Source organism: Myotis myotis, unplaced genomic scaffold, assembly GCF_014108235.1.
Source record: "Myotis myotis isolate mMyoMyo1 unplaced genomic scaffold, mMyoMyo1.p scaffold_m19_p_5, whole genome shotgun sequence".
In the NCBI taxonomy this organism is placed as follows: Eukaryota; Metazoa; Chordata; class Mammalia; order Chiroptera; family Vespertilionidae; genus Myotis; species Myotis myotis.
Window position 1 is genome coordinate 104,873,414 of NW_023416357.1, and position 66,873 is coordinate 104,940,286.

General features: G+C 56.5%; 5 protein-coding genes, 1 long non-coding RNA gene, 1 other non-coding gene and 1 pseudogene across 14 annotated transcripts in view; 3 read left to right on the plus strand and 5 right to left on the minus strand.

The window, feature by feature from the left end:
- Positions 1–1,929: 1,929 nt before the first annotated feature.
- On the plus strand, positions 1,930–7,002 carry TGFB1I1 (transforming growth factor beta 1 induced transcript 1). Of its 2 annotated transcripts, none has more exons than XM_036308876.1 (11): positions 1,930–2,013; positions 3,220–3,335; positions 3,461–3,513; positions 3,615–3,757; positions 3,921–4,008; positions 4,123–4,228; positions 4,339–4,533; positions 5,382–5,555; positions 5,845–5,926; positions 6,213–6,361; positions 6,606–7,002. In XM_036308876.1, exons 1-11 carry the CDS (start codon positions 2,001–2,003, stop codon positions 6,870–6,872), a joined length of 1,386 nt encoding a protein of 461 aa, XP_036164769.1. In that variant the 5' UTR covers positions 1,930–2,000; the 3' UTR covers positions 6,873–7,002. The 2 variants fall into 2 exon arrangements, with proteins under 2 accessions (XP_036164769.1, XP_036164770.1); XM_036308877.1 differs by having other exon boundaries at positions 1,939–2,013; positions 3,681–3,757.
- A 3,122-nt stretch (positions 7,003–10,124) lies between these two features.
- SLC5A2 (solute carrier family 5 member 2) lies at positions 10,125–16,071 on the plus strand. Its single transcript, XM_036308875.1, has 14 exons — positions 10,125–10,380; positions 10,892–10,963; positions 11,035–11,139; positions 11,865–12,029; positions 12,334–12,439; positions 12,670–12,750; positions 12,887–13,116; positions 13,414–13,549; positions 13,748–13,855; positions 14,002–14,152; positions 14,242–14,410; positions 14,489–14,704; positions 15,452–15,581; positions 15,667–16,071. The coding sequence occupies exons 1-14, from the start codon at positions 10,255–10,257 to the stop codon at positions 15,891–15,893; spliced, it is 2,022 nt and encodes a 673-aa protein (XP_036164768.1). The 5' UTR covers positions 10,125–10,254; the 3' UTR covers positions 15,894–16,071.
- On the minus strand, positions 14,885–32,721 carry RUSF1 (RUS family member 1). Of its 3 annotated transcripts, XM_036308879.1 has the most exons (14): positions 32,449–32,706; positions 32,206–32,320; positions 24,602–24,647; positions 23,329–23,361; positions 23,138–23,243; positions 20,443–20,544; positions 18,784–18,854; positions 18,521–18,705; positions 18,383–18,440; positions 17,633–17,703; positions 16,867–17,010; positions 16,700–16,777; positions 16,096–16,224; positions 14,885–15,614 (listed from the first exon to the last, which is right to left on the minus strand). In XM_036308879.1, the coding sequence occupies exons 1-13, from the start codon at positions 32,704–32,706 to the stop codon at positions 16,127–16,129; spliced, it is 1,365 nt and encodes a 454-aa protein (XP_036164772.1). In that variant the 3' UTR covers positions 14,885–15,614; positions 16,096–16,126. The 3 variants fall into 3 exon arrangements, with proteins under 3 accessions (XP_036164772.1, XP_036164771.1, XP_036164773.1); XM_036308878.1 differs by having other exon boundaries at positions 14,885–16,224; positions 32,449–32,721; XM_036308880.1 differs by lacking the exons at positions 16,700–16,777; positions 16,867–17,010 and having other exon boundaries at positions 14,885–16,224; positions 32,449–32,721.
- Positions 25,910–31,448, minus strand: LOC118655915 (annotated as a pseudogene).
- LOC118657190 lies at positions 29,952–30,075 on the minus strand. Its single transcript, XR_004967915.1, has one exon. It is a non-coding gene; the product is annotated as a small nucleolar RNA SNORA28 (small nucleolar RNA).
- A 3,746-nt stretch (positions 32,722–36,467) lies between the features above and the next one.
- LOC118656916 lies at positions 36,468–39,751 on the minus strand. Its single transcript, XR_004967760.1, has 3 exons — positions 39,690–39,751; positions 37,689–37,757; positions 36,468–37,060 (listed from the first exon to the last, which is right to left on the minus strand). It is a non-coding gene; the product is annotated as an uncharacterized LOC118656916 (long non-coding RNA).
- On the plus strand, positions 38,090–39,019 carry LOC118656915 (alpha hemoglobin stabilizing protein). The gene is made up of 3 exons (XM_036310705.1): positions 38,090–38,243; positions 38,361–38,439; positions 38,657–39,019. Exons 2-3 carry the CDS (start codon positions 38,365–38,367, stop codon positions 38,858–38,860), a joined length of 279 nt encoding a protein of 92 aa, XP_036166598.1. The 5' UTR covers positions 38,090–38,243; positions 38,361–38,364; the 3' UTR covers positions 38,861–39,019.
- An 8,687-nt stretch (positions 39,752–48,438) lies between the features above and the next one.
- The window catches only part of LOC118656213 (interleukin-4 receptor subunit alpha-like), a 35,172-nt gene continuing 16,737 nt past the window's right edge, over positions 48,439–66,873 (minus strand). For 2 of the 5 annotated variants that reach the window (XM_036309202.1, XM_036309204.1), the window contains 10 exons: positions 63,352–63,442; positions 62,008–62,146; positions 60,529–60,680; positions 59,286–59,437; positions 57,660–57,816; positions 56,331–56,510; positions 54,940–55,039; positions 53,098–53,176; positions 51,735–51,784; positions 48,439–50,943 (listed from right to left, as the gene is read on the minus strand). In XM_036309202.1, coding sequence (XP_036165095.1) covers positions 49,401–50,943; positions 51,735–51,784; positions 53,098–53,176; positions 54,940–55,039; positions 56,331–56,510; positions 57,660–57,816; positions 59,286–59,437; positions 60,529–60,680; positions 62,008–62,146; positions 63,352–63,421 — 2,622 coding nt within the window. In that variant the 5' untranslated portion in view covers positions 63,422–63,442 and the 3' untranslated portion in view covers positions 48,439–49,400. The remainder of the gene's footprint in view (positions 50,944–51,734; positions 51,785–53,097; positions 53,177–54,939; positions 55,040–56,330; positions 56,511–57,659; positions 57,817–59,285; positions 59,438–60,528; positions 60,681–62,007; positions 62,147–63,351; positions 63,443–66,873) is intronic. The other 3 variants (XM_036309203.1, XM_036309205.1, XM_036309206.1) reach the window with 2 other exon arrangements.

Consider the following 66,873-nt stretch of genomic DNA (forward strand, 5'->3'; position numbering starts at 1 on the left):
GGGATGGAGGGAAAGCAAAGGTGAGAGACATAAGTAAAATCAGAGTGTCTAGGAAAAATTAAAGGGAAGATATCCTAAAACTTCCAGGAAATCTCCACCAACGAAGCAAAGAAAAAAAAAATGCCTCTATTATTCTGTGAGCAACAAACCAAGCTGGGTTGGGGGTCTCAGACAATTTGCTCATATGATTGCAAAGACAGACAGAAACTCCAGGGTTGGAGAGGGTTCCCGTGAAGGCTCCCAGATTGGAGAGGGTGCAGGTCGGGCTGAGGGACCCACCCCCAATGCATGAATCTTCGTGCACCAGGCCCCTAGTAAATAAATAATAGGCCGGCTGGTGTGGCTCAATGGTTGAGTGGCGACCTATGGACCAGGATGTCATGGTTCGATTCCCAGTCAGGCCATAAGCCCAGGTTGTGGGCTCGATCCCCAGTAGGGGATATGCAGGGGGCAGCCGATCAGTGATTATCATCATTGATGTTTCTCTCGCCCTCTCCCTTCTTCTCTGAAATCAATAAAAATAAAATTTTTAAAAAATAATAATTAAAACTACACATATAAATCAAAGCGTAAAAAGAAAAAATCAAAGCCTATGTGAAATATTAAATACTCTCTCCACCCAACAAAACAACCATTTTGTATGGAATAATTTGCAATGATGCTATCAATATATCTTACAAATGCAATGAGAGGAAACCCATTCTTTCATGGCATGGTGGTGGGCACAGCAGCTCATGTGGCCTGCTAAAGGCCTTGAAGACTGAAGTGCTCAGGTCTGGATTGAGACCCACAGTCCTGTGGCTGCAGCACCATTGTGTCTGTCTACACCAACTATAGAGTGTCTCATTTCAATCTTTCCAAAAAATTTTTTATTGATTTTAGAGAGGAAGGGAGAGGGAGAGAAACATCAATGATGAGAGAGAATCATTGGTCAGCTGCCTCCTGAATGCCCCCTACTGGAGATCGAGCCCACAACCCAGGCATATGCCCTGAACCAAAACTGAACTGTGATCTCCTGGTTCATAAGTCGATGCTCAACCACTGAGCCATGCTGGCTGGGATCGTTTCAATCTTGATTTCTCAGGGTCTCAGTCCAAGGAAGGCTTCTTGTTCCTTTGTGGCTGGCTGGAGCTTGCATCTTGCTCTCTTCACTGTGTTCATCGGTATCTTGTGAAGGACTTCTTTTGGGACAGGGCTGGGCCGCCGCCCTGTTGGGGAAGGGCTTTGTCTTAAAGGCGGGCTGGGGTCCGGCTCCCTGGGAGTGTTTTCCCAGTCTGCATGGGCCTGGGTTTCAGTTCAACTGTATGTCTGTTTTCAAGTCTTGGAGGAAAGGTCCTGCTTTACCGTCTGAGGAGGGTTCATCCTGTCTGTCTCTGTGTCTGAGAGATTTCTTTGTGTTTAGTGTTGTGCCTTTTGGGGTCTCTGTTTATGTCATTGTTTGTCTGGGTCTCTAAGGGAAAGTCTCTGAACCTGGGATCTGCCTGAGCTTTAGAACATCATTTCTGCTCCAGTCCCAAAATTCTGCCTGGAGCAAGTCTCTCAGGAAAGGCCTGGGTGGCAGGGGCTCTGTCTGAGACTCGGGGTGCTAACTTTGAGAGGTGTCTGCCTAGGGGCCTCAGTTTGTGTCTGAGAGTCGCGCTGGGCAGACGATCCCGGGCATGGTCTGCAAGAGCCACTTCTCAGACTCTGGCTGTGGCCGCCTGGGGCTCCCTGCAGCTGAGGCCAAGGCTGGGGTGTGGCTGCCTCCCCGCAAGCAGGCAGGCGGGCTGGGCCTGCGTGGACCGCAGCCCTCCCTCCCTTACACGCCCCCACCCAGGATTCTCCCCTTCATTGCCCCCCACCTTTCCCTCCAGCCCCATCCCAACGGATCCCGGCTTCCTTACATGGTCACGGCTGGGCCTCCAGCTCCCGGACGTCCTCCCCACCCCCCCACCGCCCTCCGCCCCCACCGGACACGGCCCCCGCCCTGCAAGCCCAGCGTGGTCCGCCCGTGCCCCACCATGGAAGACCTGGGTGAGTGGGGTCCGGGTCCCCTTGTGCCCAGCCCTGCATCGACCTCTGGACCCGCTTCCCCATCCTGGAGCCCCCCGGCCCTCCCGGCATCTCCTCATCCTGCCTCCTGTCTTCTCGCTTCTGCTCTCAGCCCGCGCCTCCTTTCCGACTCCACGTCCCCCTTCCTGCCTCTCCCTTCCTGCCTTTCCCGGGCCGGCCGCTCCCTCCCTCCCTCCTCTCCCTGCCCCTCCATCCCCAGCTGCGGACGCGCCGGGTGGTGTGTGCCTGCCCGCGGGCGCCGGGGCTCAGGGGCTCTGGGATGGGAGGGGTTGGAGGGGTCTTGGGTCCGGGACTGGGAAAGTAGACAGGAAAGGGAGGCTTTGACATCAAGTTCTGGAAAAGAACGGGGCCTGCCCCGGGTTTGGGGGAGGAAAGAGTTAAGGGTCCCTAAGTTTGGTAGGTGCCCAGGAGAGGGTCAGGGTCCCGCCGTGGTGCTCTAGATGAAGACTGAGGGGGCAGGGACTGCTGGGCTCTGGAAGGGAAAGGGGATGGGGGTGGGGTGGGGTGGTAGTGGTGTCCGGGTGCAAGGAGGAGGCATTTTGTACTCCCTATCTGTCGGAACTGGGGCTGGAAGGCTGTGCCCTCCGACTGTGAGACAGAAGGGGTTCCAGCACCCTGCAACAGGGGGTGCTGTTCAGTAGGGGTAGCGGGCACTGGTACTGTGGAGAATAAGCCAATCAGAAAGCAGGTCCCTGCAGACTCACCAATGAGGTGCAGAGGGTGGGACCCAGTGGCGCCTGGAGGTGAGCCAGCGCTGAGTGGGTGGGGCTAGGCCCGGGGAGGAATTAGTGGGCGTGGCAAAGAGCGTCCAATCAGAAGGCTGGGTGCCAGGCATGTAGCCAATTGAGCAATTTGGGGTGGAGTCAACTTTGGCTTCAGTAAAGAGCCAATTTTGACTGCATTAGGGAAGATTTTAAGGAGAAAAAAAAATCAGACGGCTGGGTTTGTGCATGGCTCCCAGGATGAGCCATTGGGATATTCTGGTCAAATATATTCCTTACTACCCTTCCACTTCTCTGCCTTGGTCTGGCCTTGTGTTTCCTTCTTAATACTGGCTTCTGTCCTCAAATACTGCCCACTTGGAATCCTTATCCTTTGATATCTTAAGGCCCTGTCTCGGCCCTAACCTTGACCTCTCAACTTCTCACCTTGATGGCCTCCCTGCAGATGCCCTGCTCTCTGACCTGGAGACCACCACCTCACACATGCCACGGTCAGGGGCTCCAAAAGAGCGACCCCCAGAGCCCCTCGCGTCTCCCCTGCCCTATGGCCACCAGCCACAGGTGAGATCAGATGCTGTGGACCAGGGCAACCACTAGGGCCAGTCTGGCCAAGGCTGGGGGAGTCTGGGCCTGAGTGAGGCAAGCTACTGGTCGATCACCCCACGCATGTGTCCGTCTCTCTGTAGATGGGGACTGGAGAGTCTTCTGGAGCCTCTGGGGACAAGGACCATCTGTACAGGTAAGAGGCCTGAGAACTGGGGGGTGGGGAAGCTAATTGAGACTCAGGTGATGAGTCTTCGATTCCCCACCCTGAACCCAAGCTCCCGCCCTGTTCCCCAGTACGGTATGCAAGCCTCAGTCCCCAAAGCCTGCGGCCCCTGCGGCTCCTCCATTCTCCTCTTCCAGCGGTGTTCTGGGCACGGGACTGTGTGAGCTGGACCGGTTGCTTCAGGAACTTAATGCTACTCAGTTCAACATCACAGGTACCATGGTTACTGAAACAGGCCTTGAGGGGCTGGGGCTGGGGTAGGGCAGAGATGAAGGGGCATAGATTTCCCAGAGTAGCAGCTAAAAGGACACAAAGCCTTACATGGGAGGGTGTGGAGAGCAGGCCCTGTGTCCACTGCCCTTCTCTCCTCTCTGCAGATGAAATAATGTCTCAGTTCCCATCTAGCAAGGAGACCGCCGGGGAGCAGAAGGAGGACCAGCCTGAGGACAAGAAAAGGCCCAGCCTGTGAGTTTGGCACAGTTGCCAGGTCTGAGAGAGGCGACTGGTCTTGGATGCCTGAGTTACTGGAGGGAGCGTTGCTCTGGGAGGCTCTGAGCTGACACACGTTGTTCTTCATAGACCTCCCAGCCCAGCCCCTGTTCTCCCAAAGCCTTCGGCCACCTCGGCCACCCTGGAGCTGGACAGACTGATGGCCTCACTCTCCGACTTCCGAGTCCAGAACCATGTGAGTCAGGCAGCAGGGTGGGCCAATGTGGTTTTGTGGCTCCCTGACCCATTCTAGACCTTCCCACATCTGTTGCCTTGCTGACTCAACTCACATCCTCCCTGTTGTAGCTTCCAGCTCCTGGGCCAACCCAGACACCGGTGCCAAGCTCCGTGAACGAGGGCTCCCCATCCCCACCGGGGCCTGCGAGCAAGGGCAGCCTAGACACTATGCTGGGGCTGCTGCAGTCCGACCTCAGCCGCCGTGGCATTCCCACCCAGGCCAAGGGCCTCTGTGGCTCCTGCAACAAACCCATCGCAGGGCAAGTAAGTGCAGCTCTGCGAGGTGGAGGCCCACAGACCCGTCTTCACTGAGCACCAGCCTCTGTGCTGTCCCCTTTAAATCAATAACTCCGGAAACTGGGTGTTATTGTTACGCATATTTTATGAATGAGGAAACTGAAGCTCCGACTCACACAGCAAGTAAGTGGCAGGGTGAGAATTCCAACCCAGCTACCACTTATTGTCGCCTCCTATGTCAGCGGTTCTCAACCTGTGGGTCGCGACCCCTTTGGCGGTCGAACGACCCTTTCACAGGGGTCGCCTAAGACCATCCTGCAGATCAGATATTTACATGATGATTCATAACAGTAGCAGCATTACAGTTATGAAGTAGCAACGAAAATAATGTTATGGTTGGGTCACAACATGAGGAGCTGTATTTACAGGGCCAGAAGGTTGAGAGCCACTGACATAGATCCTCCTGACAGATAAAGTGCCCTGCTTGCATCCCAGAATTCCCGACCTGAGCAGAGCAGGTGGCATTATGACTTTTGTGGGCCTTACCCAGGTTTGCCTTCATAGGTCTCTTCCTCCATTAAAAAATAGTAAAAATTGTATTTTATGACTGTGTTAGTATAAAGGTGACTATGTTAATATTTTCTATGAAACAGTTTTCTTGTAGCTCGTTTTTTCCCTTCTGATTTTAAAAGAAATTACAACATTTGCGTGGGCTCCTAGAGTATTGTGGGCCCCAGGCCCTGTGCTGGAGGACCTGGCTGCATCTCCATCACCTACAGCCGGAGTGACTTGAAAAGTGCAATGTAAACCTTGGCTCACGGGGGACATGGTGGCCCAAGGGCCACTCTGACCCTGGCCTCGACCCCGACTCGCAGGTGGTGACTGCGCTGGGGCGCGCTTGGCACCCTGAGCACTTCGTTTGTAGTGGCTGTTCCACCGCCCTGGGAGGCAGCAGCTTTTTCGAAAAGGATGGAGCCCCCTTCTGCCCCGAGTGCTACTTCGAGCGCTTCTCCCCACGATGCGGCCTCTGCAATCAACCCATTCGACATGTGAGCCCTGCCTGACCCACAAGCTAGGCGCTTCTCACCCAAGGGGCCCGGAGATGGACTTCATCCACTCCTGTCCCCTCCCTCCAGCCCCACCCCTACCCCCACCCCTTACACCCCCACTCCCTAGCCCTGCCCCTTGGCCTCTTCCCCTCTCTCTTTGACCACAAGTTCCTCCTTAGGTCTCCCTGGCCTTAACTCATACTTCAACCCACTCACCGAGGTTCAGGGTGGGAGGGGGCGGGGAGAAGGGATGGAGGGTCAGACGACTGTCCACTTTCATTTCCTACAGAAGATGGTTACTGCCCTGGGCACCCACTGGCACCCAGAGCATTTCTGCTGCGTCAGCTGCGGGGAGCCCTTCGGAGAGGAGGGTGAGCGTGCCTCCCACCTGGAAGCCATGGGTCTGCTGCACATCCCGCCTCGCGGCCTTGCCAGCCACTAAGTCCTCCTTAGTCCTTGGGCCATGAGTTTTTTCCTGCTCTCGTCAGGTCCCCACCCCATCCATGCCCTTCCGCTCTGCCGCGCCCCAGACCTTGTCCCTCTCTCTCTCCTGCTCGCTCGGACGGACTGCCCTTCCAAGGGCCCCGCCGTTTCACGCCTCGTAGGGCTTGGGGCGCCCGCACCGCTTCCCTCCAGCCCGCTCCGTTCCGCCCCCAGGTTTCCACGAGCGCGAGGGCCGCCCCTACTGCCGCCGGGACTTCCTGCAGCTGTTCGCCCCGCGCTGCCAGGGCTGCCAGGGCCCCATCCTGGACAACTACATCTCGGCGCTCAGCGCGCTCTGGCACCCGGACTGCTTCGTCTGCAGGGTGCGCGCTGGGGGCGGGGCTTGGGCAGGGGGCGGGGCCTGGGTCGAGGGGCGGGGCCACGGGCAGCGGGGCGGGGCGGGGCGGGGCTTGGGCAGCGGGGCGGGGCCTGGGCAGCGGGGCGGGGACACGTCCTGGGCGGGCTACTCCGAGGCGGGGTTGCGGAGTCCCGGGCCGAGCGGGGTGGTTCGGTTCCTCGAGCGAGGCGTCCGGTGCGAGGTTCTGCCTGCCCCTGCCCCTTCCCCAGGAGTGCTTCGCGCCCTTCTCTGCGGGCAGCTTCTTCGAGCACGAGGGCCGCCCGCTGTGCGAGAACCATTTCCACGCGCGGCGCGGCTCGCTGTGCGCCACGTGTGGCCTCCCGGTGACCGGCCGCTGCGTGTCGGCCCTGGGCCGGCGCTTCCACCCGGACCACTTCACCTGCACCTTCTGCCTGCGCGCGCTCACCAAGGGCTCCTTCCAGGAGCGCGCCGGCAAGCCCTACTGCCAGCCCTGCTTCCTCAAGCTCTTCGGCTGACCCCTCCCCAAACGCGCCCGCCCCCCACCGGTGCTGTGCCCGCCCCAAGGCCGCGCTCTCGGAGCTTGGGGCTCCCCCACCCCACCCTGTGAGCACCGCCCGCAGGAGAGACGCCCCCAGGTACCTGACTCCGCGTCCTCCGAGGGCAAGTTCAGGAAAGGTCCGGCCGATCCCACAGCCACGCGCCCCCGGCGTGGGACGTGCACCGACCAGCATCCCTCCCAGCCCTTCACTGGCTCCCACCCCAGGGAGCCCCGCTGCAGGGGGCTCCAGGCCGGGCGCTCCCCTCCCCGCCCCCTCACTGCTCTGTGCACTTTTTCTACATAAACACACGGTCCACGGTCCACGTCGCGCTGGTGCTGTGTCTGCAGTGGAGCCGCGTCGCGGCCCCGCCCTTCGGGCCGGTTCTTTCCGCAGCCGGTTCCAGGCGCCGCCCTGGCCGCGTGTCCGCGGCGCCTGCCGGAGAGGAAGGCCACCAGGCGGGATTGCACCGACGGGCAGAGCCTGCACAGCGCAAGCCGGCCCGGAGAACCTTTCCGACGCCACCCCCCCCCTCCCCCCACGCCCTCTATATTTTTGAAATAAGCACTTAGTCTGTTCCCTTCCCAATTCTCCCGACCCCCGCCGTCTTGTCTGGTTTCCAGATGTTCCCCCTCCTCCCGAAGCATCAGCGAACGCCCACCCTTTGGGTCTGGGCACTAAGGCTCAGCTTCCGTCTCACTGGTGTGGACTCCCCTGGGCAGAGGGTGACACTTGGTGTGGTCGGGGCAGTGGCTGAGGGAAGCGCTGGGGCTGGAGGAGCCAGAGGGAGGCTTCTAACGGGGAGTCAGAGAAGGAGTCCTGAAGGAGGTGACCCTGAACTAAGCCCGGCAGAGGACGGTGGGCCAGGTTGTAGGTGAGGAGAGGCTCAGGCTCCATCTGAATCCCCAAGCCCCAGGGGCCTTTCTGAGCCCCAGACCCTTTACCTTGGACCCTGCAGTTCCCTAGGGAGGGGGCACGGACTCCTGGGTCCACATTATAGGGAACTTTGAGGATGGAAAAGGTGGACCCTCAGAGCCCCTTCCAGCTCAAGGAGGAGCTCGCAGCCAAAGAGAGCATGTGTGGGAAGAGACAGGTGAGGTGTTATCTGCCCTGGCCGCTTGCAGCCGCCAGATTCCTCTATGGGGCTCCTCGCCCTGCCCTTCCCAGGCCTCCTGCTCTTCCCCTTCCGCATATTCTCCCTGGACAGTGCTGTCCACCCCCTGGCGGGTGACCACCTCCTGGATTGAGTATGCTCGAATGGGCCATCTCCAGTCTCGATTCATTCATTTGCCAAGCGTTTACTGAACACTGGCTGCGTCAGGTCCACGCCAGGTGCTGGGGAGACCATAGGGAACTGAGCAGACATGCTCCTTGCCCTCACGGAGCTGAGATCTATAGGGGGAGAGATGACAAGTGACAAGTGTGGTGAACCAAAGTTGGTTCACCCACCTTGTTCCTACCCACAGCAGCCCCCTAGGCCTTCATATCGCCATCACAAATACGTGTCTATGTGTTGCTTGTTTGTATCTGTTTCTGCAACTGGAATGCAAGCTCCTGAGAGCCTGTCAGACGGCACATTTATTTGTCGGATGGCATGGTCTCTCCAGTGACCATGGTATTGGGTCACTGAATGGTATCGGGTACGTGGGAAGAGCTCAGTAAATGTTTGTGAATGAAGGAAAGGTGGGGAAATGAGGAGAAAATAGAGAAGTCGGCGAAGGCGGGAGGGAGTACTTTACCCAGCTGGGTGGAGAAGACCTCTGTGAAAATGTCATGTCTAAGCTGCAACGCGGTTGAGAAAGAGCCAACCAGGCGAAGGAATGAGGAGGGCATTCCGGGCGCAGGAAGCAGCAGGTGCAAAGGCCAGGAGGTCGAGAGCGCTTGGCACACTGGGAGGAAGGGAAGGCCAGTGTGGCTGGATTAGAGCGAGCGAAGGGGAGAGTCGCAGGCGATGGGGTCAAAGAGGAAACAGGTGCCACATCCTGAAGTGCTTTGAAGGCGGCAGTGGGGTCAGTAGCCCCAGTGCACCCTCTGACACTGGCCTGCATTCTCTCGGGCACTTCACATTCATCACCCCCAGCAGACCTGTGGCTGCCCTACCCACAGTGCTCGGCCCACCCGGAAGTCATGTAGACACTGCCCCTATGCCTCCCCAGGTCTTCCCGGGTATCTGGAGGGTGCTCTCTGGGGGAGGAGTGTGCTCTTGCACCCCACAGGGCTGAAGTGGGGGAGGGGGTTCTGTAACCTCTAACTAGTTGGAGACAGGAGTTGGCGAAGAGACACCCGAGCTTCCTGGCTGCTTGAGGGTCAGTTCTGAGGTTGTTCTCCACCGTCTCAGAGGGTCCCCTCCCCGCTGGGGTTGGATTCCAATTGTGCACCGCGGTAACCTGTCTGTGGACACACCCTTCATTGGCTTTTCGCCTTTCTCTGTCTTCCTTCTCACTCCTTCACAGTCCCTATTGGGATCACCTCGCCAGTGAAGTCTTTGCACTCCAGTTCTCATTTTGGGGGTCTGCTTTTAAGGCATTCCCCAAACATAATTCATTCCATTCCCCATCTCTGGCATGCACCCAACTGCCATGGTCAGACGTCCAAGGCTGGCCCATTCTAGAAGAAAGGCAGAGACACGGCTCTTCACCAGCTCCGGGGGCAAACCACATCACGCCCGCTCTTGGGGAGGCTCTGGCCTGTTGGGGAGACAGAGATGGGCCCAGAGGAGGGCCCCTCAGTGTGCTGGGAACTGTATCAGAAAAGTCAAGCAAGTCTTTGCTAAGCAGTAACAGGACTGGGTACTGAAGGCTGGGTAGGAGTTGGCTGTTTGGGAGACAGGGAGGCATTCTAAGCAGAAGTTTGGGGTATGAACATACACAAGTTGGGCAGGGCAAAGGAGTAGGAAGGAAACTAGATTTGGTTGGGGGAAAGGGCAAGGGTGGGCAGAGTTGGGGCCTGGCAGGCCCTGACTGTGATGGAGAGCTATGGAGTGCTTCTGAGCCGGGGACTCACAATGTCAGTCGAGGGTTTGAAGATGATCCCTCTGGATTGGTCAGAACCAGGGGCTGACTCAGCCAGACTCCCTAGGTCAAGGCTGAAAAGTTGGCGTGTTTTAGGGGGTGATTTTGAGCCTGAGGCACTAGGGAAGAGGTAGGGGCTGAGGCCCAGGAAGGAGTGTTCCTGAACTTGAAAGGGTCCACCTCCCCAGGACCAGCCTTCGGTCTTGATGTGACCTGATTCAGCTAAACAAAGGCGGGGAGGGGGGACAAAGCCTGGGTGATTTGTCAGCTCACTGCACCTGAGGTAACCATTAACCCCTCCCCTGAGAGAACCCCGGGGCTGGTCCCTTGAGGGGCAGATCCTGGACAGAATGGAGGACTACACAGAGGCAAGCTTGGCGCCAGAGCTGGAGGAGCAGAGGGTCTTAATCGACAACCCTGCTGACATCGTGGTCATTGCTGCTTACTTCCTGCTGGTCATTGGTGTCGGCTTGTGGGTGAGAAGTTGGGGGGGGTGCTGCTGGGGCCAGGTTTCTGGGGCCTGGCACAGGGAAACTGCAGGTGGCAGTAGGGGCAGGATGCCTAGATCCTTGAGGGAGAAACCAGGTGCTTGGGAAAGGAGGGGGGAGACTTGTCCCCCCATATAAATCTTTTGATAGCCGTAAGAGGCCTAATCACCACTCTTCTTTGCCTCCCATCCTTGGTTGGCTGTCCTCGGGGACAGCATTCTAAGTGAGGCCTCTGTTCGCCATCTATGTCATGGCTGACAGAAGCCCATGGCCTGAACCAGGGCCCCGGAAAAGTCAGGCTTGGGTAGCTGGACAACAGCTTAGGGCTTGGGTGGCTCTGGGGGCCGGGAAGAGGTTGTGGGGGTGGGGTGTGAACCATTGGGGAGCAGAGCGCGGGTTAATCTTCAGCCTGAAACAAGGCTGAGGAATGTGTTGAGAAGGCTAATGAGGTCCAAAGACGCGCCCTGAGCCCAGGTCTCCCCCAACTCCTGTCCCCCAGTCCATGTGCAGAACCAACAGAGGCACCGTGGGCGGCTACTTCCTGGCTGGACGGAGCATGGTGTGGTGGCCGGTGAGAGAGCGGGCTGTGGGGGCAGAGGGGGCTAGAGAAGCATCCTGCTCACCGTGCCCCCGGCTGCCCAGGTCGGGGCCTCTCTCTTTGCCAGCAACATCGGCAGTGGCCACTTTGTGGGCCTGGCGGGGACTGGTGCTGCCAGCGGCTTGGCTGTGGCTGGATTTGAGTGGAATGTGAGCCCCCTTTTTGCCAGTAACCCCCACCCTCAGTGGGAACCCCTGGAAGGGTACGCCTAGGGAGGCTCGGGCAGGGCGGGTGTGAGACTGATTGTGGGTGAGGTTGGCTTCAGGTGAGGGTCACGGGTCCAGCTTGGAAGCAGAGGGAAGTAGGAAATGACCACTTTCAGGGCAGGGGTAGGTCCTGCTGCTGACCTGCCATGTGAGCCGGGACCAGCCCCTACCTCCATGGCCTATGTACTCCTCTCCAAAGTGGGGTGCACAGCCTCAGCGACAGTGAAGTGCTTGTTCCGATGCTCTCGGAAGTGTGGCCTATGAGGTCCCTGGGCCGAGTTAAAGTCCTTGCAGAAGTGGGAGACAAGGCTCTGTGACTGAGGCGCGCCTTGGAAAGCTGGGGCGGTCAGGGCTTTGCGCTCAGGGCTTCCTGGAGGAGGAGGCCTCTGAGCTGAGCCTCCCTGGTTTCCTGGGGTGGGAGGGGAGGGGAAGCAGCCCTTCCTGGCGGAGCTGGGGTCAGGCTGAGGGGTCTGTGCTTGGACTCCAGTGCTTGGGGGTCAGGGGCAGGGACCTCTTGGGAAGGACTGGCCAGGGGTGGTGGCCTGGGAGGCAAGGAGGGCTCTAGTGAAAAGCCCAAGAAGGAGAGAGGGGTCTCATACCCTCAGGGGTAGGAGGCGCTGCAGGCGGGGTCTAGGACTGGGAGTCGCCCAGCTGCCCTGTGCCCGCAGGCGCTGTTTGTGGTGCTGCTGCTCGGCTGGCTCTTCGTGCCGGTGTACCTGACGGCGGGCGTCATTACCATGCCGCAGTACCTGCGCAAGCGCTTCGGCGGCCATCGCATCCGCCTCTACCTGTCCGTGCTCTCGCTCTTTCTGTACATCTTCACCAAGATTTCGGTGCGCGCGCGAGGCGGGCGGGCGGGCCAGGGCCCTGGAAGGGCGGGGCCGCGGATGGAAGCGCTTTGGAAAGTCCTGGAGGGGGCGGGACCAAGGAGAAGTGGACGTGAGGTCCCGATGGGGGTTGGGAGTCATGCATTTCTGGGGCCACGGCCACCGTGGGTGAGACCTGGGGAGGTCAGGGTATGGAAAAATGAGTGCGCCTTTGAGGCGTGACCACCCAGCGCTGTGGTCTGGGCAGGAGATGGAACTGCGCCCCTGCCCCGGCCTCTGGGCCTGACCTGCCTGCTCGCTCCTCCCCCAGGTGGACATGTTCTCGGGGGCGGTATTCATTCAACAGGCTCTCGGCTGGAACATCTACGCCTCCGTCATCGCGCTCCTGGGCATCACCATGGTCTACACTGTGACAGGTGGCCGTGGGGGGCGTAGGGAAGGGAGGGGCTCGGTGTGTGATAGGAGCCACGCAGCCTGACTCTGCTCGCAGTTGCGCCTCCGCTTCACGAGTGCTTGAGCCAGGGAGTGGGCCATGGCTTTGAAACGTGTTCTCTGGGAAGGGGCACCTTTTCATATTCCAACAACCACGCCGTCTGCACTAGCAGCAGCCTGTCCGGGCTGCCCCCACTGACCAGGCCCCTTGCAGGAGGGCTGGCGGCGCTGATGTACACGGATACCGTGCAGACCTTCGTCATTCTCGGGGGCGCCTGCATCCTCATGGGCTACGGTACGCCCCGTGGGGAGGGGGCGGAGGCCGAGGGCAGGGCTCACGCTGGAAGCTGGCACACCACGAGTCCCAGGCGTGGGTTCTAGGGAGGGCCTTGGCGCGGGTGCCCGGTCCCCTGACAGTTTTGCCCACACAGCCTTCCATGAGGTGGGCGGGTATTCTGGGCTTTTCGACAAATACTTGGGGGCAATGACGTCGCTGACGGTGTCGGAGGATCCGGCCGTGGGCAACATCTCCAGCTCCTGCTACCAACCCCGGGCCGACTCCTACCATCTGCTCCGGGACCCTGTCACGGGGGACTTGCCGTGGCCTGCGCTGCTCCTGGGGCTGACCATCGTCTCCGGCTGGTACTGGTGCAGCGACCAGGTGCGAGGTCAGGGTTGGGTGGGGAGCAAGGCTGGGGCAGAGCCAGAACTGGTGTGAGCGGGGCTGACATGGGTGGAGCCTGAAACCATCCAGTGGGGCTGGGCTGAGGCCGTGGGAACCCTGCCGGGTGGAGCTAAACCCGAGGAAGCCGGGTCCAACCCGCAGGGGCTGTGCATGGAGCGGAATTGCTGCCACGCTGAGCCAGGCAGGGCCTGAGTTAGTGCCGCGAGTTGAGGCGAGGCCTAGGAGGCGGGGTGTCTGGCACTGGCCACAGGCGCTGAACGCCCCGGGTCACAGGTCATCGTGCAGCGCTGCCTGGCAGGGAAGAACCTGACCCACATCAAGGCGGGCTGCATCCTGTGCGGCTACTTGAAGCTGATGCCCATGTTCCTGATGGTCATGCCGGGCATGATCAGCCGCATTCTTTACCCGGGTAATGTGTGCCCCACCCAGGCCCCTTCCTGCAGAAGGAAGGGGCGTCCGCTTCCCCTAAGATGTGGGACCCTGGCCATCCAGTCCCACCTCCCTCCAGGGCTCCCACCTCCTCTCCGTTAGATTCCCAGCCCCCACTGCAGGGATCTGCGTTCCCGGACCAGGCCCTGTCCTAGGTGTGTCGTGCCCTCTCCCCCAGACGAAGTGGCGTGCGTGGTGCCCGAGGTGTGCAAGCGCGTGTGCGGCACCGAGGTGGGCTGCTCCAACATCGCCTACCCGCGGCTCGTCGTCAAGCTCATGCCCAACGGTGAGGGCGAGCACACAGGTGGCCCTGGCCCACAGTGTGGGCGGCTCTGGAGCCTGACGGGGGAGGGGTCACCAGCTGCCCAGCCCCCCCGCCCCCCCCCCCCCCCCCCCCCATTCCCGGGACTCACTGCTCCCATCGGCCCGCAGGTCTGCGAGGACTCATGCTGGCGGTCATGCTGGCCGCGCTGATGTCCTCACTGGCCTCCATCTTCAACAGCAGCAGCACCCTGTTCACCATGGACATCTACACGCGCCTGCGGCCTCGCGCGGGGGACCGCGAGCTGCTGCTAGTAGGACGGTGCGGCCCGAGTCACCCCGGGAAGGGGACGGAGCACTGGCGGGGCTGGGGAGAGGGGCCCGGGGAAGTCTGATGGCCGCCCGCCACAGGCTCTGGGTGGTGTTCATCGTGGCGGTGTCGGTGGCCTGGCTGCCCGTGGTGCAGGCGGCCCAGGGCGGGCAGCTCTTCGACTACATCCAGGCCGTCTCCAGCTACCTGGCGCCGCCCGTGTCCGCGGTCTTCGTGCTGGCGCTCTTCGTGCCCCGCGTCAACGAGAAGGTGAGCACGCGCGGAGCTGTCCGCTTGGCGCAGGGCCGACCTCGCCTCGGAGAAGGCTGACGCTCGTCTCCCCCGCAGGGTGCCTTCTGGGGACTGATTGGGGGCCTGCTGATGGGCCTGGCGCGCCTTATTCCCGAGTTTTCCTTTGGCTCCGGCAGCTGCGTTCGACCCTCCGCATGCCCGGCACTCCTCTGCGGGGTGCACTACCTCTACTTCGCCATCGTGCTCTTCGTCTGCTCGGGCCTCCTCACCATCGTCATCTCACTGTGCACAGCGCCCATCCCGCGCAAGCACGTAGGTGTCGCCTCCGGGGGCCACCAAGCATGTGCCACGTGGGCCGGCGTGGCCCTGTCCGCTGTTCGCCAGTAGCTCCCAGGACCACCCAGTGGAGAGGACCCGGTTTCCTATACTGAGGGCTGGTGAGGGCAGGCGGGGAGCCCAGTTTGAAGTCGCATTTGCAAAGCCATCACAATGTTTTCATTTAATGACATTTATTTGAGGTGGTTTGGGGGAGATGGCTTGAAGATTGTAGGGGAAGTGATTCAAGTTCCCAAAGTCCTTGGCCTGGCCTTTGTGACTCAAAACAGGCTGATGGTGGCTGAGGGACAGGACACTTTCCTGAAAGCCCACAACAGGGCTTGGTCTTGTGCTGCAGGGCAAGTGCCCAGGGCAGGGCTGGTTGGGGCCAGAGGATGGACAGGATTCCACGGGCGGAGAAGTAGGGGGGAGGCCACAGGAGGAAATCCGAGCAAATGCCCGCAGGAAGGGACAGCCAGGACTGAGCCTGGAGACTACGTACTACAATTTGGAGTGGACAGGAGCCTCTGGGTGAAGGAGGGCCAAGAGCTTTAAACACCCAGCTGAGGAGCTTTGTTTAGCCTGAGGGGCAAGGGCAGCCAAGAGGCCATGTTTGAGTGACCGAGCCTGGGCTGCGTACCGCAGGACAGAGGGAGGATAGGGCGTGCCAGTGTGGACAGGAGACACCAGAGCCTGAGGCGGGAAACAGAACTCCCATTTGGTCCCTGCTCCCACTCTCCCCAGCTCCACCGCCTGGTATTCAGTCTCCGGCACAGCAAGGAGGAGCGGGAGGACCTGGACGCTGAGGAGCTGGAAGGTCCAGCCTCAGCCCCTGTACAGAACGGGCGTCTGGAGCACACGGTGGAGATGGAGGGTGAGGCACCGCCCAGGAGGTGGGGCTGCAGAGCTGAGGGCGGCAAGTTCCCTCACACTAACTGTCAGGCTTCTATTTCTCCCAGAGCCCCCGCCCCCGGCACCAGGCCCGCTCCGCCAGTGCCTGCTCTGGTTCTGTGGAATGGGCAGGGGCGGGGCAGGCAGTCCCCCGCCCCCCACCCAGGAGGAGGTGGATGCGGCAGCCAGGCGGCTGGAGGACATCAGTGAGGACCCGCACTGGGCCCGTGTGGTCAACCTCAACGCCCTGCTCATGATGGCCGTGGCCACCTTCCTCTGGGGCTTTTATGCCTGAGGCTGACTGTGCGGGGCACCCTGAGCCACAGGCAGGGCAGGAGGAAGGCCGTGATTCCTCTTCTCTCTACCTTGTCCCTGTCTGGGGCCCAAGCCATCTGGCAGGCAGTTACCTCCTGAGGCCCCGGCCAACCTGCCACAGCCGTTCCCCCGTGAAAAATAAAGCTGCCTTTCCCACATCCTGCTGCAGCCAATGCTCTTGCTTCAGGTCCGTCTGGCCTCCATCTGGGCTGCTCACAAGACCTTCTTTTCTGGAGACAGGAGCCATGTGGCCCTCCACTCATCCACCTCCAGCTGGTGCTTCTCAGTCTCCCAGCCCGCATCCTGCAGCCCTGGGGAGAGGTCATGGGGGTGTTGGTACTAGGGGGCCGCTGGGGAGGAGGCTGGGCTGACCCTGGAGAGAGTGGTAAGGAGTGGCACAGGTTGGGTACAGGCCTTATGCCCTGCTCTGGCTTCCCTGGCCTCTGCTGGGTGACTTCTGGCTAAAAATGAGGCTAACACCTCATCTGGTGCAGCGGGAACTCACTGAGCTAGCCATGGAGAAGGGGTGGGTGGAACAGCGGCTAATAAAAGATCGGCACCAGTCATCTGTGAGCCCCCTTTCACCCTGGTTCTTCAATGCCAACTGGGACTACATACAGAGACAGCACTGACAGCCTCAGGGACCATCCTAATCTCCATCCTGCAGAAACTGAGGCCCACACTTCCGCTCACAGAGAACCAGATCTACCTCGTCCCAGGTGGCGGGGCGGGGCAGGCAGGGCCCTGAGGAGAAGGCTCAGAGGCTGAGAGCCTGCAGGATGTTACCTCTCAAGAACTCTGGGAAAAGCTCGTCCAGCACCTGGTGTGTCTCCTTGACGATGACCCAGCTCTCTGTGTTAGGGCCTGGATGGAGACGCAGAAGAGTTCTTGGGTCCCCAGGCTGAACAGCCTCTCTCCCCCCCTGGAGTCATCAGCAGCCTAGAGGCTCTTACCTGCCCGCACCTGGCTCCTCAGCTTGCCCAGCTCTCTTGGGAGGGGCCCGTCTTCCCGCAGGGCGCCGAGCACCAGCCCGTGTGTGGCGGCCCTTAGGACGGTCTCAGGGCCTGCCTCCTGGCTCAGCACGACCTGTACCTGATCTGGAGACCCAGGGACAGACTGGTACCAGGGAAGGCCACCTCCCCAAACACTCTTGATCCCATGACCTCGCTTCATCCCTGTCTGCCCAAGGCCTTGGCTGGCGTGGAAGGCCGTCTCCCCTTTCCTCCCCAACGTCACCTCCTGCTGCCCCCAATGCTCTGGCCCAAACACAACGTCACTGCGGCTCACGGAGGTGGGTTTATTTTGCATGTTTTTAATGGCTCATGAGAATAAGCACCTTTTAACATACGACCAGCGGAACAGTAAACTTTAGGACTTTTTTCCTCAAGAAGGGACTTGGGATGAGAGAAAAGTGGTCCCTGAGACACCTAAAGGGAGCCGCCTTATCTGAGTAAGTGTGCTGCAGTGTTCACAGTGCTCTTACGTATCATCTTATCGGACCCTCCAAACACACTGCAGGAAAAAGGCAGGCGCCGCTGGCTCCGTTTTACAGAGCGCAAAGGGAACGCCCTGGGGCATGGGCTATAACTGAACACTGGAGTCTTAGCCAAGAGCTGGCTCAGGGCACCAGGTGGGCTCCAAACTGTGCAGGGCTGCGGGCCTGGAGCTGGAGGAATGGCAGCCGGCCCCAGGCGGAGAGTCTACGGCGGGGACACTTACTTTGAGACTGGTCCCAGCGAAGGAGGTAAGGTTCTTGGTGTCCCTCAGCCAGTTGCTGCAGCTCAGCGACACTGAAGGAAAGGGAGTGCAGTGGGGAGGAGAAAGCAAAGGCAGGGTAACCACCCAGTCAAATGAACAGCCACCTGTGAGCCATAACTGCCTATTCATGTCCTTCACCCACTTCCCATCATCCCTTAGCCATTCCTCACACACCCCACAGCCACCCTCCTTTCTGCATCTAGCCATCCATTTGCCCCATCCACCCATTACTCCTTTATCCAACAAATATAACCTTTTTTTTTTGGTTAATCCTTACCCAAGAGTTTTTTTTTCATTGATTTTTTAGGGAGAGTGGAAGGGAGGGGAAGAGACAGAGAGAAAAACATCGATGTGAGAGAGCTATATTGATTGGCTGCTGGCACATGCCCAACTGGGGCCAGGGATCGAGCCTGCAATGGAGGTATAAGCCCTTGACTGGAATCGAACCAGTGACCCTCAGTCCAAGGGCCGATGCTCTGACCACTTGACCACTGAACAACCTGCTAGGGCACAAATATACCCTTTGTATCTCCTCTCGGTTACACACCCACTGCACTCAAGCACCCATGCTGACCACAAGTCTGTTCAGTGGAAATAAGGACCCCAAGCAGAGGGGGGTCTGGTCAAGGAAGGCCAGTGTGTAACTGGAATGAGACGCATGTGTGGGGAGTGGGGGGCCAGTAGTGATGAGTGGGACACTGGGCTACTTACCTGGAAACCAAGCGATGTAGGGGGACCCCCAAGGACAGAGACAGAGACGGCCAGAAACCTGTGGGAAGTTGGAGTCAGGAGTCCCAGGCAGGAGGACAGACTGAGAGACATAAAACTTCAGACCAAGGGGTGGGTCACCTGTCCACAGCGGCTCCATCTGATTGGCTGAGGTGGGGTCAAGCACCTCTCCCCGCTGAAGGAAGTGCTTCAGGACCAGCGAGAGCCGGACTTCGTTCAAGGTCTCTATGACAAGGGCTCGGACGGCGCGGTAGTTGGCGTAGACGTGGAGGGCAGTGAGGAGGAAGAAACAGCCAAGGCTGAAGCTGGAACGAGAGCATGAGGCGGTCGGCAGGGACAGAGGCCCAGCCAGGCACCTCCGTCCCTCGCTTGCCCTCGCTTACCTAGGGCAATCTGACACCAGGGGAAGCATCAGGAGGCTGACCAGGAGCCCTGCCAGGTTTACCAGTGTCTCCTGGAAAATGGCAGATGGGTGGGAGTTGGAGGGCTCGGCTCCCCTGCAGGCCAGACTGAGTGAGTGTCCCTGAGTGCCTTTCACAACATCCCTCCCAGCCCCAGAACCACCCAGGGCTCCACACACAGAGGGTGCCTGGTAAATTTTCAACATCATTAGTGAGTGCACCGTCATTTAAAAGATACCAGCTGCACCCTGGCCAGTGTGCTCAGTGGTTAGAGTGTCGGGTCACTGGTTTGATTCTTGGTCAATCACGTACCTGGGTTCCAGGTTCAATCCCCAGCCCTGGTCGGTGTATGGGAGGCAATCCATGGATGTGTCTCTCTCATCAATGCCCCCCTCCCTCCCTCTCTTCCACTCTCTCTAAAATTCAATGAAAAAAATATCCTCAGGTGCGGATTAACAAACAATCAAAAAAAGATGCCAGGTGCTGCTCTGGCAGATGCCCTTGAAACATTTTCTTTGTTTTGCAGGAGTCAGCTGAGTAGTTCTATGCTTAGGCAAGTAAATGTCCACAGTGTGGGGGAAGTGCTTTCTTGGTGGTTACAAAAGGGCAAATTTGCCCAGCTGGTGCGGCTCAGTGGTTGAGTATCAACCTCACGGTCAGCGCACATGTGCGGGTTGTGGGCTCGATCCCCAGTAGGGGGCGTGCAAGAGGCAGCTGATCAATGATTCTCTCTCATCACTGATGTTTCTCTCTCCTGCTCCTTTCCTCTCTAAAATCAATAAAAATGTATTTTTTAAAAAAGTTCTATTTAGAAACTGAACAAAACAATTTAAGAAAAGGCCAGAAAGTAGAACTGGAGAGGAGAGAGGCTTCTAGATTGCTTCAGTGTCAAAGAAAACCTGCCACACTTCTGACATCCCTGGCCCGCACTTTTCTCTCTCATCGACTCTCCTCCTCCCCCCTCAGCCCCTCCCACCCCAAGCGTATTTCCCAAGGCTCCCGGCTTCCTCCGTTCACAGAGGCAGTAACACAGCACAGGGCGACCTGGGACGTGTTCAGGGGTAGTAACAACATGGACCTTCTAGGGTCGGTGTGAGTTACATGATGCAATATACTTAAGCACTTAGCATGAGGACCAAGGGGGACGGTAGTGTTCAGCCTGTGGGGGTGGCGACACCCCCACTTCAGGCTCCCCTGGTCAGCTGAGGGGCTGGGCCAGAGGCCTCTAAACTGCTGAGTGGGTGCCTGTGGCCAGTCAGTGACCCCAGCCACCTCGCATGCTGAGCACTTTTTGAGTGGCCACGAGCTTTAACCTGTGGGCCTCACATGATCAGAAGGTCCTCCTCCCAGAGTGGGGGCATGGCCTAAAGAGGGCCAGGGCCAGGGCTCATTCTTGCCACAGGGGCGATGGGCAGAGGCTGGGGTGGCCAGCTTGGACTTACTGCCCCCAGAGCCCGGGCCCTCACACCGGACCACCCGTCCTGAAAGTCAGAGCAGGGAGCACCCACATTTCTTCCGGCCGGCCTCCCACCCCTCCCCCGAGCACTCAGGTGCTTCTCTCCACATTCCCGAACTGTGACCTGGCCTGCGACCCCCCCCCCCCCCCCTCCCCCACGCCGTCCCTCCAGCCCTGCTGCTCACCTGGCTGCCGTCCTTGGCTGACACGTCGGCCATGTTGTTTCTCCGGGCCTGGTGCATGGTCAGTGCAGCCCGAGTGGCCCCGCCAGCCACGCTCACGATGCACTGGCGGGGACAGGGAGGGGTGAAGGTCAGAGTGGCCCTAGCTGTGAACACAGACACTTCTGTGGGTGAGCCAAGTAAATGGCTCAAACCAGCTTGAGAAAACCAGGCTCTGGTGACCCTAGAGCAGTGGTTCTCAACCTCCTGGCCCTTTAAATACGGTTCCTCATGTTGTGACCCAACCATAAAATTATTTTCGTTGCTACTTCATAACTGCAATGTTGCTACTGTGATGAATCGTCATGTAAATATCTGATCTGCAGGATGGTCTTAGGCGACCCCTGTGAAAGGGTAATTCGACCGTCAAAGGGGTCGCGACCCACAGGTTGAGAACCGCTGCCCTAGAGCCAAACCCTGAATGCTGCCGTGAATTGGTTCTCTCTCTGCACCTCCACCAGGCCCACCTCCCGTCTTGTTCCAGGAGAAAACTCACGTTCTCCTGCCATACCACCCTGCGGGCCCCACCCCAGGGGAACTTAGTTTCTCTCTCCAAGGCAGAGGCCCCAAACCGTCCTTAGCCCAGAGCTTCTGCCCTCCAGCTTCTGCTCTGGCTGCACCCTGCCCTGGCTGAGCACCCAGGCCATCTGCTTTCCAACTTCATGCTGCATCCTGCCTGCCTGGAACCAACTCCACTCTCGCCCTGCCCCAGTGCAGGCCCAGCCAACTTCCAGGCCAGTCCAGAGGCCACACAGGTGGCCCTGACCTCCAAAGGGGACCTGGAGCTCTCCCTCTGAGATCTAAAGCTAATCAGCTGATGAGGGTCACTGATCACCTTCATTCTGCCCCTACTGATCAAACCCCTGTTAGCTGTCAGGCGAGACGGAATGGTGTGGTACAATCCAGGCTCAGCCCCTGCCTCAGGAAGCTTATGCATCAGGAGACGGCAAACAAACACGCTGTGATGTGGGCAGGGGAAATCAATTGGTCAAAGGTAAGAGGAACGCAGAGCAAAACGAGCTGGAGTGACTGGCGGGGACCCAATCACGCGGAACCTCGCAACCCTGTACAAGTCTTTATCCTAAAGGCAATGGGCGGGCAGTGAGCTGATTTGGTTTCCACTCTTAGAAGGATGACTGGGCTGCTCTGAGGACGAAGAGGGTGAGAACAGAAATGGAGAGACCACCTAGGAAGCAACTGTGCTTTTCAGCAGCGAGGAGCCCCCGGGTGGCATGGAGATGGAGTGAATGGATGGAGAGGTTCAGGGGGGAAAAGAACAGAAGTGAATGGAGATTTAGCTGAGGGTGACGGGGAGGGGAGGAGATGGCATGGATTGACAGCCAGGCTTCTACTTAGTGTCCCTGAGAGGGGTGGAGGGAGAGAGAGGAGGGTGGGGGAGTTCAGGGCCCTGTTCTAGTCCCTTACACAGAGACCTAGGCCCCACAGGCGGAGCTCAGGGCGGAACCTGAAGCATGTTCCACAGCATCCAGAGATGCTCTCTGGGGTCTCCCCGGGGCTGAGGGGATGCTCGAGGCACTGAGTGCATGGGCCAGGGAGGCGGAGTCCCCACCGTGAGTGCGTGTCTGCACCTGGCAGCAGTGCGGAAGCAGAAGCGGCACGGCTCCAGAGCGACTGAATGAGGGAGGGGCTTTGAGATGGGTCTCAGGCTTCTTAGGAATCTTTGTTCTGGGCCTGGAGCTTCGTCCTGAGTGAAGACTGGCCAAGCTCTTTCGGAATCTTGCTGGGCTTCCGCTTCCTCATCTGGATGGAGCGGCCTAAAGGACCTGTGAGGGGAGCGGCCAGGCCGGGACCAAGAGCTCGCATTCGCCCCACTGGCCCTCGCCTCACCACCAGTCTGCGCTGTCTGCCCTACCGCTGGACCGTGACCCCCACTTCCTTCTGCTCAGACCTGCCACCCTGCACCTTCCACTCATTCTTCAGGCCCAGTCCCTGGGGACCTCCTCCATCCCTCACTGGGCCCCATTCACTGCTGAGCCCTCTTGCCCCTCCACTTCTCATCTGGACCATCTGGAGCAGGGGTCCTCAAACTTTTTAAACAGGGGGCCAGTTCACTGTCCCTCAGACCATTGGAGGGCCGGACTATAGTTTTAAAAAAAACTATGAACAAATTCCTATGCACACTGCACATATCTTATTTTGAAGTAAAAAAACAAAACGGGAACAAATACAATATTTGTATTTGCATGTGGCCCGCGGGCCATAGTTTGAGGACCCCTGATCTGGAGCTATAATTCTATAAACTTATTTAATTTTGTGGCTTTTGTCCAAAGACAGGAGGACCCACATTCTGTGCCAAACATGCAGCTGGTATTCAATAAATATGTTCCTGAGAGAATGAAAGGCAGCCAGGGAGCTGGTCCGAAGATGCCGGCACAGGAGCGCCCTTCCTCTCCCAGCTCAGAGCTCCCTCACCGGTACCGCGGCTGCAGGTACCACTGCAGACTGGGAGCCACCAGAGGCTGTGGCTGAAGAAGGATCAGAGTACGGCTGGGTCTGGGTAGGAGCATCTGAACCTTTTCACTTTTCTAGAAGTGCCCGGAACAAAGGGCCCAGGCTGGGCTCACTGTGGGCCCCAAGTGAGCCCACACGGCACCACTAAGGCACGTGTCTTGGGTAGAGGGATGCCCCAGGTGAGTACCTTGGCCAGATTGCTGATGCAGATGGTCATGGTGAAACAGATTGGTAATATGGGAGCCATAATCTCGAGGAACATGGCTATATCGTTGAGGATGTCAGCAAAAAGCCTGGGGAAAGGGTCAGAGGTTAGAGGTCAGAGGTGAGAGACCTTCACAATAGAACACTCCCCTTCCCTTAGTCCCAGCTCCTCACCTCCACTGCTTGGCATTACAGTCCAGTTTGCTCCTGTTGGGGAGGAGAGGTTGGTTTGCAATTTGGATTCCAGACGAAAACACGTCCTGTGGGCAGTGCTGGCCCTCCTCAGGCCACGGTACGGTCTGAAGGGCTCGGGAAAACCCACACCCGGCAGACATCTGTCCCAACACCCTGTCACTGCTGCCTGGAACGCCACCATTAGCTGGGAGGGTCCTGGGGGTCACTTAGTGCTCCCCCTTACTAATCCTGCACCCCACCCTCTGGGCCCCTGCTGAGAGAGGCTCGCCCTGGGCCCCTCTGCCGTCTCCTCCCCCTTCCTCCTGCTTTGAGGAGACCCACCAAGAAGTCCCCATATTTTGGACTGGTAAACACTATATTTAGTGTAGCCCTGCATTTGACAGCTCATCAGCCCAGAGAAGGGAGATGACTCCCCTGGGATCACATGGAGAGTGGGGGACAGGCCAGGAGAGAGCCAGGTTCTGACATCCAGGCCAGGGTATTTCAGCTACACAGCACCACAGTGCTCACCTCTGCTGCCGGGCAGTGATCCCTGGCCCATGCACACACCCCTGGGACCACTCCCCAGTGCAGGAGATGTTGCAGCCCCAGCACAGCTGAGAATCTGCAGCATTAGCTCTGACCCTTAACTTGAAATCTCCCAGAGGGAGAGGGAGCCTCCTGGGTGGGGGATGGACACACATGGGGAACCCCTGACGAACACATGGGCCTGGCCTAGGGCTCTGCCCAGAAGCAGCCTGCGGCTGCCACAGAGAGTACAGCTCTAGGTTCAAGTCCCACCTCACTGTTATGAGCTGTGTGACATGGGTAACTTCCCTCTCTAGGTTTGCTTCACACCTGTGAAATGTACACATTCAACCCTCCTCTAAAAAGTTATGAGGATTAGAGATGACATACAGGAGCTTGTGAGGCACGTTAGTTAATAGCAGCCCATGTTCACTGGCACATATTATGTGCCACGCAATGTGCTAAGCACTGAGCATAAACTATCTCACTGCACCCCACAATCACAATTAACAGAAGACACTCAATCACTGAGGTTGCCCAGTACTGACCTAAGGAGGAAGCAGGCGGCACAAAACCTTTAATCCCTTCTAGATAAATGGTGACATGGATCCCATGTCAGACGGGGATCCTGATGACTGGAAACTGGTAGGAGAGAGGTGGAGCTGAAAATACAGCCAGGGCCCAGACAGATATGACCACTGTGGGGAGAGTGGCCAGAAGTTTCTGACCTGGAAGACAAACTCACCCCTTCCACCAGGCAAAGATGATGCGGCCCAGCATGCCAGTTGAATCTGGGGGAGAGAGGCACTGGTGAGGAATGAGAAAAGCTTGGAGCCCGTGGGGCCTGGCAGACCCTGGCGCCGTGCGTCACTGTCCTTGGACGTGTAGCCTGGCACGGTAAGTTCTAGACAGACATAGCTGCAGGACGGGCAGAAGCGCCTGGACTTAGCAGTTCTGTCACACCCAGAGAACGCTGTACCATGTGCACCACGGGCCAGGAAGAGTCTCTGCGGCAGTGTTCATAACAACAAAAGCTGAGAAAACACAAATGCTCGTTGGCGGAATGCACAGGTGAGTTCTGGTACATTCACTCAGTGGCACATCAGACAGCTTTTCGTGAAAAGCGGATGGACTGCAGCTACTCACATCAGCACGGCTGACTCCTGGTAAAACCTGACATGAAAGTCAGCCATGAAGACTGTATACAGCACAGTATCTATACTAATAAAAGGGTAATATGCTAATTAGGCCACGTCGACCGGCCATCTTCCGGACGTCCGACTTCCTTCCGGACAAAGCCATGGTGGGAGGGGGCTGAGGCAGAGGCAGTTAGGGGCAATCAGGCCAGCAGGGGAGGGCAGTTGAGGAACAAGATCAGGCCAGCAGGGGAGGGCAGTTGGGGGAGAAATCAGGCCAGCAAGGGAGGGCAGTTAGGGATGATCAGGCAGGCAAAAGCAGTTAGGGGCAATCAGGTCAGCAGGGGAGAGCAGTTAGGGGTGAGATCAGGCCGGCAGGGCAGGGCAATTAGGGGCGATCAGGCAGGCAGGCAGAGGGGTTAGGGACAATCAGGCAGGCAGGCAGGTGAGCGGTTAGGAGCCAGCGGTCCCAGATTGTGAGAGGGCAGTTGGACACCCTCCGCACCCCCCAAGGAGTCCCCGATTGGAGAGGGTGCAGGCTGGGCTGAGGGACTCCCCCCCCACCCCAACATGGATTTCATGCACCGGGCCACTAGTACTTTTCATAAAGCTCTAAAACAAAGAAAACTAAACAATGTGGCGCTTAGGGTTATGTCTATATGGCAAAACCACTACAAAGAGCAGGAGGCTGTGTGGAAAGTTCAGGGGTGGCTGCTGATACTCTGGCTCTCAGGCTGGGCAGCAGGTTCACAGGTGGTCAGTAGAATGCAAATACATAAAAAGGATGTGAGCTGCAGGTTGGTGACAGAGAACTGGGGGTGTGGGGCAGAGGGAGAGGCCTCCTCAGGCTAGAAAGAGTCAGAGAAGTCTCTGGAATCAGCCAACTTTCATTTGCGCAACAGATGCTTACTGGCTACCTACTCTGTGCCAGGCACAGAGACAGGGGGATACCACAGTGACCCGGGAAATGACGGCTCCAGGCTCCAAATGCAGTGTAAGAGCAAAAGAACAGCAGTCAGTATGAAAAACAGATTTAGCCCAAGCGTGTGGGCTTTCAATCCCTGTCTTTGTAAATAACATTTCACTGGAACACAGCTGTGCCCATTCATTTACAGTGTAAAACAAACAAACAAACGGAAAACAAAATGGACCTGGAGCTGCCATCCCAGAGGAACTGCCCGGCATGTCTTAAGCCTCAAACCTTTAGAAAGTTAAAGCAAAGGAAAATAATCTTTAGACTGGAACTAAAGCAACCTTGTGCCTAAGGAACTGTTTGCAAAGAAAACAAGAAAGCAGATACTATGACTGCGACTGAAAATTAAACACTGCTAAGAATCGGCACCACTACATTGCTATCTGCACTCACAGAAACGCCTTCCTTCTACGGATGTAATTGTTTCCTTCCCCTTCTCACATCCATGGCATTTGCCTCCTAATTGGATTTGGGCTTCTGCCTGGATCAATGCTTCCCACAGCTATTCTTTTTTTTTAACGTTAAAAAAATTAATCTAACAAATAATTTCTTCCACAATAGCAACTATGGTACAAACCCAATAACATTAGTCAACCCGGTGTCATGTTCTACTAATTAATACAATGCAAAGAGCCCAGCTGGCATGGCTCAGTGGTTGAGCCCTGACCTATGAGCCAGGAGGTCATGGTTCGTTTCCGGGTCAGGGCACATGCCCGGGTTTCGGGCTTGATCCCTCCTGTGGGGCATGCAGGAGGCAGCCGATCAATGATTCTCTCATCACTGATGCTTCCATCTCTCTCCCTTCCTCTCTGAAATCAATAAAAATACATTTAGAAATATATACATAGTACAAAGACATTTATAAACTGCAGAGCCACACAAATTTGTAAGCAACTAACAAATTCTGAAACGCTAAGAATAAAGCTATATTCCAACTGGCTTCATTTAAACTTGATGTTTTTTATATTCACGCTTCCCACTAGTTTTTCACTAAACTCCATTAAATCCTGGATTTCAATATGGCTAAAGATAAAACAACAGTATTGAGGTGAGTATCAACTAAATAGCTGAGTTTTATCACAGTCTAAGCTACCGAAAGCTATTCTCTAAATGACGATTTATTCACCTAAGGCAAACACGGAAAAGCTAGAATCAAATCCCCGTCAGATACATGGGAACATTTGACGTCTAAAAGGTTTACTGTCACTAGGCCAGTGATGGCGGACCTATGACACGTGTGTCAGAGGTGACATGCGAACTCATTTTTTTGGTTGATTTTTCTTTGTTAAATGGCATTTAAATATATAAAATAAATATAAAAAATATAAGTCTTTGTTTTACTATGGTTGCAAATATCAAAAAATTTCTATATGTGACACGGCACCAGAGTTAAGTTAGGGTTTTTCAAAATGCTGACAAGCGGAGCTCAAAAGGTTCGCCACCACTGGTCTAGGCAGGGGTTCTCAACCTTCTGGCCCTTTAAATACAGTTCCTCATGGTGTGACCCAACCATAAAATTATTTTCGTTGCTACTTCATAACTGTAATGTTGCTACTGTGATGAATCGTCATGTAAATATCTGATATGCAGGATGGTCTTAGGCGACCCCTGTGAAAGGGTCGTTCGACCGCCAAAGGGGTCGCGACCCACAGGTTGAGAACCGCTGCACTAGAGGAAGAAAGACCCTGGACACACTGGGCAGTGTGTTCCACTTGCAGAAGATAGGAAGTGTGAGCTGGCACAAACCAAGCTGACAAGGTGTTAGCCCTAGTCCGAGACAGCAAAATGTTCTTACACCTGAATACTAACAACCTGGAAGTAAGGCCCCAGCTTAAACTGTATCGTCTCTTGCACTATATGAACTTAGGTTAACAGCTCTGCAGACTTCATAAAAAGGATGAGGCATTTTAATCCATTTTCTGCCGACTAACTTCCTGTCAGCCAGAGATTACAGCATGGTCCACCTCGAGTCTGTCACAACCGTGATCATTCCCAGACATGCATTCAACACAACGTATACGGTTGTGCTAAGTGTTTGGTGGACCCGATGTTGAATTATCTCCTAATTTCTCCATAAACCCCTTGATTTCCACTAACAAATCTGGACCGATCACTTCTTCTATTCCTATATGGAGGCCGAAGTATGTTATGGCTATTGCTATGTGAATATTTTTCTACATTATGGTCATATTTCTGCTAAATTATTCTTAGAGTATTTTTTAAAATATATATTTTATTGATTTCAGAGAGGAAGGAAGAGGGAGAAAGATATAGAAACATCCATGATGAGAGAAAATCATGGATCGGCTGCCTCCTGCAAGTCCCCCCTGGGGATCGAGCCCACCACCCGGGCATGTGCCCTTGACCGGAATCGAACCTGGGATCTTTCAGTTCGCAGGCCGACGCTCTATCCACTGAGCCAAACCGGCCGGGGCTTAGAGTCTTTTTAGAATGCTGAAAAGATATTAAATTCACTGAATAAAAAATTTCAATTTTGTTCCTCAAATATAATAAAATTCTGATATATGTTAGGCAAATTAAATTAGACAAGTGATCCCCGGTCATTTAATATTAATGTTGTAAAGAAATTCACCTAAATTTTCTGGTGAGGTCAGTTTCAATTATCCTAAAAATGGTAAATGATCTATTATTTGTGTGTGAATCTAAAGTATACGCCTTTTGAAATCTGTCAGTCAAAAATAAAAATGTAAGCAGATGACTGTTAAATACATTGCTAACAGGTATGCTGGACAATAAATTCTAAGTTTTATTTAACTTATATCTGCTTAGTTTTTTACTGAGTTAGGGATAAAGGCCCAGTTAATCAACTCAATAGATTGGTCAAGGCAACACACTTGAACTATAACAGGACTCAAAAAGCAGCTGGGCCCTGGCCAGTGTGGCTCAGTTGGTTGAGCATCACACTGTGCACCAAAAGGTTGCAGGTTCAATTCCCAATCAGGGCACATAGTCAGGTTGCGGGTTCAATCCGATCGATGTTTCTCTCTCTCTCTTTTTCTCTCTAAAATCATAAAAACATATTAAAAAAAAGAAAGAAAACAGTTGGTCTCTTGCTCTGGCCAGTGTGGCTCAGTTAGTTGAGCATCATCCCGTGCATCAGGTCATCATCAGTCTGATTTCCAGGCGGGGCACTTCCCCAAGTTGTGGGTTCAATCCTATTGGGGTGCATGCCGGAGGCAGTGGATTGATGCTCCTCTCTCCCTCCAACATCAATTAAAAGGATCTCTCCCCAGCATTTCAGCATTTTGAAACCTGTGTAAGTTGGACATGACCAAATTAGAGATGCCTGATAAACTCACAAAGTATTTGAGAACTTCAGCTGTATCCCCAAAAAGATCAATGCTAAGCTATAAAAAAGGAAAATTCATATAAAAATCATAACAGATATCTTTGAAAAAAAATCAAATTCTAACTCATTTTGCTACTATTTCAAATATGACTAAGGAAAAAAGGTACAAGCAGTAATGCTTGCATTTAAAAAAAATTAACTGAGTGGAAGGGGGGGGGCGGTAATAACCATACAGTTATTATTGCACTCCACCAATGTGCAGAATTCCAAAATGTGCCAGCACTGAAAGCCTGTCTTGCATTGAGGTTTTCCAAGAGGTACACTGAGTCTACCATCTGGTCTGCCCTGGTGTGGCTCAGCTGGTTGGGCACCATTCCGTGCACTGAAAGGTTGCCAGTTTGAGTCCCCATCAGGGCATATGCCCAGGTTGTGGGCTCGATCCCTGGTAGTGCAGGAGGCAACCAGTCGACATTTCTCTCTACGAAAGCATCTGGTCTGTAGTAACAGCTTACTGTCTTCAGTACAGGTCTTCATAATGTCAGTCACATTGCTCTTGCAAAATCCCTTAATGTAAAAGAGTTTTCAGTGCTGACAGGTGGGCTATGATCGATGATAAGGGATTGAATCCATATGCACACTGGGCTTCATTTTTTTTTTTAATTTAACTTAATTTAACACTGTCTAAGTCTATGTAACGGCTTGTCTCATAGAGGAGAGCACCGGAATAGGTTAGACTTTGTTGCTGTAGCAAGCTCAAATTGTGTCAGACAGTGTCGATCATCTGCCACAGAGTGTTGCTTGCACATTTTTTAAAAATATATTTTTTTATGCAGAGAGGAAGGGAGAGGGAGAGAGAGATAGAAACATCAATGATGAGAGAATCATTGATTGGCTGCCTCCTGCACACCCCCCACTGGGGATCAAGCCTGCAACCTGGGCATGTGTCCTTGACTGGATCTGAACCCGGGAGCCTTCAGTCCGAAGGCCGACGCTCTATTCACTGAGCCACACCAGCTAGGGCCGGGCTTCATTTCACTGTCAAGAATTTGAGTGCGCTGCTGCATGGATGGAAGGTGACCAGACTCCAGCTTGGACCACACAGGCCATCACTGAAAGTTATCTCAAATGCACAGTTGACATACTCTGTTTCTCAAACATGTTGCTCAAGAAGAAAAACCATCATACATGCACAGACCTTATTTTCTGAGTCCCACTGCCAGATACTAGGAGCTTGCTTGCCAAAGAAAGCAAAAGGATCCTCGCCAACAACTATTCAGCCTATTGATACTAGTTTGAAGAGGACAGGAAAGATGCTATGTGTCTATATATTGGTTGAGGGAGGTAATTCTCTACCTCAGTGTGGATGTCTGGGAGTACCGCTGGCTAGTAACCAGCAGATACTCCCCAACACCTGCCTATGACCTCAGGAGGTACAAATCTGGAACTTGAGCAGCGGCCCGGTGGCCGCCTGCACCTTTAATCTCTCGCTAGGCATGCCGCCCAGGTTGGCTGAGGCATCGCTCTGGACCAACGCCAAGCCACCACCTGGAGCCGTAGCAAAAGTCTCATCTTATTGGATCCAGCACTTCCACCACACTCAGACGAAGACTGCAGCCAGCCCAAGGCTGAGCGGGAGCCACCAGCTGCTCCCCACCTCGCAGGCTCGACCGCCAAGGTCAGGGAGGGAGGCAGGAATCCCGAATAAATGCTTGTTTAACTTTGGAAGGCCCTTTACTTTTAGGTTAGCAACAGCTTGTCCATGGATGTTTTTGTGACACAATGGCGGAATCCGGTTGTTGTGGCTGAAACTATACAGCATACAGAGTGTACAATATCTACCATCTGGTCCTGCACAGAAGGTGTGCCTATCGGTTTACACTACACCTTCCACTGAAAGTGGCACTCATTACGTTCAAGGACCATCTGAGAACCCGCAACCGGAAAGGCCTCATACAGCGGGCGGCGGAGGGGACAGATACAGCAGGCAGAGGATTCCCCACTTGTTTGAGCTGAAGGACATGGATCCTTAGTTGGGAGAGGCAAGAAGGGAGCTGGCTGTGGAAAGGAGGGTTGGGAGCTTCTCACAACACATAAGGTGGTGGTATACTATATCAGCCTTCCCCATTCCCCACTGGAACCACATGCCCTCCTCCTGCAGCCTCGCTCTGTAGGCACGGAGGCCTTCTCACTGGGCGGCATGACTAGCGAGAGATTAAAGGTGCAGTCGGCCATGGGGCCGCTGCTCAAGTCCCAGATTTGTATTTCCTGAGGTCATAGGCAGGTGTTTGAGGAGTATACTAGTATGCTGGTTCTTAGCCAGCGGTACCCCCAGACTGAGGCCTTTTACCTACTCCTGCACTTGAGGGAGACTGCTAAGCACCCTGGTAATATGCTAATTAGACCTTCCAGACAAAGCCATAGTGGTGGGGCAGAGGCAGAGGTAGTTAGGAGTGAGCAGGCCAGCAGGTAGAGTGGTTAGGGGTGATCAGGCAGGCAGGCAAGCAGTTAGGAGCCAGCGGTCCTGGATTGCAAGAGGGATCAGGCCTAAACCGGCAGTCAGACATCCCCCGAGGGTTCCCAGATCCCAGAGGGTGCAGGCCAGGCTGAGGAACACCGACCCTGTGCAATGCACAGATTTTGTGCACTGGACCACTAGTCACTGAATAAAGCCGATGAAGATCTATAACATTTACTCAGCTGAATTTTGTTCTTTCTTTAGCAGGACGCAAGACCCTGTTCTAGGCACCGGGGAGACGTGGCTCCCGGACCTACTCAGGCATGGCTCTAGGAATACACCCAGCACAGCCCGGGGCTGGAGGCCAGAACGTGGGAGACGGGGAGAGGGAGCTGGGCTTCTCGGTGGAGGAAAAAGAGGCCACAGGCGGCGGGGCTGAGAGCAGCGGCGGGTCAGGCTCCAGGGGCCAGCTTACCTTTCAGCAGCCAAGTGGCCGTGGCGGCCGACACGGAGGCGCTGGCATTTCCCACCCCTATGCCCAGCAGGACGGCGTGGGTCGCCAGGGAGCCCGAGAGGCTGGAAGCAAAGGCCTGGAGAATGGAGGAGAGGGCGAGGCGTGGGCTCGGGGGCGGGAGGGCGAGCAGCTCTCCTTGGGGCGCACCTGGGACCTGTCACAGCTCCGCCGAGCCTGCCCAGCCCGCCGCTGCCCGGCGCTGACCTGCACGGAGTCCCACAGCTGGTAGGGCAGGTAGTCCGGGCTGACGCTGTCGGGGAAGCCCTGCGGCAGGAACACGCTCAGCAGGCGCGGGAGAGGGGGTGCGGCGGACCCCGGAGCTCCCCCCGCGCCCCCCCACCAGCGCCGCCCCCAGGCCTCCCACCGCAGGCTCCCGTCGGCGGCGGCGCTGCAGCCCCGGGCCGCCTGGGAGCCGAACCGCTCGGAGCACAGCGCAGCCCCAACACCCGCCCGGCCCGCCATCCCGGTCACGCCCCTCCGCCCCGCGGGACGGGCACGTGGGCGGAGCCTGCGCCCGGTCGGCTACGGCGGCGGCGGAGGGACAATCTTCCTCCGCGAGGGGCCGCGGGGCTCCGCGGGCGCCTGGGTGGAGCCCGCCACGTGGCGATTCCTGCCGGCCTCGCGGCCCCGCCTCCCGCCGCCCCTCCCGGTCTGGTGCCGCCCTGTTCTCTGCAGCTGGGCCGCGGGAGCGACGGGACCCCGGCCCGAGGAGTCCTGGAGGGACCCGCATCCCTGAGACCCGCTACTTCCAGTTACGGGGTGGGGGGTGGCGTGGGGGGTGGGGGGAGAACATCTGGAACCGCCGCGTTCCAGACCTGCTGTGGCCACATAATTTTTATTTTTAATTTTAAATATATTTTTATTGATTTCAGAGAGGAAAGGAAGGGAGAGGGAGAGAGAGAAACATCAATGATGAGAGAGAATCATTGATGGCTGCCTCCTGCACACCCCCCACTGGGGATGGAGCCCACGGCCTGGGCATGTGCCCTTGGCCGGAATTGAACCTGGGCCCCTTCAGTCCGCAGGCAGAGGCGCCATCCACTGAGCCAAACCAGCGAGGGCCACAGAATATTTTCTAAAATAAAAATGTCTTTATTGATTTTCAGAGAGATGAAGGGAGAGGGAGAAAGAGAGAAACATCCATGATGAGAAGCATCCATCTGCCGCCTACTGCAGGCCCCCTACCGGGGATCGAGCCCGCAACCCCGGGCACGTGCCCTGACCTGAACCAACCCTGACCTCCTGGTTCATGGGTCCATGCCCAACCACTGAGCCACCCCAGCCGGGCAGAATTTTTAGTTTTTATTATTTAAAAATACCTTTTTATTGAGAGAGAGGAGGGCGAGGGAGAAAGAGAACATCCGTGTGGGAGCGGAACATGCCTCCTGCACGCCCCCTAACTGGTCAAGCCCACAACCAGGGTGTGTGCCCTGACTGGTAATAGAACCAGCAACCTTTTGGTGCAAGGGATGATGCCCAACCAACTGAGCCGCACCAGCCAGGGCGGCCATGAGTTTTTCACTGTGTGACTCTGGGCATCTCAGTGCCTCTGGGCCTCAGGTGCCTTCTTTGTTGTGAGGCCAGGGGGCTACATTTTACTCCTGTTTGATCCCCAGTAACTAGCGCATAGTGGGTGCTTAAAAGATACTTATAAGTGAATGCATGCATGGTGCGAAGCTGGACCAGATGATCCCGAGGAGGCCCCGTTAAACTTCCCTTTTTGTTTGTTGTTTTTCTTCTGTCGCTGCTCTGGCCCTCCACTAGAAATTCTCTGCCCTTCAGCTTCCCAAGGCGGGGAGAGTATTGTTTCTGGAAGAATCCCCGGGACATCTGAGAAATGAGAAAATCAAAGGATTGCAGAATAGTGTCAGAAAACAAGAGAAATAGGCAAAAAGTTCTTGTGTGTTTATTGGGGGAGAGTCTAAAGACAGTGTTTCTCTCCCAACTCACCTTTTCCCCTCTTTCCCCTTCTCCCTTCCTTCTTCCTCCTCCCCATTCAGTGCAATGTACTGACTCCAACATAGAAATGTGCCCAAAGCACCCTCTTGTTATCAGAAAAGTACCCTGGTTCCTTAGCCTGGTGTGGGGGTTCCAAAGGAGTCACCCAAAGATGTGCTTCTGTGGTGTGTGGATTGTTTTGAGCTAAAGGCAACTTTAGCTTCAGGCTCAAGAGACCTTCTGCCCCTCCCTTAACTACCTAGATCAGTGATGGCGAACCTTTGAGCCCGGCGTGCCAGCATTTTGAAAAACCCTAACTTAACTCTGGTGCCGTGTCACATATAGAAATTTTTTGATCTTTGCAACCATAGTAAAACAAAGACATATTTTTGATATTTATTTTATATATTTAAATGCCATTTAACAAAGAAAAAGCAACCAAAAAAATGAGTTCACGTGTCACCTCTGACACTCATGTCATAGGTTCGCCATCACTGACCTAGATCTTGAATTGGGGGCCTTGTCCATAATAAGAGGTGATTAGCAATAAGCTTTTTGACCTAACTATATGGCAGGGAAAACTGTTACTTAATAAACATCTGCTCTTATCATCCTGCAATGACCTATGAAGTCCCAAGGCACCTTCTCTCATCCCTCCCTCAGAATGTCATATAATGATCCCTCTTCCTATGTCTGAACTTCTAATGCATGTGGGGGTCTCTGAACCTCTCATGTATGTGGGGTTTCCACTCCTATAAATGTATTAGATTTGGTTATTTCCTCTTGCTAACCTGTTTCATGTCTATTTGGTGATTAGACCAGCAGGAGAACCTTGAGGAGACAGGAGAGTTTGTTCCGCCCCCATGCTGACCTTCTTGGACACCCACCCACTCCCAGTTAGACTCCCTGCTTAAAACTTCTGATTCTCCCAAACTATCATCTTCGCCTGGGACCTCATCCTGGCCAGCCTGCCACCCCCTCACCTTCTCTCAGAACTACACAGAGTCTCTCTGGGGCCCCGAGAGACCCGGGGACTTCGTTTTTCCTTTTGTAAACTTTGGGTTGCTCCTTGGAGTGAACAATGGAAGGGTTACAAACCTGTAATGTTTTAAAACTTAGCTCCTGTGAGTGTACGGAACTCTGAGGCCCACCTCTGTGACTGAATCCCATCAGAGGGCCTCAGTTTGAATCCCTGGTCACTTAATATCGGTGAGATCTCGGGCAAATTTCTTCCTGTCCTTCAGTTTCTTCATCTGTGAAATGGGAATTATCTGGTCCTACCCCGCCGCTTCCCCTTCCCGCCGGAGCCATTATTTTCAATGGCTTTTCTTCACACTTGGAAATAAAACACAAACTCTTTGTTGTGGCCCGCAAGGCTCTGTGGATGGCCCTGCCCCCCTCTCAGACTTGGCCTCTCACCCTCTCACTCCCCGACCAGGACATAGGAGCGTGTGCCTGGCGTTGAGAGGGGGAAGGGCACTGTGTTTGGCAGTGGTGTATTCCCAGGGCCTGGCACCAGCGCCTGGCACAAAGGTAGGTGCCCGATACTATTGGTGGAATAGTATTTATTTCCCCAATAGCCTTTGTAAGGCAGTTATTATTTTATTCCTCCTTTACAGACAAAACGCAGGCTTACATATATGAAGTGACTTGAAGTTACAGAACTGAAAATGGCAACGCATTCATTCATTTACTCATTCAACAAAGATTTAAGGAGCAGCTGCGACTCTTGTAGGCACTGAGGCATGATTTAAATCTGAGGCTAATGATTTCAGAACTACACTATTTTTTTTCTTTTTAAAAATTACAAAAAATAATAGGATACATTCATGCTGTAAAATAATTCAAACAGCAATATAGAGGTAAGAGGGATAAGGTCAAATTCGCCCTGACATTAATCCCTCTGTACATTTCCCAACAAATGCCCATCAAGCCCCAGAAGTAGATATTGTTTATCATTCTACACACACACACACATACACACACACGGCGGGGAGGGGCAGAGAGAGAGAAGGGGAGAGAGGAAGAGAGAAAGAAGGAGGGAATGAGGAAGGGAGGAAGAGAGAGAGAGAAAGAGAGAGAGAGAGAGAGAGAGAAGGAGGGAAAGAGAGAGGGAGAGAGGGAGGGAGAGAGGAGGGAAAGAGAGAGGGAGAGAGGGAGGGAGAGAGGAGGAAAGAGACAGTGAGCGGGAGAGGGAGAGAGAGAGAGAGAGAGAGAGAGAGAGAGAGAGAGAGAGAGAGAGTTTTATATTTAATCCCACTCCCACTCCCATACTTGGAGCCTGGGACAGCCTGCACTATTTATAGTTCACTTAACATTGCCTTAGAGATCTTTTCATATCAGCACATAGTTATCTACCTCATTTAATAGTGGTATGTCATGTCTTAGTATGAATGTGCCATCATTTCTTTAGATTCCCCATAGTAAAGGACCTTCAGGTTGATTCTGTCTTTTCATGATCACAGATGGCGAATTCCTTGTCTGGTAAAGTCCTTGCACAGGCCTTATTGTGCACTGAATATGAACATTTCTTTAAAATAGAGGCCAAGGCAGAATCATGGGGTTGAAAGGTATGCATATTTTAATTGGAACAAGTGTTGTCAAATTATTCCTCTAAAAAGCTTTGTCAGGTTGCATTGCAACTATTTCTCCTAGTGGCAACAATAGTTTGCACCCTCGATAAAGGAACACGTATTGGCACAACAATCTGTACGCAGATATTCACAGCGGCCGCGCTCATGCTCGCCCCAAGCTGCACACTGTCCAGCTGTCAGCGGGTGCACAGGAACTGCAGTGTGTCCGGGCGACATCCTCCGCAGCGGAAAGGGACAACTTACTGCTACTTGCAACGACTTGGATGAATCTTGAAGGCATTATTCTGAGAGGAAGAAGCCAGGCTTAAAGGTTACAGACCATGCAATTCCATCATAGGGTGACCTCAAAAACACAGGAGCACACATCAGTGCTTGGCAGGCTTTAGGGGTGGGCCTGGAGGTGACTACAAAGGGGTGTCATGAGGGAGTTTTTGGGGGTGAAGGAAATGTTCTATGTCCTGACTATGGTAGTAGTGACATGAACGTATGTATTAAAATTCATAAATTGCACACCAAAAAGAGGTCAATTTTGCTGAATGTTAAAAGAAAATGCTGTAAACAAAAAAGAAAATCGACAAATGTCTCTGAGAGTGTAGGTACCTAGGAAGTATGAACGTTGGGTTTTGAAGGCAGCAAGACGTCACAGGAAATACACGTGTCTTTAATGCTGGTTACTTTGTAGAGGGAGGGAGCAAAAATAATCACCTTTTTCAGGGTACATTTTGGTAATGTTCCACTTAATCTCAAGGAGTATGTGGTGGCTGGAAATTTGAAAAGGGCTAGTAAAAATGGAAAATATTTAAATAGATGAAGAGAGTACTTCTACTTTGAGCACCTAGCGACATGCTAGACAACAAGACAACTGTGTCTCCATTCTCACAGAGCACAGCCTGGCGGAGTCCAGCGGCTCACCTGCCCACGGTGACATGACTGAAAGCTGCCTACATCAGGGCAAACCTTAGCAGATGCTGGAAACAGTGCCTGGAACAGGGAGAGATATAACGTGAGCTGCTGTTCACGTATCATCTATGAATCAGGAGAAAACTGCCGTCACGTTGCCGCGATGATGTGAAAGGCCTGCCCCGTAACAGGGTGACGGTCAGTGGCTGTTAGTGTTGTTAGCATTCGGAGCCTGGACGCTGGGATGTGGGCGGCAGGCAAGGCCCTGGCCCTGGCGTGGTTTTCTGGGTCTCCCTTATCTGCTTCTGTGGCCTTGCTATCTTTCTAACTTCAGGGGAGCCTCGCCCTCCTTCCCCTCCCCGGGCTGACCTATCACCCGCCCTCAGGGTCTCGATGCGGGGCGGTTCCCTCTTAGGCTGACACTGGACTCCTTGCCTGCACCTAGCTTGGCGCAGAGCGACACACACACGTAGCCTGAAAGTGTGGCTGACACATAAGAGCACGGCTGGACCTCAAGTGAGCCAACCCGGGAGAAACGGGACTTCAGAGCAGGGCAGGATTTGAAAGGTACGGGAGCGGAGGCGACCCTGCAGGGCACCAGGAGCCTTTGGGAGAAGCGAGGGGCTTGGGGGAAATGCCCAGGGGTGCGGGAAAAGGATACTTACAATGTCTTTCTCTAAACAGGCAGATGGCGCTCCTTCAGGCTAATAAAGATCTCATTTCCATAGGCATGAAGGAATTTAATGCTCTACTGAATCAGCAGGTACCCCCAAGTATTGTGTCAAAGGACAGGCCTGGGGTGCTGAGGGGTGGGGGAGGGCAGGGCAGGAGAATGATTTAGAGCTGGGAGAGTAGCAGCGGAGTCGGTGGAAACCACCAGAGACAGGGAATGCAAATCCGAGAAGAGAGGATGTCAGGGTTTGAGGGCTGATCCTGACTCCATCGCTGACCGTTCTCTCCACCCCCACCCCCACCCCCAGGTCTTCAGTGACCCTCCTGTCTCTGAGGAAGCCATGGTGACTATGGTGGACGACTGGGTGAACTTCTACATCAACTACTATAAGCAGCAGATGACGGGAGAGCAGCAAGAGCGGGACCGGGCCCTGGAGGAGCTGCGGCAAGAGCTGAACACTCTGTCCGTCCCTTTCCTGGCCAAATACAGGGCCTTCCTGAAGTCCTTGTGAGCACCCACGCCACCCACTGCCTTCCTCCCAGCCCCGAGACCGAGGCCTGCGTCGCCAGGGAGCCCTTGCTCCTGCCTCGCGCTCTTCAGTGCTCAGGTCTGCTCCTGGGTGTTCCTCTACCTGGACACCTCAATAAAGACGACCCTGGCTTTGCTGGTCTCCCCGGGTCTCCTTCCGTGGTCTGTCCTTGACTGGTGGAAACAGGTGGTCTCTTTTCCTTCAGTCCCTCTTCCTAGATATGCTCTTGGCGATTTAACCAAGTCACCGCCGGCAAGTACTAAAATCACCTAAAAGAGGGGCCAGGGAGACAGACTCTAAAGGGAAAGTGCTGGGGGAGGGGTGGTTGGAGAGAGAGGGAGATAGGAATTCTCCGGAAGTTGTGGCCTTGTGACGGGCTTGCCTGGGAGACAGCGGCTGGAGGCCTCCCCGTCTAGTCCATCGGGTGCTAGATGGAATCAAGCAAGAGTCCACCCGCCTCACCTGCCCATTCTCCTGCCCTTAATCCCAGCTCGAGCCAAGTTCCAGCATCTTCTGCCCTAAAGACCTCACAATCCTTCCCTAGAGTCTTGCTGCCACTTAGAGTTGGAGGGGATCTTGGGAAGTGCTGAATATGCCCCTTGCTTTTCAGAGGGGGAACCTTTGGCTCCGTCCTTCCTCAGCCCGGGATTGGAGGCAGATATTCCCGCCCCTTCCCTGCAGCCCCACCCTTCCCCGGTAGGTCATTCCCCGGACCAGACACCCTTTCTCTTTGACCCCAAACCCTAAGCTTCCTCATTCTAGGGCTCTAGGGTGGAACCAGGGCCAGCCCAGGCTCACGGGTTTTACAAACCGTAACGAAGCTGCTAGAACGAGGAGGGACCGGCTGGCTGTGCAAGGTCTAAGGAAAGCCACTGGCGCAGGGGAGGGCTAAGGGGGGGCGCCGGCGGGGTGGGGATGGGGTGGAGCGCGGCTGGCGGGAGGGGCGGGACCAGGAGGCGGGATGCATCATTCAGAGGCTGTGCGTGTCTCCAAAGCGGGAGAGGTCCGGAGCTGAGGGGTTTGTTCTCATCCCCACTAACAGCAAGCCTTCATTCCGGATCTGTGCCCTCCCACCTCTGGCGTTTGGCTCTTGGGTCTCAGTAGCCTGGTTCAAGGTCCAAAGGGAACTAGCTCAGTGCCCCCAACCACCCTTCCAATCTTGGGGTGTGAGGAGGCCCCAGGCCCAGCGGAGAACAGCGGCCTTCCAGGGAAGCAGGAAGCGAGCTCCTCTGAAGTCTGGTCGGTGGCTTGGGAGGAGGCCAGGGCCTCCCTGCCCGCCCCCCGCCCCCCCCCCCCCCCCCTCCGTCCCCAGGTAATCTTGCCCACTAATGGGGATCCAGGGCCTGCTTAGGTGGGTCAATAGTTAGTAACATCTTTGCAAAAAGGCCTGGACTACTGTGCATGGGTGGAGCAGAGAGACGAAGGAACTAATGTAAAATGAACTAGATCACCCTAACCGGTTTGGCTCAGTGGATAGAGCGTCGGCCTGCAGACTGAAGGGTCCCAGGTTCGATTCCGGTCAAGGGCATGTACCTTGGTTTCGGGCACATCCCCAGTAGAGGGTATGCAGGGGCAGCTGATCCATGTTTCTCTCTCATCGATGTTTCTAACTCTCTATCCCTCTCCCTTCCTCTCTGCAAAAAATCAATAAAATATATTAAAAAAATAGTTAGTCACTGAAATAAAAATGTGAAAATATGATGGAATAACATTAAAAAACAAAAGTACTAGATGGTCCTGGCCGGGTGGCTCAGTAGATTGGAGTGTCATCCCCTGCATCAAAAGGTTACCTGTTGGGTTCCCAGTCAGGGCACATGCCCAGGTTGCAGGTTCGATCCCCGGTAGGCGGTGTGCAGGAGGCAGTGGATTGATGCTGCTCACATCTCTCTCTCTCTCTCTTTCTCTCCATCCCCATCTCCACCTCCATCTCTACCTCCATTTCTCTCTCTCTCTCCCTCTCTCTCCATCTCTCTCTCCATCTCCATCTCTCTCTCCCTCTCCCTCTCCCTCTCCCTCTCTTTCCATCTCTCTCTCCATCTCCATCTCTCCCTCCATCTCTAGCTCCATCTCTACTGCTATCTCTATCTCCATCTCCATCTCTCTTCCTCTCTCTCTCTCTCTCTCTCTCCACCTCCATCTCCATCTCCATCTCCATCTCTCTCCCCTTTACTCTCTCTCTCAAGCCACCACTTAATCAAAACACAGCTTGTTACAGAGGCTGGCCCAGCACATTCTTCAGTGGAGGCTCAGGTGCCTCTGAACTGGCACAGAGCCTGTCTCGTATCATCTGACGACGGGTTGGGCTCTGCTCTGCCATCTGCAGATTCAAACTCTACAATCGGGTGGCAAGTGCAGTCTGCCTGGTCTTCTCTGGAGCCCGCTGAGGCGTCCACGCTAAGGGAGCACTTATAGTCGGAGGGTCCACATGGGCCAGGCAGCGGCTCTGTCTCTGTCCTCAAGAGCAGTTCAGCCAACAGGAAGCTGCACCCCCTGCCTGCACGAAGCGCTAACTGGCACCCACAGTGTTTGTGACCAAATCCCATGCAATTTAAAGAAAACTTTCAAGGTTATATTGGGATGATAACGCATGTTAATGTTTACAGTAAGAGTGATAAAGGATATTTGAAAGCAGTCAGGTGTGGAGTGTTTTGAATCTGATGAAATCAAGAGCCTTGTCTTTCCTGGGAGCCGGGGGAGTTGGTGAGCCCCCTCTGGGGGACGGGGGAGGTGGTGAGCCCCCTCTGGGGGACGGGGGAGGTGGTGAGCCCCCTCTGGGAGATGGGGGAGGTGGTGAGCCCCCTCTGGGGGACGGGGGAGGTGGTGAGCCCCCTCTGGGAGAGGGGGGAGGTGGTGAGCCCCCTCTGGGAGCCGGGGGAGGTGGTGAGCCCCCTCTGGGAGCCGGGGGAGTTGGTGAGCCCCCTCTGGGGGACGGGGGAGGTGGTGAGCCCCCTCTGGGAGATGGGGGAGGTGGTGAGCCCCCTCTGGGAGCCGGGGGAGGTGGTGAGCCCCCTCTGGGAGCCGGGGGAGTTGGTGAGCCCCCTCTGGGGGACGGGGGAGGTGGTGAGCCCCCTCTGGGGGATGGGGGAGGTGGTGAGCCCCCTCTGTGAGATGGGGGAGGTGGTGAGCCCTCCCCCGAGATAGGGGAGATGGTGAGCCCCCCTGGGAGACGGGGGAGGTGGTGAGCCCCCCTGGGCAATGGGGGAGGTGGTGAGCCCCTCTGGGACATGGCGAGGCAGTCACTGCTTTTGGCCCTACCATCCTGCTGTAGCTTTTCTGTGTTCATTATACAGACACGCAAGCAAGGCTGCCCAACTACTTTCTTGGGTTTAGCTTTTCATCGGGGCATTGGGCACCTCCCCGTGTCTCTGCTGTGAGTGAAAAAGGGGCTGTGGAGCAAGCCTGCCAAGCTTAGGGGGCTCCGTGGCAGGCCTGACAAGCTCAGTGACTGAAATTAAAGGCCCGGGGTGATCTGATTAGACATCTGTAACTGGGAAGGTCATGGTGGATAGTGACACCCCAGGCCTATGGCACCCTTAGTAAAAGGTTCACCTTTGCCTTAAGTAAGCCCTGTCCATGGTTCTTGTGTGTCTAGGTCAGTGGTCGGCAAACTCATTAGTCAACAGAGCCAAATATCAACAGTACAATGATTGAAATTTCTTTTGAGAGCCAAGCTTAGGAAGAGCCACACTCAAGGGGCCAAAGAGCCGCATGTGACTCGCGAACCACAGTTTGCCAACCATGGGTCTAGGTGAACCCACCTGGGATAGGCCAGAGTAGTAATCTTTGTCTCAGAGATGCAACTGCCCTCATGAGCCAACATTCATTTTATCTTGTTGTGCATATACCACCTCCATTTACTGTAAATGTTAAATGTAACCATTTTGTACCTACCAATGTAAAACAAGTATGTCTCTTAATTTTGCTTTTTATTCAATCCTGAGATTTCCCTGCTTTGCTTTCTCCTGCTTTGTTACTCTATTGCCATGAGGAAGTAAGCACAGAGAGGTTAGATGACTGGCCCCTGGTCACACAGCAGGTCCTTGGAGCACCGGGAGCTCCCAATGCATGTCAGCTAAGCCCCTTCGCCAGGTGCTGGAGCGGGTGGGGAAAACGCAGAGACCAAAGAGAGGGTGGGTCGCATGGGTGGGGATGCCAGGCCTAGTTTTCTGGGCTTGGGGCGCCCTGGGACAGGACCTGGATTTGGACTTACTGGAACAGAGGCAGGCGCTGGGGCCAGAGTGGGCCACGAGGGGGCAGCAGGGGCCAAGGAGCTGGCCTCCAGCCAAGCCCGCCAAGCCCGCCTCTCTCCCGGGCCAGCTGCCTACGGATGCGGTGGGAAAGGGTGGGGTTCTGAGGGAGCCTGGCAGGTCCTGCTGCTGTCAGGTGCCTCGGGCCAGTTAACCACAAGAGCACGGGCACCGCCTGGCCGTCGCCCCTCGTGGCATCTGTCCTCACCCCCCACTGTGGCTGCAGGGACGTCTCTTCTCTGCGTGTGATGGGGAGAAACTGAGGCCAGAGTGGACACCCACCTGCCCATGGCCACACCGCCCCGCGGGCAAAGGCAGGTTCAAACGGAGGCAGGACGAGGCAGAGCCTTGCTTCTCTCAGTGTCTGTTCTCATCGAAAAAAAGGGGTGTAAGGCCATGGGGGGAGGGGCGGGTAGGAGTCAGGGTGCATCACGGGCAAGTCCCACCCGCGGCCTCCGCTGCTGTGAGCGGCCGCTGAGGTCATGCCTCCCTTGCTTTTTTTTTTTTTTTTTAAATTAATACCGTTTATAAGAAAATCATGTGCCAGAGGCTATTCTACCGGATGTACACAGAGATACATCTTCAGAAACAGTCATTTGTGACGCCCACATGGTGCCGGGTGCTGGGGCCGGGGATGGGATTTCCGGTGGTTTTCTCTTTCCTATTTATACCTTCAGGTTTTCTCTGAATCTAAGCCAATTTAGTAATGAGAAAAAAGCAAGAAGTAGGTTTTATATTAAAAAAAAAGAAACAAAACCAAAGTACGCCACCTCCCAGGAAAAATCTTTGTAAAATCGAGGCTGAGGGCGTGCGAGTCGGGCCATGGGGACCCCGAAATCCAGGGCTCTGGAGGCCTCCCGGGGTCAGCTTGAGCCTCAGGCCCGCCCCTACCCCCGCCCCGCCCCGCCCCCCTGGGCCGCGCCACCTCCGGGCCCGCCTCCAGGGGGCGCTGGGAAACTCCGCAGCCAGCGTGGCCGGGGCCTCACCCACCGCCTCCTTCCGGCTCCGCGGGGGCGGGGGTTGGGGGAGTAGGGGGTGGGGGTGGGGAGGGGGAGGGCCTGAGCTGGGCGCACCCCATCCTCTGACCCCGCCCTCGTGACTCCTGAGTCCCACCTGGTGCACTCGGCTGTCCCTCTTCTCTCTCCCTCCGTCCCTCTGGGTCTGCGCCTCCCTCCAGGCGGAGACAGCTGAGTTGTGCGCGGACTGAAATGACCTACCAGCCCTGCTCTGTCCAATACCGGCCCCGCCAGCCACAGGGGGCTCTTTCAACGTACAGGTTAATACAACCCATTTAAAAATCCCTCCTCAGCCGCACAGCCACGGTCCGAATGCCCCCTCGCCCAGCGTGGCCGGCGGCCTCCGTGTTGGACCTTTTCCTCCATAGAAAGGTCTGTTGGACAGCGCCGTCCGCACACTCCGCTGTCTTCCTGTAAGACCGCTTCCTGAGGTCGTTCACGGAACCCAAGTTCTCTTTTTTATTTCTGATTTTCTTCCTGTAAATTTAAAATAAAACTTTCATCCATGCTCATAACTTGAGACATGTATTTTTGGTTTAACAATTGCCTGCCAGGGAGTAACATTTGAATGAAGGAGTGAATCCCAGGCCTGGTGGGCAGGCATAAGCCGGGGGGGGGGGGGGGGGCAGAACCTGGGGGCTCCCCTGTCAGGCTTAACCAAGGCAGTGGCAGCGGAAGTGGCAGCCCGCAGAGACTCACAGGGAAGTTCAGAGAAAGCCTGGAGCAGTGGCCAGGGCGGAGGATTCTAGATTTCTCAGCTGTTTGTACCTTTAATTCTTGTCACCTGTGCCCCAGCCAGGCTGGAGTAAATCCGAGACATGGCGAAGACCATGGTATGGAGACTATCTTCGGGAAAACTCCCGACGCAGGTTTTATTATCCTTTCTGCTTACAAATGAGAAAACGAAGGCACGGGCAGGATAAAGAGGACACAGAAAGCAGAGAAGGGGTCTAGGGCTTTATGCCCCAAAGAGCCTCGGGGTGTCCTGCCTAATTTGGAGACCAGGGCTTGGGAGGCCAAGGACCAGATTTCAAAGGGGTTTTTAAAAAGTCTTTTGTCAAAGAAACTCCAAGAGCTATTCCTCTGTGCAAATAACTCATTCCTGGTGGGAGTGCCTTTATTCCCAGGCGAGAGTACCAGCAAAGAGGACGCTAACCAGCGCTGCTGTCAGGGGGAACCTCGGTCCTCCACTTCCGCAAGGTGAGAGGGGGCCCTATTGGAGGACTTCCAGGGGCTCCCGCCCTCTCATTGGCTCCTGCTTGTGGGCGGGTTACCTTTTGGGATTGGGGAGATGAAAGAGAGACGGGTGTCTATGGGGCCATGTTTCTCAGGGGGTGGGGCTAATGTTCATTTAAGCCAAATATACATTCCTCACTCCATCCCAGGTTGTGCCTGGCCTTCCTCCCACCACTGTCCCTGGTTCGCTGCTGTGGCTGGTCTTTCTGCGAACACGCCAACCTCTGGTGCCTCAGGGCCTTTGTGCCTGCTCTACGCTCTGCTCAGGTTGCGCTTCACCTAGTCCAGTGGTCGGCAAACCGCGGCTTGCGAGCCACATGCGGCTCTTTGGCCCCTTGAGTGTGGCCACGAAGTTTCAATCGCACTGTACGTGCGTGCCCGCACGTGGTATTTTGTGGGAGAGCCACACTCAAGGGGCCGCAGTTTGCCGACCACTGACCTAGTCCATCCTGACTTCAAGTCACCGAGGGCTCAACTCAGGTCCCCTCCTAAAGACCTCCCTTTAGCCCCCCGTGTCTCAGACCCTGTTCTCTGCAGAGCACCGTCAACTGTCAACTGATGGTTGTTGGCACCATTTCAACAGCAACAGGAGCCCCCAGTGTCGGGTGTGGTGAAGAAGGAGGCTTTATTCAGCGCACACAGCTCAGTTATGATACAGCACGGCTGTGGAAACGGCATAACTGTGAGGCAGCCCCGGAGCCAGGCCCCTCCCCGGCTGGACAGCTCCGCTCTGCTCCTTGATGCGCTGCTCCCTGGGGTGCTGGCCGGCTCCACTTTGCTCCAGCCTGCTCTGGCCTGTGCTGGTCTGCTCCTCTCCACTCCAGTGAGTGAGGCCTCTTCTGCGTCGCAGCTCAGCCAGGGAGACTCGTCCTCAGTGGAAAGGCAGAGCGCCTTCTCAGAGCTGGCTTACAGGGGCGGAAGTTTCTGCCCTTAGTCCCTGATTGGTCTGTCCTCATGCAAATGAGGACTCAAAGTTTGATTGGCCCAAAAAAGGCACTGTCCTGATTGGTCAGGATAGAGCTGTGTGGAGCTGCCCAGCTCCAATTGGGTGGGGAAAACCTCAGTCCTATTGGTTGAAATGGGATTCCGGGGCTCACATGGCAGCAGCACAGTGCAGGCAGGCAGGCAGGCAGGCAGGCAGTCCAATGCAGGCTTCTCCTTGAAGTTTACATGAGAGATCCCTGTGAAGAAACTGCTGCTAGGTTCTGTTATTTTTTAAATTTGAGTCCAGTTAGCCACTAGGAGCCCTTCTTAGTAGGTGTCTTTCTCAGGTGCACAGCACCCATCAGTGTTGGCAATTTTTCCTTCTGTTTCATGTCTGTCTTTCCCCCACTAACTGTAAGATCCAGGAGGTAAACAACCGCATCTCACTGTTTCCTCAGCACCCAGCACAGTACCTGGCATAGTAGGTGCTCAGTTAATATGGGCAGGGTGTGGGCTTTCCTGCTACCTGCTTTTCTGCTCTGCTTCCTCCGTCCCCGGGTTAAGCTGGAGAAGGGGGTTGGGGAAGCAAGGACAGTGGCCTTTCTCCAGCTTCCCTGAGCCTGGGAGGATGGGTTTAAATGCAGGGAAGAGACGGGAGGTGTCTCTATCTAATTCTCCATCCCAGCCCCCCCCCCCCCCCCAGCTGTTATTTCTGTCACGTCAACCTCAGCTGACAACCTGGGTCTCTTGCTTATAAGATCCCAACGAGAGAACAGTGACCCCTGCCTCCATTCTGTTGCACTTCAACCCAACTGCCCCTCCACCGCTCCCACAAATGTATTTTCTCTGCTGCTTAATGTTTAAATTGGGTTTTCTGAGACGATGCTCAAAGTGGATTAGAGCTGACATTTGAATAGGTGCCATGCTGCACATGAGATGGCATCCCCTGGGGCTGGAGCTCTGCAGCCAGACCTGGCTCCAGGACTTCCTCGCTGTAGGCCTGCTTCCCAACTGACACAGTGGATATACAGCACTTGGCATGTTGCTTGGCACTAAATAGCTATTTTTAATTCTTATATTTTGTTATGAAGGCTCCTGAAGGCAAAGTCCAGAGGGCTAGTTCAGGCTCTGCCATTCACTGCTGACCTTAGCAAGTCCCTTTTCCTCCCTGAAGCTGTGTCCCCACTTTTAAACTGGGTGTCTGGGGGTGGATGGTGGGGTGACTCTGGCAGCTAGAGCAATAGTTTTGGGCTCAGTACAAAGAAGACACTTTAAAAAAAACAACAAACAAAAAAAACCAAGGACACACTTTGACGAACATCAGGCTGCATGTAAGGTAGTGAGCTCCCCGTCACCTCTAGTGCACTGTGTAGAATGCCAGAGCAGGAAGGAACCTCCAACAGCCAAGCCTCTCATTTTGAAAGAGACACAGAGTAACACAGACCTAGGAGCTTACAATCCCCTGCCTGCCCGTCTGAGGCCCCGTCCATCACACCACCTGCTGGATGTCCAGAACAATTACCTAGAGCAGTGATGGCGAACCTTTTGAGCCCGGCGTGTCAGCATTTTGAAAAACCCTAACTTAACTCTGGTGCCGTGTCACATAGAGAAATTTTTTGATATTTGCAACCAGAGTAAAACAAAGACTTATATTTTTGATATTTATTTTATATATTTAAATGCCATTTAACAAAGAAAAATCAACCAAAAAAATGAGTTCGGGTGTCAGAGGTTCGCCATCACTGACCTAGAGAGCCTGGGTGAGACATGCCTGGGGTCAGCTATGGGCCTGCTGCCAACTCGCTGTGTACCTTGGCAAAGCGTGCCAACTGCTGCCAGTGCCCCTGCCAGTGGCAGAGGAGAGTGGGTGGATGAACACCACAGCCCCCCACCCCCACTTTGCAGGGACCCCTCCAGGCATACACGGTGCATGGCTTCCCAAAGCTGCTGGCAGGGGCAGGCAGCAGGTGCCGGCGCTGGTGCTGTTTGAGAACACCCTCTGCTGCCTCCTGCCCTTCCTGCCTCACTGCCCGCTCCCCAAGCAGGGCTTCCTGGGATCCCCCCTAAATCAACTCATTGCACTTGAGTCCCTGTGCGGAGTCAATGAGTTAATAAAGCACTCACAATGGCAGTAGGCTTGTTTCAAAAGTAAAAAAAAAAAAGAGCTAAAGAATCTTTACTTATATAAAACTCCACCCCCTCCTGTTTCAGCCTCCTCAGCAAATACAAATATTAGGTTTAAACAATCTTTGGGACACGCGCACACACACATTACTCAGCGTGCGGTCCGGGCCAGCGTGCAGGCGAAAGGTGCCTGGTGCCTGCGTCAGGAACGCCCAGCTCAGCCGGATCTCAGGGCGAAGCTCTCCCTCTGGTCTCTGTGGCTGCCAGCCACGGTGTCTGCGAGGCACAGACCGGCCCCAGGTAGCTGGGTGTGTTTATTCTGGGGACCCCACGCCTACCAGGGCCCCAGCAAACTGTCACTGTGTGGGAATCACCATTTTTCGTGTGCTGCTGGCACCCCCGCTTGACTAAGCGCCCTCCACAGCGCAGATCCTGCTCCTGTCCGCCTAATGGGGCTGTTGAATGGATGGCACCTCTGGGCTGATGACCACGCCTCCGGGACCGGGCTTTCCCCTCCGTCCCCCAAAGCTCCCCAAGCGTCCCCGCTGCTTCGTTAGTTTCTAGGCTCGGCGTCCAGTCCAGTGACATGGCAGCAGCTGGTCCTGGGGCCGGGCAAGACGTGGGCAGCCAGGTGACCAGGTGGACAAGCAGGCCTTGGGCGGCGTGACAGGGGCAGTGCGCGGGGAAGCGTGGACCGATCAAGAGGCCAACAGCTCGCTCACAAGCCCAGGTGCCCGGAGGCTCTGGGGCCCTGCAGGTGGCTCTGTGGGCCCCGCTCCCGTGCCTCCGGCCACGGCCCACGCCGAGCTCTGTCAGTGTTGAGGACAGGGTCCAGCCTCTGTGGCCCGGGGCCCGACAGCCTTACTTCTCGCGGGCTTCTCCGAGCCTCGGCCACGCCAGCCTGGCTGCCCTCCGGGGGGTGGGGGAGGTTTTTCACAGGCAGGGTCCAGGCACACACAGCAACGGGGCGCACACCTAGGACGCACTCATGCCTGTGGGCCCCGTGGAGAGCATGGCCACCATTTGGGGGGCCTGGCTTGAGCTCTGAGCATGGCTGGGGCCAGGCTGGAAGAACAGGGGGGCCTTGCCCTTCTCCGAGACACCCAAGGGTGCCAGGGAGGCCGGAGGGAGGCTGGTCTCCAGCAGAACCCCGCCTGGCAGGGGGCTCCCCAGGGGCTCAGAGCTGCCTCCACAGTGGCAGCCACAGCAGCGGGGGGCCACGCTGTGGGCCTCGCCTCGCTCCTCCTGGCCGTGACACTGCTTCAGGTGGCCGCACAGGTGGCAGGTGAGGGCCGAGTAGACGATGCCGCTGCCCAGGTCGTCCCCGAGGGGGGCCGTGGCCTGCTCCAGGGCGAGCAGGTGCTTCTGGCTGTCCTTTCCCTGTGCCACTGGCTCCAGACCCGGGCACTCCAGGGAGCCGCTGGGGAGGAGCGAGTTCTGAGGGCGGGGAGGTGGCCCCATGTCCAGCCCAAAGGTGAACAGGGGGACAGGGGCAGGCACCCCAGGGCTGCCAGGAGTGAGGCCCTGGAAGGGCCTGTAGGCCCCCTCCCCGCTGCTGGCCTCCACCCCAGGTGGCGCTGGGCACACGGCACTGCTGGCCAGCAGGCTGGAGAGGGCCTTGTACCCGGCTTCTCTGGAAGGGCCGCCCGCCTCGCCGCCCTGGGCGCAGCCCTGCCTCACCGCCTGCGCGAACTGCCGGTAGCCCCCGGGGGCCGAGGCGGGGGCGGCCGCCCTGTGCTGGAGGACGCTCCACCGGAGGCCCTGCTCCCAGGTTTCTGGCTCAGGCTGGAGCGCAGCGGGTGGCTCAGAGGCCTGGGGAGCAGAGAGGACATTGAGGTCCCCGTCCTCCCGGTGTTCGGCCAGCTGCGGGTCTGAGTCCAGCTCTCCAGGACCCGAGGGCGGGCGCAGCAAGCTGCTGAAGCTGCGGTACGCAGGGTTGTCGGTGATGGTGGCTGCGGGCAGCTCTGCGACAGCCAGGCAGGCTGGGCTCTGCGTCCGAGTGGCTGGGGGCGGCTCTGGGTCAGAAGGCTGCCCCCTGCTCCGAAGTGAGGCCTCCTGAGGCGCCTCACCTGGTAACTCAGCCCAAGGCACCTGAGCACTCACACCTGCTGAAGGAGGAAGAAGGCAGGGCTCCCCCGAGCCTGCCGGGCAAAAGCCCCCCTCCGAGCCCCCGAGCAGGTCCAGGAGCAGGCTCTCCGTCATCCGGGCCGCGATGCCCGCCCTGCCCTCCTGGAAGCTGCCGCCGCTGTTCTCAGGCGAGGGGCAGAAGCTCCCTCCATCTTCCTCCACCAGCTCCTCCTCCTCACTCTGCACCGGGGCCTCGAGCAGCTCCACGCACTTCACCACGCTGATGCTCTCCGGCCAGAGGACCGTGCTGCTGACCTCCACGGGGCGCCAGGCTGGTTTCCTAGGGCCCTGGACAGGCCCGCTCCTGGCCGCCGGGGAGGAACCGTCACCCCTTTCCACGCCAGGCTCCAGTAAGCAGGGCAGGAGCTTCGTCAGACACGTCTTCCAGTATCTGCAAGAGCAAAGTGTGGTCAGGGCTCAGTGTCTCCACTTAAAAACTCCTATTCATCCCTCAAAACCCAGCTGGAAGCCACCCTGGACTGATGCCTACTTATTGCAGATGTGCCTCCTGGCTTTACAATCAGTGCTATCAGTCTCCCCCATGCCTGCCCTGGGAGCTTCTGGAAGGCAGGGGCCCTGCCTGCCTTCGGGATGTCTGGAGCTCAGCACATAACCTGGGACCCACTACAAGCTCAGACTATTGAATAAACTAAAGTCTTTGTCAGATGATAGGATTTAAAACACATATTAACACACAGCATAAGGAATGCCCACTCAGGATGGTTGCAGGTCCAGGGCTCCCAGCTGTGCCAGGTCTAAACTTTAGCTACTGCCCTGTGGGAGGCCCCGAGACCCTGAGGGGGCGCTAGGAGGCTAATGTGATGGTGGCATCCTCAGGGTTTGGGATAGTGGTGCTTGCCAACCAGTACGCAATTGCGTCAGCACTTTAACAACGGGCACAGCTGCCCGGGTACTTGGCTCTACAGCCTCGCTCAGGCCAGAGTGCACCCCAAGGGGCTCAGCACCTGCCTGACCCACCAGGGAAATTCAGGGGCCCAGCCAGCAGCCACCTTCCCAGACCGCTCCTCCTCCTGCTACGCCTCGAAGGAACAGGGCTGAATGCCAAGGAAGAGAAGGCAGACATGGAGGGGCGAGAAACCCCACTCTCAAGATGGGGCCCACCACGCCAATCCCCCCGCCTTCCAAATCCACACAGGCCATGACCGAAGTTCATATACATACGGGCACTTGGCTGGTTCCTGGCCCCCGGGCCTCTTCCCCCGCGGTGGCACCTGAAACGCAGAGACAGCCAATGAACAGGGCGGAGAGGCCTCCCGCCAGCCTGGCCACAGCGAGCTCCGTGTTCGCCGTGGGAGGACTGTAGGCCCTGACGTCACCCGGGTCAGAGGTCAGACCAGGCCACTGCCGCTCCTGGAGCCTCAGCCCCTGGGAATGAGTGAGGCCGCCCTAATATTAAGTTGCTGTGGCTGAAAGCAAAAATGGCCACTGTCACCTGCAGCTCCTCCACCCCTTGGACCTGGCCTGGCCTTGGGACTTGCTTTGGGCAACAGAAAGTGGTATAAGTGGCACCGCGCCAACGGCCCAGCCTGCGGAAGGATGAGACGTACGGCTGAGTCACTCCGCACCTGTGCGTGAAGCCGCTGGGGGCAGCCAGCCCAGAGAGCTGCCCTGCCCTGCCCAGCCCAGACCCCCCACCCGACGCCCCTGCTGAGCGCCCTGCAGAAGCAAGAGCTATAGATATGGCTTGTTTCAACCAAGTTTCGGGATAATTCGCTACACAGCAAAAGCTGGCTGATACAGGGACGACGCTGACTCTGTGCAGGGCCCTGTGACACACACCTTACATGTACTGTCCCGGTGAATTCCAAAGGCGGCCTGTTATACAAACACTACGACAACCCACACGAGAAAACCGAGGCTCGGAGAAGGTAAGCCACTCGCTCACACCCCGTCCACTCTGCAGGCGAGTCGCAGAGCCAGGTTCAAAGTCAGCACCACAGACTCCAGAGCCTGCCTGAGGGTCGCTGGAGACCTGAAGGCCCTGCACCCCCTGCCTCCTTCCTGGAGAACCCCAATGAGCTCAGGCAACCCACACGTGGCCATCGCTCAGGGCTGGCCACCCGGCCGGCCCACGGTATCCCCACTCCTTGCAGGTGAAGGTTTAGGAAAGAGCACGTGATGCCACTCAGGCCAACGAGAAAGGAGATTTGCTGGCGCTTTGGCGGCAGTTTCCTGCTCGTAAGAGGAACACACAGGAGCCGTGTCCCCCTCTCCCTGGCCTCTTGGCCTCCTGCCCTGGTACAGGTACCTCCCCAGGAGGTGACATGCAGATGACCTCAGGGGCCAACTCCTCCCAAGGGAGGGAACCCACCCAAGGCTGAAAAGGTGGCTCTGAAAGCCGAGGGGAGGGGGCAGCCTCTGGGCCCCCGATGACCACACTGGGCTGCAGAACCGACCAGCGCTGAGACCTTCCTGACGGCTCAGGTGCCAATCCAAAAGCCAGTGCGTATCTTTAACATCCCAGACGCCTGAATCCCAGCTCCCGATAGGAGCATCCACAGCATCCGGACCAGCCCTCTCCTACCTGAGGCTCCTGGATGACAACAGCCACGAGGGAGCTGTGGGCCGGGCTGGGGATTTGGTCCCACCATTCCTTCTTAATCCTGAAAAAGGAAAGGAAAACACGTTGGTCTCTCTTCCCATAAAAATGATCATATGGCCAGTACTTCCTAGGGGTCAGGACCAGGTTGATTGGTTTTGGATGTCTCACCCTAAGCCCATGGAACAGGTCCTACTGCCAACCCCATTCACAGATGAGCACACTGAGGCTCACAGGGCTGAAGGGACAGCTGGCAGCAGAAGAGCCAGTTCGTGCCCCAGCGTTCTGCTCCCAACTCGCTGCCTCTGTCCTCAGTGGAACGAGCCCAGGGAAGTAGGAGGGACTTAAGCTGCAGAGAATCCGGGGTGTGCCCATCAGCAGTCCCCCACCGAGCAGCTCAGAGTCCGGCCAGGGGAGGCCTGGGAGGCCTGAGAAGCCGAGGAGACCCTGGGGGAAATAGGCTCCTTCCCTCCCCTGGTCGCCTGGAGCCATGGAGTGCCAGCTCTGAGGGAAGGCCCTCAGATTGCCCCTGGATCGGCCTCCGCTGACTCCACTCAGCCAGTCAGCATGTCCGCACTGAGCGCCTACTATGCACCACTCACTGTGCCAGGCCTCGGGGACACAACAGTGAGCAAGACAGACAAAAGCCCAGCCCTCACGTAGCTGACCTTCTAGAAGAGGAGACAGACAGAAATAACTATAGGACATTAATTATGGCATCAAGTGCCATGAGAGAAAATAAAGAAGATAAAGGAATAGAGAGGAATGGAGGGTGTGATCCGGGAAGGCCTCCCTGAGGAGGTGGCCTCTGAGTGGCGACTGAAGGTGGAAGAGGAGCGAGTCATGGCGATGCCAGAGGAAAGGGCTTTCCAGGTAGGGGCACAGCGAGTGCAAAGGCTCGGAAGGAACTTGCTTGGTGCGTTCAAAGAACACCAAGAAGGCTGGAGTGCTGGGCACACTGAGTGGGGCTGGGAGGACAGGCGATGGGGAAACTGAGGCGCAGAGAAGGGGAAAGACCAGCCCACAGTGACTAGGAGGTGTTGGTGACAAGACACGGAGAGGAAAGCTTACAATCCCTGCACACTTACTGTGTGCCCAGCAGAGTGCAGGACACTCGCTCAGTCAATCCTTGGCCATCACTAATCCTCCCATAGTGAGGTAAGACTCATTAGTCCCATTTCAGAGATGGGAGGACTGAGGCTCTGGGACACCCTGTTTCCTGGGAACCAGGCTCCTTCTACCTCCACCCCACTGTGATCCAAGACTTTCTCAGGACTCTTGGGACTGACAAAATACATTCTTGCTATCTCTCAGCCTGCAAAGGAGGAGCCAGCCACACAGCTACCAGCGCCAGGGCCAGAACCTGAGCCCCGGTCTCCTGACTCTGTCAGGGGAATCGGCTAGAATTCCTCGGTCTATTGTCACCTGCCCCCAACTGTCTGGACCATACCCCGGGCAGGATCCGCCTCCCTTTCCCAAGGGAAGGCCCTTTCCAGCTCCACGCTGGCCAGCTCCTTCCTCTAGTCAGGCCTCAGCTCAAATATCCCCTCCTCCCACCGGACACAGCGCCCGGGACACCTGTGCCCTGCGCCCGTTGTTTCCCTCAGCGCTTGGGCTGCTGTGGAAAGCGCTGTGGCTGTTGCAGACCTGACAGCTGTCTCCCACAAGGAGCACAGAGTCCTGCGGGTTTTGTTTCAGCTGTTGCCTCGGTGCCTCGCACGCAGTAGCTGCTCAATAAACATTTATGGTTAAAGGAGGACTGTAAGCTGACAGATGAGCGGAGGGACTCCTGCCCACTCCCACCCAGGGGGCCGGCCCAGGACTCACTTGAGGATGCTGAAGTAGCAGGACAGGCAGACGACCATGATGACGATGCAGGAGATGCCGACGGCAAGTGGGAGGTGCTGCTCCCAGGGCAACTCGTAGTCTGGAGGTGGGAGGGACGCCGTGAGCCCGCATTGCGCTAAGTACAGCCTGGTCCCCATTTCCCAGGGCTGGAGACCGGAGCCGCAGGACAGTGTGTCCCAGACCCCGCATGATCGGGCCACCCCCAAGCCCTCCCGCCTCAGCCCCTGCTGCCCTCCCCTTGCACCCTGAGCCCTCGCCACACGGGCCCCCTCGCTGCCCCCTGCTCCTCCACGCTCAGTGCCAGCTCAGGATCTTGCACTTGCTGCTCTTCCTGAAGCACAGAGGTCAAGGGCAGTGACTCTGGCCCTGGACGACCTGGGTTCAAAGCCTGGCTCTGGCGTATCCTCACTGGTGGCCCGGGACACGTCCCTCACACTCTCAGTGCCTCGGTTTCCTCACCGGTACAATGGGGTTAACAACAGTGCTCACCTCACGGGGAGATGTGAGGGTCATGCGACTCACTGCCCACCGCACTCAGAGCAGTGCCTGCAGGCCCACAGCTGTTATCACCTTCGCACAGCAGGCTCCTTCTCCTCGTCCCTTCACCCTCACCAGCTCCAAACCCACCCCCCCCCCACACACCCTCTCTACCATTGCCCCTCTCATCACTCTGTCCCCTTTCCCAGAGACCGACTGCCCTCTGGGTCTAGATCGATCTGATTTCCTCTTTTCTGTATGTTTATTTTCTGTCCCCCCTCCCCCGAGTGCCAGTTCCAGAAGGCAGGGATTTTGGTCTGCTTTGTTCACCACTGATTTCCCAGTGTCTAGCATGGGGCCACACATAGTAGGAGCTCAGTAAATAGATGTGGCCATAATGAACGTGTCCAGCACACTGTACATGTTCCATGTAAGCCGTTTCTCTCCCTTTTCCTTCCCTTCCCTTCCCTTCCCCAGGCCAATGAGAGAATCAAATCAATTCAACAAAACTTTCCCAAGAACTTCCTGTGTGCCTGGCCCCATTCTGGGCACTGGAGACACAGGCACAGGGTAGATACTACCCACAGAGCTCACAGCCCAGGTGGAGACAGGTGGGTGAAGAGACACACACAGAACAGGTGAGCGATGGAGAGGGACGTGTGGTGGGTGGGGCAGGAGTACCTGCCAAGCCCCACTGTCCCCAGCACTTGGAAGAACCCTTCTTTCAGTGAGTGTTCACCTCCCCCCTCCCCCAGCGCAGACAATGCCTGAGGCAGCCTCCCCTCCCCGACCTCCCCTCTTCTTTGCCTAGTGGCAATGTGCCCACCCTGAGGTTTGGGCCAATCACGATCATCCTAGTCCCCTTTCCAGACATTTGAGTTCCCAGCACTCACTGCAGTTGAGAGAGGCCATGTGACAGTCCTGGCCAATGAGATGCAAGGGGAAGTCTGCTAGGGAAGCTCCTGGGAGGATTTTTTGCTTCCTGATGAAAGAGAGATGCGGGAGTGCATTTGCTCGTGGCAGCCTTTCATTCCCTTTGTCCTGGGGGCCTGAGGATGTGTGCAGCAGCCAACCTGGGGCCATGAGGTGGCAAATTTAAGGATAAAATACTGCCATGCTAAGGATGACAGAGGAAAAGAAGGCAAGGCTCTGGGGCGACATCACTGAGCTGCTGTATGAACCTGGGAATGTGAGCTAATTCAACATTTCTATTACAAAAGCCATGTGATAAAGTTGCAAAGAGTTGTTTTGGGGATGCAGCTACAAGCGAAGGACTACATTTCCCAGGATCCCTTGCAGCTATCTGTGGCCAAGTGGCCAGTTTCACCAATAGAACTTGAGAGGGAGTCGTGTGTCACTTCCAGGCTAAGGCTTTTAAGAAGCAGGTGTGGTCTCCCTGCTCTCCTTCCCCTTTGGTTGGATGCAGACAATGGCAGGGCCCTTAGAGAGCCTTAACTTGGGGTCCACAGACCTCCAACAAGGTTGCAGACAGAATTCAGAGGTCTGGGACTTGGATGGGAAAGAAACGACATTTTATTTTCACTCACTTCTGACACCTCGCATTTCCTCCCATTAGGAATGGAGGGAGCAAACCACGGTGAGAGCATCACCAGTCACTCAGCTGCCGACACAAACCACAGCTGTTCTCCTACACATTGCGGCTGCCAGATCACAAAATGTCACCTATCTCATCCGCTTTCCAGTGACAGCATTTATAGAACTGCCCTCGCTCCTGTTTCTAATGTGTTAACAGAGGAGCATATATTCCCAGATAACAAGTATATTTAAGATATTTTTTTATAATTGCATAAAATTAGTTCCCCTGTAATCCTGTTACTTTATTTATACCTTTAAGAACATTATTCTGAATGGGTCCTCAGGCCTCCCTGACCGCCAAAGGGTCCATGACACAAAAGGTCAATCATCTCTGTCCTGAGAGATGGAGCCGCGGGAGGAAGACCGCCCACAGACCGGCACAGCTCACGTTGGACTGTTACTCAGCGAGAAGCACCTTTCCACGTGTGAAAGCTCGGACCGCGCGGGCACCTGTCACTGCAGCCTCGCCCGCCCGCTGGGCCAGGGCGCCATGACCGTCCTTCCTCTGTTACCTGCCGTGGCGGCGTCCTCGGACGGAGACCCAGATGCTCGGCCAGGGCCAGTGTCTGGGCACAGCGTGAGGTGGGGGGGATTCTAACTGCTCAGCACTCACCACGGATACTCACCGTGAAGCCACTGGACGCGGGGGCTCCACTCGCTCCACAGGCTGTTGTAGTCCGGGGCCCAGGCCCGCACCCGCGCGCTGTAGAGGGCCCCGGGCCTCAGGGTGCTGGCTGGGACACGGAGGGTGCGCTCCATGTAGGTCACATTGCTGACGAGGAACTGGGGGGGAAGGAAGACATCACTGCACAGCTGGGGGCGGCGGGACCACTCGCACTCGGGCTGCTGTCCGCGGCTGACCCCACCGTGAGTAAGAGCCAGCAGCCTGGTGTTCGGTCATTCCTCCAGCCCAGGCATTGTTTGGCCCCTCCGTAGCTGTGACCGGACTCGAGGGAGAGGGGTCAGGAAACTGGCCCCCAATACCCTCACTGACCAGCCCTCTGACATGACTGGGGCGAGTCAATGAACCTTTCTGAGTTTTAGTTTCCTCATCTGTAAGTTGAGGGCAAGGGTCCCTACTGTCACTTTCGGGCTGTGTGACCTTAGGTTAGTGACAGAACCTCTCTGGTCCTCGATGTCCTCTTCTGCAATGAGGATAATAAACGTGCCTGCCTCCCAGGGTGGCTGTGAGGAGTAAATGGGTTGATGCAGGGACGCGCTTAGGACAGGGCCTGGCATGCAGGGAGCAGGATGATCTTTCCGAAGCACAGACAGAGTCAGGGAGCCCCTCACTCCCTCATGGGCTCTCTAGAGCCTCACAGTCCAGCCCAGTCACATGGCTCCAATCTCAGCCCCGCCTACCAGGCCAGTCACATGGCCCCGAATCTCAGCCCCACCTGTCAGCCCAGTCACATGGCCCTGAACCTCAGCCCCGCCCACCCAGCCCCAACTGGGAAGACTCCCAGGATCTGTAGCTAAGTGGACAAGGTAAGATGAGATTAGTAGGTGTTGTCTGCTGCTTGTTGTGTTAAAAAAAATGGTGTTGGACAGACTGAGGGCCCCAGGATCGCCCCCTTGTATCTTGCCCTTGTGCGGTCCCTCCTCTTGAGTGTGGGCAGGACTGTGACTTGTTTCTCACCGACAGGACGTACAAAGGTGATGGGTGTGTGGGACCGCACGTGTGTGATTACATCCTATGAGACTGTCATTCCGACTCCCTGGGACGCCCTCTCTCCCCCTGGCTGGCTGGGAGAAGGCCATGAGGGAAGAACGGAGGGTGGCCTCTTGCCAAGGACCAGCAAGGACCTGAGGCCCTCGGCCCAACAGCCCACAGCACACGGATGCTGCCAACATCACAGGAGCCTGGGAGCCATCCCTCCCTGTGAGCCTCAGGCGAGACCGCAGCCCTGGCCACGCCTGCCTTGACCAGTCAGCGTCGGGAGGGAGACGATGCTGAGTGAGGGTCTCGCGGTGGGACTCGGTCATCTGAGAGTTCCCGAAATCTCAGTGTCCCTCCCGGCCCCTGGGACACCCAGCTGTGCCCAGAGCCTCCTTTACCGGGAGGAGCAGGGCCCACAAATCACGTCCCCTTTCTGCGTGCTGGGCACCAGGAAGGGGTGGAGGGACAGAGCTGGGACTCTAGGTCCCGGGGCTGCTGTCAGCCGGGCTCCTCTCTGCCCCCCACCCTGGGGCGGGGTCTCCGCTCCCCGAGTCCCAGGAGCTGGTGCAGAACCCCCACAGTGCCCACTCACCTCCGTGGGGTCGTTGTCATTTGAAATGTTGACCAGGTAGAAGAGTTCAGAGTGCAGGAGACTCTCAGGTGGGTACGGGTCGCTCCAGGTCAGCTGCCACGTGTGGGAGTCGGTGGCGTTAACCGTGAGGTTTCCGGGGGCCCTGGGTTTCACTGGGGAGAAGCGGGGCCTGGTGAGGGCTTGTGGGCCCTCGGAACCCGGGCCATTGAGGCTCTCAGTCAACACCACCTCCGCACACATTTGTAAGGCACCACGCAGATTCAGTCATAACAGTTGCAATCCTAGCACTCATTCTAGCGTCGCTCCACTTCTACCTGGAGCCACAGGGAACCCAAAACGGAACCCAAACTTCAGTGTTTGTACTTTTGTCCTTCATACTTTTTCTTTATTTTGATTCATGTGTTTAAACTTAGTCTCTTTTTAAGCAATCATATCAGTGAGATCACAAGTATATAAGATGCATTAAAGTCAATATACACGTGTGAGAATTATTTTAACTCACGGGTTTGTTCATGGGTCAATTCATGAGCAGGCCCCTCAGGAACTGCTGATGGAACAGTGGAGGCTGCGAGAGACTGCCTGTGCTGCTCAGTAGCTGGGTGACTGAGGCAGGTTACTTGCCTTCTCACTACTACAGTTTATTCAATTGCAAAATGGGGATAGGAACTCTCTTTTGGAAACGGAGGCTCAGAGAGGTAATGTGACTTGCCCAAGGCCACACAACAATAAATGGTGTTTTAAACTCCCGTCACTACCCCCAGCCAGCTCCTGAGGAATGCCTGCAGGGGCCCCGGGCAGCAGTATAAAGTCAGCCTTCCATGTAGACCAAGCATGTCAAACTCAAAGGCTAACACGGGCCAAATAAATGAGGCATGCAGCCCGTGGCTGCGAGTTTGACATGCTTGGTCCGGACTGTGTGAAGCAGGGGCAGCTGAGCAGTTGAGGGAGGGTGGAGGACGGTTCCCAGCTCAGTTTCTGGTCTGCAGCAAGCACGCCTTCCACCAAGCAGCCTGCTCAACACCCAGTCAGGGCACTCACATTCGGGGGGTTGAGATGTCTGAGCTGCAGGGGCCTGGTGCTGCGGAGCCCAACCCATTTCAAAGAGGGGAGGACTAAGGCCCAGACAGGGCAAGAACCCCATCGAGTTTAAGGAAAGGCTGCTTGGGCCCCTCCCCCAGTTGGAGCCTGCCTGGCCCACCCAGGGCCGGGGCTTAGAACACCCCCCCTGCCCCGCCCCACTCACCATGCTCGCTGGGCCTGAAGGAGCCACTCCACAGCCACTGCTCCCCAGCCCACAGGTCCAGCTGGTAGGTGTCCCCACTGACTATGATGTCCACCAGCATGTCGCACCGGCACACGGCGCTCTCTCCATTCACAGGGACACACGTGTGGTTTCTGCGGACACGGGCTGTGTTAGGCTGGTCGTGCACGTATGGGTGTCCCCCGTACGTGCCTTAAGGAACCACATGCTCTTTCAGTTCCTGGTCACCTGCCTCAAGGACCAGGTCAGGGGACTGGGAAGCAGAGCGGCCAGAGTGCGTGGTGGGGACAGTGGGCTAGGACAGCCTTCCCTGCTGCCACAGCCCCTCACCACACCACACCCCTCGGTCCCAGGGCTCAGCTCGTCCCCGAAGGCCGGTGAAAGGGAAGACCGCAGCATTGAAGAATCTGTAACAGCACGTGCGTGTGCTAGCATACCTCGGGGGGCAGCCTCTCCCGTGCAGGGCACTGCGGCACACGCCCTGCCACCACACGTCATCCTAACGTGCTGCCCCAAACAGCCAACCCGTGTCTCGTCCAGGGGGGGGCAAACATTTTCTGTAAAGGGCCAGACTCTGAGAGCCAGACAATTTCTGTCCCCACTACACACCCTGCCTGCCGGTCAAGCACAGAAGCAGCCATAGGCAACACGTGAACGAATGGGCGTGGCCATGTGCCAACTTACAAAACAGGTGGTGGCCCAGTGTTGCCCAGGGTTCCATCTCCGGTCTAAGCCGATGTACTGCGCACGGGAGCACAGTGCGCCCACCTTCGCGCATCGTGGAACACCACCTGTCATGCACCCACATGCTGCTGCGCCGCGGGGCCTGACTGCGAGCCTGTGTACCTGACTGTGTCCTGGGCACCCCGTGATGGCTCCCCGTGTACAGGGACTGTCCCAGTGAATCACGGGAACATGCCCCTCACGTTCCATGCTGAACTCCACACTGTGCCCCAACGATGGTCATGCCCGTGGTCTCTGAGTGTGGTCTGGGGACCCATAGGCCAGACCATCTGCCGCTTAACTCTCTCTCACACACGTACCAAGGAGTTTTCTAGAGGTCATGTGGCGTGTTATGGTGTCATGGCTCTGGTGGCTTGTGTGCGGTTGTGTTTAAATGTCCTGGTGTAATTCCTAACAGGGTAAAGAGCGATCGCTATAGGCCAACTGCACAAACGCTTTTGCGGTCCTCGCTAATTTTAAGCATGCTAGAGTCCTGAGAACCGCTGGTCTGGTCCAATATTCCACCCACATCCACATGCTGCGGGCCTGGGTGCGTGTGCTCGGAGCGTCATGACACACCCACTGTATCACACCCTGCGCCCCGGCGCCCCAGCTCCAACCCCGGGCCCAGTAGGAACCGCAGGGAACTGCATTCGGCACCCGGCACTCCGCCGGGACCAGGCGAACTCAGGCCAACCTCCCGGCCCCCCCCCCCCCCTCCCCCGGGCACAGGCTTACTCGGAGTTCGGAAAATCCAGCTGGTAGGTGAGGCGGAGCTCGGCGCTGCAGTTGGTGGGGCCGCCCATCCTCCACGCACAGGTGGAGGTGCTGAGGTAGTCGGAGAAGCAGGTGGGCTGATCCCGGACCTGAACACTCCCTGGGGAGACACAGGAGCGCTCTGAGCAGCCACAGCCCAACAGGCAAGAGGGCCACGGGCCACCGGGAAGGTCGGAAACCAGCCCGAACAGGACCAAGGGGCCCAGCACAAAGCAAGGGAACCACTGCCCCGGACCGCTCATTGTGCCGTTTTCAGAGCCTCCTGCTGCACTGAGGCGATCCTGGAGCTGAGGAAGGGCCCTGGGGTGCGGGCCCACTGAGGGGACACCCCAATGACCTTTGTGTGCTGCAGCTCGCCTACTTGCTTTTGGCCAAATTAAAGGGAAACACGTGGCGGTGTGAGGAGGGCGACCCGCCAGCAGCACCTGCTCTGCAGCGCGTGCGGAGGTGGTTGTCCCTGCGCCACTCCAGCCCCACCCCTCCACCCCGCTGAGCTCAGGAGGCTGATCCCCACGGTCTGTCACCCAGGGGCCCTTGGCCTCTGGCTCCTTGTTGGGTTTGGCCAATATCGAAGGGCAGGATGAGAGGGTGGGGTGCTTTGTCCAGCCGGTCAGTGGCAGAGCTGGCTTTGAACCCGCCTTACTGCGGCGCCTCCTCCCTGGCCTCCCGGCCTCCACCCTCGTGCTTACAGACAAAGGGATCCCTTTCAGTGTCACAGGTCATGTGGTTCCTGTGCTCAAACCCTGCCCGGTCCTTTCTGACTTGGCCACCTGCCTCCCGGCCCCACCCCAGCCTCCTCTGGTTCTTCCAGCTCTCCAGGCAGGCGCTGGGCTCCGGCCTCCACTGAGGTCCGCCCGCAGGTATCTGCACGCTCCCCCTCCTTCAAGTCTTTGCTTGAGCGCCTGTCACTCAGGAGGACCTCCCTGAGCACGTGCTTTAAATTGCAGTCCTCCACTTGACCCCGCTGTCCCCAGCCCTCCCTGCTCTGCCCTCTACCGTCTTTCCCACCACCTCTGACAATCTAGAATTAGCTTACAATTAGGGCCATCTGTCATCGGCTGTCTCCTCCCACTACAGCGAAATCTCTAAGGCAGTGGTTCTCAACCTTGGCTGCACATTAGAATCACCTGGGAATCTTCTTAAAAATCCTGATTTCTGGGCCTCATCCTCCGGAAATTCTGTTTCTTTGTTATGGGGTGGGCTAGGGATCTTTGTTTTGTTTACTGATTGAGCCTGGCAGGTAGACAGTCCATACATGTTGAATGAATGAATGAATGAATGAATGAATGAGAGGTAGTGACTTACCAGAGCCTGCTGCCCACACCAGGATCAGGCAGCTCACAGGGAACGTGAGCCCAGAGCCAAGCCACCCCATCGGGAGGTCCTAAGGCACCTGCTGAGAGAAGGTGAGCCAGGTGAGTGCTGACTCGTGGTCCCACCACCCCAATCATCCTGCGTGCAGCCTTCAGAACTCACCTCACTCCGACACGACTGCCCCCCACCCTGGCCATTGTGTGTTGGCAACAGCTAGCCCTCCCTGTTCATCAGAGATCTGTTCATATCATGAAACTCAACCCAGGTGCACAAAGCCCCGCGTGAGAGCCAGGAACACCTGTCCCGAGAGATGCTTCTTGAAAAAAATCCCTAAGTTTGAGCATCCTCAGGCGTTTGGAAGTTCACAATGCACATGTGCACGTAAAGGTTCTGATAAGTCCTGCAACAAGGAAACTTAACTTCTCTTCACTTAACTCAACACTTACCAAATTTATTTACCCAACCTTCATTTGTGTGTGTGTGTCAAACCCCCAATTAATCCTCCGAAGGACTTACAATTCCTTGAAATAGTTTGGAAATTCTAACCCGACTGTCCAACCTTAGAGAGTTGGTTAAATAAATGATGGTATACCCATGCAACAAAGTATTGGGCAGCCACTAAAAATGATACTGTCGAATGTGTTAGTCTGACTACATTACTGGCCTCAATTCTTCACTCCTGTGTCCGTGTAACCTTGTCTTGAACCCCACCCCACCCCCATTGCTCTGGGCAGGGCGTTCTCCCTGCATTTGGACTCTGGGCTCGCCATGTGACTGGCTTTGGCCAGCAGAATATTAGCCAGAGTGAGGCAGGCACAGGCCTGCTTTGCACAACCACTGCCTGGAGAACGTGCCTGGCCTCGCCTGTTGGAGGACGGTGACAGCAGTCCCAGCAGTCTCCCTCCGCACTGGCAACGGGCGGCTGCCCAGTCCCGTGGTGACCTCCACCTCCGCAGGCCTGCAGCTGACCTCAGGTGCATGAGCGAGCCCATGAGGTCAGGCAAGCCAGATGGCTGCGCCCACACGCTTGAGCTAAGAGTCCCTTACACGGCCCCATGGCTTTGTCTTGTTCCTTACATAGCACATTACCCGCTCCCCGACTTCTACCCCACAGAGGGCCCTTCTGTTCTGTGGTTTATATCAGTAAAAGCATGTTTCACCCTCGTTATATTAATGACATCCACAACACGTAACTGGAGAATAAAGACTAGAAGGTACAGACACCCAGAGAGAAAACACAGTTCAAATCCCAAATCACAAGCCCAGCAGTACCCCGCTCACATGTTAGGATCGATTCTCTCTTTGCTGCTATGGATATAGGGAGGTAAATGTGAAATTCATTTACCAAAATAGCAGCACCGTCTACATATGAAAACTTGCGTCTTAAACTCACTGCATCATTAACATCGCTTCACACCACAACGCTCAGATGCAAAGCCTCAGGTCAGTGTGGCCCACGGTGTGGTGTGCCTGGCACTGGGCTGAGCCTTCCTTACTGTTGCTTTGTTCCGCACAGGCCGTGTCTGCCCGTCCCCGGGGGACCTCACCACACGTTTACCCGATCATCTCCTTAAGTCCCGCACCTGCTCGCCATGCGCTCCTGTGAGCCCTGCGCAAGCAGCTCGCCCTCTGCCTCAGTCTCCTTGGCACTGGGCGCTGCGGGGATCACGGGAGCTGACACACGGGCGGCCTCGAGCCACCTGGCACAGGGAGGGGTGGAGGGAGGTCGCCAGTGGTTTCCTGAGGAAGATGCTCAGAAGCAGAATCCCATCGGGCCACCAGCGTCACCCCAGCACTCCCGGCACCTCATGCCGAGTGCCCCCTACAAAGCACTGTCCTGGGCTGTATTCCCGGCAATGCTGACAGCCCCCACCCGCGTTCCCGGGGGTCTCTATCTTGGGGTCATGTCCAGAGAGGCGGCTGCCAGTCCTCCTCCTGCCACTCGGTTGCCATGTGCTGCTCAGTCACTGCCTCTGGGCTCCGGCCACTCTACCTGCACCCGGAGTGACGGATGGCGCTCGCAGGTGCCCTGCACAGAGGAGGCGCGGCCCTAGCGCACTCTGCCGTGTGGGGAGCACGCTGGGGGCTGGAGCCCCAGCAGCAGCCCCAGCCCCTGCGGGAAGCTCCGGGGGCTTCATCCCCCGGGAAGGCTCTGCCAGCGCCGCCCCCCCCCCCCCCCAGCCCAGCAGCTGTGCACCTGGCTCCTGCCACCTGCTGGCCTCCATTCCCGCTGCTCCTCCAACACACCCCACCCAGGCCCACCCCACCCTTTCCTCTCCCGTCCTTTCCCTTCATTTCCCTCCCTCAGCCTCTCTCTTATTTATTTATGCACAGGGATAAATTGCCCCTCAATACTCCAGGGCAGATTTCAGGGAAACAAGGACATACCCTGCATAGCCACAACGCAACCAGCAAAGTCAGGAAACTACACGGACGCACGACGCAATCCAATCCGCTGACCCTGCTTCCATTTCGCTAGCGGCCTCCACAGCGCCCCTCGTCCGCCAGGACCCAGCCGGGCATCGGATCACCATGCATCCGGCGCCCAGGCCATGGCTTCTAAACCCTGCTCTGCTTCGAAAGGAACCAGCGCCCCGTGGGGGAATTCTGGCTCCAGGGGCAGGGAGGTGCCCGCCTGGACTCGCTGTGCCAGGAAGGAAGGAAGAGCGCAGGAATGCTGGGGACACGGTGAAGGGCAGGAGTCAGCTCGGACGGTGCCCACTGGCCCACATGGGCACAACGGACGCATCACAATGACATTATATAAACCAGCGGTAGCCCCGGGAGTTAGAGCAGGGGTGCAGGAGTCTGCAGTGACAGTCACAAGTCGGGGAGCAGGGGCAGCTCTCACCACCACGGCAGCCTCTAGCTCCCCACCAACCTCGTGTTAGTTATTTACTAATTAATGAGTCGAGTAACATCATAATGTTACATAATCTATATATATAATTGTGCAGAAGCCTGGAAGGCACCACCTTCACCACGTGGTCAGAGGTAGCATCGCCCGGAGCGGGAAAGGATGGCTCTCGGGGTTCCTGCCCCGAGTTCACAAACCTGCAGAGGCTCCGACAGGCCGGAGCTGAGGGCGCCGGGGAGGAACTGGCCTGTCCCCAGGGGGCGCAGGACAAGGAGCGTGTGGGGGAGACTGTTCTTCCCACCCCGAGGGCGCGTGGCCTCGTTCACGGCCGGTCCCGGTGCCGCGCCGGTGTCGGGCACGCAGCACGTGCTCAGTGAGGGTCGGCCGAATCAAGTCACTTTGGAGAGACACGTGCCCCTGCCGGGCTCCGCATGGGGCTGGAGGCTCTCCCCGGGGAGACGGGCACCCCTTCCTCGCGGTCACGTGGCGATCAGGAAGCGGGGGAGGGAGTGCGGTGGTGGGCTGTGACGCGGCTTCCTCTGCAGAGTCCCGTAACTTTCCCTCTCGCAGCTCACAGGTGCCACGGCGCCCTGCGCAGAGGGGGCCAGGGGGCCAGGCGTCGCTTCAGCCCCGATTCTGAATAAAGAGAAACAGGG

Coding starts and splice junctions, on each gene's coding strand:
- TGFB1I1 (XM_036308876.1), top strand. Junction 3,336..3,460: donor CCTATGGCCACCAGCCACAG/GTGAGATCAGAT, acceptor GTCTCTCTGTAG/ATGGGGACTGGAGAGTCTTC. Junction 6,362..6,605: donor CGGACTGCTTCGTCTGCAGG/GTGCGCGCTGGG, acceptor CCCCTTCCCCAG/GAGTGCTTCGCGCCCTTCTC.
- SLC5A2 (XM_036308875.1), top strand. CDS start 10,255: ATGGAGGACTACACAGAGGCAAGCTTGGCGCCAGAGCTGGAGGAGCAG. Junction 12,751..12,886: donor CTGCATCCTCATGGGCTACG/GTACGCCCCGTG, acceptor TTGCCCACACAG/CCTTCCATGAGGTGGGCGGG. Junction 14,153..14,241: donor GAGCTGCTGCTAGTAGGACG/GTGCGGCCCGAG, acceptor CGCCCGCCACAG/GCTCTGGGTGGTGTTCATCG.
- RUSF1 (XM_036308878.1), bottom strand. CDS start 32,706: ATGGCGGGCCGGGCGGGTGTTGGGGCTGCGCTGTGCTCCGAGCGGTTC. Junction 24,648..32,205: donor GGCCACTTGGCTGCTGAAAG/GTAAGCTGGCCC, acceptor TCTCTCCCCCAG/ATTCAACTGGCATGCTGGGC. Junction 16,225..16,699: donor TTTCCCAGAGTTCTTGAGAG/GTAACATCCTGC, acceptor ACCTCTCCCCAG/GGCTGCAGGATGCGGGCTGG.
- LOC118656915 (XM_036310705.1), top strand. CDS start 38,365: ATGGCGCTCCTTCAGGCTAATAAAGATCTCATTTCCATAGGCATGAAG. Junction 38,440..38,656: donor ATGCTCTACTGAATCAGCAG/GTACCCCCAAGT, acceptor CCCCACCCCCAG/GTCTTCAGTGACCCTCCTGT.